General features: G+C 39.8%; 7 protein-coding genes across 10 annotated transcripts in view; 4 read left to right on the top strand and 3 right to left on the bottom strand.

The window, feature by feature from the left end:
* Positions 1–4034, top strand: part of si:ch211-212k18.5 (sal-like protein 4) — a 6769-nt gene extending 2735 nt beyond the window's left edge. Inside the window, exons 2-3 of the mRNA XM_032544256.1 lie at positions 1–2672; positions 2812–4034. The exon at positions 1–2672 is cut by the window's left edge and continues 657 nt beyond it. Coding sequence (XP_032400147.1) covers positions 1–2672; positions 2812–3042 — 2903 coding nt within the window. The 3' untranslated portion in view covers positions 3043–4034. The remainder of the gene's footprint in view (positions 2673–2811) is intronic.
* A 3079-nt stretch (positions 4035–7113) lies between these two features.
* slc7a7 (solute carrier family 7 member 7) lies at positions 7114–16395 on the top strand. Of its 2 annotated transcripts, XM_032544117.1 has the most exons (11): positions 7114–7360; positions 7941–7990; positions 9532–10170; positions 12111–12236; positions 12413–12557; positions 13460–13583; positions 13671–13774; positions 13884–13984; positions 14129–14274; positions 14381–14564; positions 15640–16395. In XM_032544117.1, exons 3-11 carry the CDS (start codon positions 9681–9683, stop codon positions 15705–15707), a joined length of 1488 nt encoding a protein of 495 aa, XP_032400008.1. In that variant the 5' UTR covers positions 7114–7360; positions 7941–7990; positions 9532–9680; the 3' UTR covers positions 15708–16395. The 2 variants fall into 2 exon arrangements, with proteins under 2 accessions (XP_032400008.1, XP_032400009.1); XM_032544118.1 differs by lacking the exon at positions 7941–7990 and having other exon boundaries at positions 7120–7360.
* A 93-nt stretch (positions 16396–16488) lies between these two features.
* On the bottom strand, positions 16489–22810 carry oxa1l (OXA1L mitochondrial inner membrane protein). 3 transcript variants are annotated; one of them, XM_032544114.1, is made up of 11 exons: positions 22632–22810; positions 21203–21349; positions 20766–20894; positions 20372–20672; positions 20068–20211; positions 19850–19935; positions 18646–18810; positions 18277–18381; positions 17974–18136; positions 17755–17835; positions 16489–16734 (listed from the first exon to the last, which is right to left on the bottom strand). In XM_032544114.1, the coding sequence occupies exons 1-11, from the start codon at positions 22740–22742 to the stop codon at positions 16613–16615; spliced, it is 1554 nt and encodes a 517-aa protein (XP_032400005.1). In that variant the 5' UTR covers positions 22743–22810; the 3' UTR covers positions 16489–16612. The 3 variants fall into 3 exon arrangements, with proteins under 3 accessions (XP_032400005.1, XP_032400004.1, XP_032400006.1); XM_032544113.1 differs by having other exon boundaries at positions 20748–20894; positions 21203–21337; positions 22632–22787; XM_032544115.1 differs by having other exon boundaries at positions 21203–21337; positions 22632–22786.
* A 7862-nt stretch (positions 22811–30672) lies between these two features.
* On the bottom strand, positions 30673–42352 carry LOC116669474 (ubiquitin carboxyl-terminal hydrolase 12). The gene is made up of 9 exons (XM_032499352.1): positions 42245–42352; positions 41924–41994; positions 41713–41835; positions 41421–41516; positions 40890–41021; positions 40675–40803; positions 40541–40578; positions 40053–40093; positions 30673–31289 (listed from the first exon to the last, which is right to left on the bottom strand). The coding sequence occupies exons 4-9, from the start codon at positions 41460–41462 to the stop codon at positions 30673–30675; spliced, it is 999 nt and encodes a 332-aa protein (XP_032355243.1). The 5' UTR covers positions 41463–41516; positions 41713–41835; positions 41924–41994; positions 42245–42352.
* A 3075-nt stretch (positions 42353–45427) lies between these two features.
* LOC116707023 (probable E3 ubiquitin-protein ligase ARI5) lies at positions 45428–47357 on the top strand. Its single transcript, XM_032544139.1, has 4 exons — positions 45428–45666; positions 45862–45962; positions 46264–46437; positions 46631–47357. Exons 1-4 carry the CDS (start codon positions 45585–45587, stop codon positions 47084–47086), a joined length of 813 nt encoding a protein of 270 aa, XP_032400030.1. The 5' UTR covers positions 45428–45584; the 3' UTR covers positions 47087–47357.
* Positions 47358–47776: 419 nt separating this feature from the next.
* LOC116707000 (ubiquitin carboxyl-terminal hydrolase 47) lies at positions 47777–52241 on the bottom strand. Its single transcript, XM_032544106.1, has 11 exons — positions 52088–52241; positions 51907–52003; positions 50858–50973; positions 50673–50743; positions 50033–50158; positions 49839–49934; positions 49421–49549; positions 49200–49328; positions 49018–49093; positions 48369–48865; positions 47777–47902 (listed from the first exon to the last, which is right to left on the bottom strand). Exons 1-11 carry the CDS (start codon positions 52143–52145, stop codon positions 47852–47854), a joined length of 1446 nt encoding a protein of 481 aa, XP_032399997.1. The 5' UTR covers positions 52146–52241; the 3' UTR covers positions 47777–47851.
* A 1416-nt stretch (positions 52242–53657) lies between these two features.
* On the top strand, positions 53658–56869 carry LOC116707022 (uncharacterized protein DDB_G0292642-like). The gene is made up of 4 exons (XM_032544138.1): positions 53658–53903; positions 54997–55201; positions 55473–55643; positions 55779–56869. The coding sequence occupies exons 2-4, from the start codon at positions 55007–55009 to the stop codon at positions 56232–56234; spliced, it is 822 nt and encodes a 273-aa protein (XP_032400029.1). The 5' UTR covers positions 53658–53903; positions 54997–55006; the 3' UTR covers positions 56235–56869.
* The last annotated feature ends 13368 nt before the right edge of the window (positions 56870–70237 follow it).

The following is a 70237-nucleotide window of genomic DNA, read 5'->3' as shown; positions in this document are numbered from 1 at the left end:
CAGACAGCAACCACAAGACCACAGGAGCAGCATCTTCGTCACCGACACACCCCTCCACTGCCACACCAGTAACCACAGCCTCATCTCTTTTGACTGGTCTTCCATCTTCCCTCTTCCCCCAGCCATCTGTCTCCAAATCAGGTGTTTCACATGTCAAGGGCAGCAGAGTTCCATGCTCCTCTTCCTCTTCCTCATCCATTTCATCCACTATTAGCTCCTCTGTTGCCTCCCTACACCCTCTTTCCTTGTCACTAGGCCTACCACCGCGCTACCTCCATGAGAAATCATCCAACACCTCTTCATTTGGTCATGGCAATGCTATCAGTTTCCCCACCCCTCCCCTTCCTACAACCAGCCATTCCCAGGAACTACAGCCCAGCTCCTCTCTGGGCTCTGCCTCATCAGGACGCCCTCAACATGCATGCCGTTTTTGTGGCAAGGTGTTAAGCAGCGATTCATCACTCCAGATCCATCTGAGGTCGCATACCGGTGAGAGGCCCTACCAGTGTCCAGTCTGCTTGAGCCGTTTTACAACCAGAGGGAACCTCAAAGCCCATTTCCTGCGACACAGAGAGCAGAACCCAGAGCTGTCCCTGTCCCTGTTGCCCCCAGCACTGTCAGAGCAAACACAGAGTGCTCCTGGTCCCATCCAGAGAAGGAGAAAACGGCGGGCTGATGATGACGAGCCATTTAATGGAGTGAAAGGAAGTATTCCAGGGATGACAGAGAACATGGCATTAGGATTCTTGTCTGGTGGGTCCACTCGGCCCTCGCCTTCCTCTCTACCTCTGCCCCCCTCGGTAGACATGGCGTTGCTGTCCACAGCCCACTCGCTGCTTCAGCTGAACAGGGCCTCGGCTGCAGCTGTTGCCAGCACATCTAGCACTGGGCTGCCTTCTGCTTCATCCTCGTCTTCCTCCTCTTCCATGGGCAGCCAGTTCAAAGGAGCAAAGCAGCAGCGATTTGATGAAAACACACCTCCACACTCCTCCCTCCATACAAGCTCCCCATATTCCCAATTGGCCCACCTGCCTAAGATTCTCTTTCCTGGAGGTACATCCCCTCATCACCTTGCACTTCTACGGCCCCCAGGCCACCCATCCACTTCCCACCTTACTTCACATCATCAGCTACCCTTCCCCTTTCCACCTTTTCCCAAACCATCAACCTCCTCCCCCTCTTCATCCTCGCCCACCGCCTCTACCCAGACCTCAGACACCTCCAAGTTGCAGCGCCTGGTACAGAAGCTTGAAAGGCGGCCTCAGGGAGGTGCCTCTTCTTCAACTGCCTCCTCACAATCACCTGCTGAAGCAAATGGGGACACACACGGCCATGACTTGTCTACCACCTCCAGTGCCTATCGCAGGGAAATGTTGGCTGCTCTTGGCCTGAGCCCAAGTGCCAATGCTGTTGGACTAATGACCAGCCAGGGAGTCTCAGGTTCTGGCACTACAACTACCATGACTACCCATTCTCTGCCTACCGCCCAGGCTGCTAATCAGTGTGGAGTGTGTCTGCGTGTCCTCAGCTGCCCCAGAGCTCTGCGTTTGCACCAGGCCACACATCTGGGGGAGCGGCCATTCCCTTGTAAGCTATGTGGTCGTTCCTTCTCCACTAAGGGCAGCCTCAGAGCCCACCTGGCCACTCACCGTGCAAGACCGGCCAACTCCCGTGCCTTGAACTCTTGCCCATTATGCCCACGCAAGTTCACCAATGCCTTGGTTCTACAGCACCATATCCGCTTGCACCTAGGAGGGCAAATACCACCTGACGAAGATATGCCTTCTGAAGACGCTGCGGAAATGGAGAATGCTGTCATGTATGAGCGTGAGAACTCCCCATCTATAGCCCAACAACTTCTTCCTCTGGCCTTAACAAAAAGCTCCAAGTCTCCAACTGATGCTCTCAACTCAGGGTCAACTATTAAGAAATCCACAGCTGCTGAGACCACTTCTGTGAAGACAGAGGAATCAGAGGGTTCAACACCAAGTGTTAGCCCACCCCTGACCCGTAATCCTCCCTCAGTGGGAGCCGAGGACCCCCTGCGTCTGGGAGACAACACCCTAGCTGATGGTAGCCCCATGAACAGCTCCCTATACTCTGAAGAGGAGACACATGCTGACCTGGGCAGCACCAGCCCTTTCAATGCACCCTTAACTAGTTCTCATTCAACTGTAGTGAATGGAGACGCAGAGGCAGATGACACCCCTCTATCCCTCTGTGTTTCAAAGCCTGGAGTAGAAAATGATACGCTGCATTCAGGGGTTAGTAATGACGAAGTCTGCTCCACAGACAAACCCACCACAAGTCCTGATTCTAACCCCAAACCCCCAGCTGCAAATCCCTCACCTGCACTCACACCACCAGCCAGCCCCAAAGCTATCGCTGAAGCACAAGAGGCCTGTGGCAGTGTACCACAGGAGGCACAAGAGAAAGATGCTGCTCAAAGCAAAGGCAAGAGTGAGACCACCACACTCATAGAGCATTTGCCAGTGTTGGACCCAGAGAAGGATGCTCCAATAGAGGAGGGTTACAGTGTGCAAGAAAAGCCTTCAGAGGACCCAGAGCCTTCTGTCCCAGCACCAGCCCTGAACGCCCAGCCTCCTCGCCCTGACAAACCCTACAGCTGCTCCCAGTGTGGAAAGGCATACGCCAGCCGTAGCGGACTAAAGGTAAAGGTTGAAGATATTGTGGATTTTGATTTTGTAATCTGAAGATATTAAAGTAGTAATACAATTTTGTGTCGAGTGAGGATTTCATCCTTCTGGGCTTGTGAGTGAATTACCATTGTGTTGTGTGTCCCATCAACAGGGCCATATGAAAACTCACCCCGGAGCGTTGACCAATACCCCCTCCAAGGCTCAAACCAATGACACTGACATTGTGGAGGATTGCAGCTCAACTTCAGCCAATAAGAAACTGGGACAGCAGGAGGAAAAGCAAGGATTGGCTAAATCCTCTGAGAAAGATGACAGCACAGATCCTTTACCAATCAGTGTTGTTCCTAGTGAGGTGGGCGAGTCTATGGACACTACTGTGTAGAGTTAGTATCGTTAAGTGGCTGCAGTCAGTCTTTAAAAAAAAAAGGGTCCTGACAAGGGAATGTATTTTTAATAGAAAGAGATTTTTTTCTAGAGTTATTAATTCAAATTCATGTTTACCTTTGGTATTAAGCAGATAGATCTAGTTTTTATTGTAGTAACATTGCAAGAGATTTGTGAATGTAGTACTTTAGCTATGTATTTTTGTATTTCAAAGACCACAGTGAGGCCTTATCTTACACACTTCACAGAATTGTCACAATGAGAATTAATTGTTTGCGCTTTTTTTGCTGACACCTATTTCAGCACATACTGTATAAGCTGATTTGAATAAGAGGGACGATCCAGCATTTTACAAGATGAACTCCATACCAAAACAGGCCAAATTCGTAACGGCCAATGTTTGTAAATATAAGCTGCGGTTACATTTTATGCCTTTTTATTGTTACATTCTCTTTCCTTTTTTTAATGCCATGCTGCTGAATGCATGTTTGTGATGTGCTGAGTTGCACTGTGAGTTGCACTGTGTCCTGTGCTGTCGAAACATCTTAAACAAAACCATTAGTAATAATAACCACGATGATAATGATGGCGATGATTGTGTTAGATTATCAGTACTTCTGTGAACACTCTCTGTACTTTTAGCTGTAACATTACCTATTCATACTGATGATTGTAAGTTTTTTTTCTTGTTGTTGATGCTATCTGCAGGGTCAAATCAACAAGGATGATGAGCCCTGTTCGTTATAATTTTCCCTCCTTTATCTTTCCTTTCCCCCCCTCTTCCCCCTGATCTTCTCTCTCAAAGCACTTGAGAGTTTTATGCTCCTGCAGAAACTGTCTGCACTCACTGCATTCCTACTTTGCCCAGTTTAGTATTTGTGTGCTTTGTAAAGTCTTCTTTGTAGCAATGACAAAATACGTTCCCATGCCTCCCATGTGATGTAAAAAGATAAATAAAACGATGTGAAGAAGAGACCCGTTTGTTGCTCGTCTGTGGGTTGTTTTTTTTTGTCTGGATTCTGTTTAGGCTTGCGTCTTTGTGAAGTCATTTATCTGTTTAAGTATTCTGTTTGCATGACTCCTATTCTGTGCGCCTGCATGTATGCTGTTGGTCAGTTCTGGCTTGTTTCATCCAGCTCTGTGTGTCTGGATCGGGGATCCTTTGTCTGGGATGCTGGGCTAGCTGTCTACTAATTCTGCCTTTTTTTGGCCTCAATGTCTTTTAATATGTTTCAGTTCCCCACTAGAGAGAGAGAGAGGAGGGTGTGTGTGTGCGTGTTGTTGTTGTGTGTGGTTTGTGTGTGTGTGTGGTGTCGTTGTGGTGGTGTGTGGTGTGTTGTGTGGTTGGTGTGTGTGAAAAGGATAATCAGAGCCTGTATGAGTGTGATTGAGGGTGCAGCTGTAGAGGCCGCCACCTCCCTCCCTCCCTCCTGACTTTCCCTCCCCTCTCTGTGTCATACGCTCTTTCATACGCACTCTCATTTTCTCTTTCATTTCTCTCCCTCACTCTTTCTGCTCTCCCCCTCACCCCTGTACTCCCCCCTCCTCCTACCCCATGTAATGAGCTGACACACAGGAAGCTCTAATCCTCACACAATGCCACCCCTCTTCCCCCCAGAGTGACTGGGAGCGGGACAGGGGGCAACAGGGACCAACCTGGACCAGCTGTCCCCAAAATGGCTGCCTTTAATCCCTCCAGTTTTTAGCCTACAGGGGATCCTGAAACCATGACAACCGGTAACCAAGGAAAAGAATGCTTAGGGCAGAGAGCGGGACAAAGGGAGTGAAAGGAGCCATGTGTGAGAAGTTTGTCCACATGCGTTTGTGGGCGACAAGGGACGTGTCTCAATCAAAAAAAGAAAGAAGAAAAAAAAAAAGTAATTTAAATAGTTTTCAGTTTGAGAAAGGAACAGGGAGGTGGAGGTGAATACAAAAGTTCACCGGTGTGATGGAGATGGATGCTGACTCTGACTACATGCAAGATATTTATCATCTTCAATAAGCATTAATCAACTCTCTGTAGATCAATCATTGTCATTACAAAAGTTTTTTGAGGTGTTAAAGGTCCTCACATTTGCATATTTAGCCTACAATTAATGGAAAAATCAACACCTAGTTGGTTGGAAGACAAAGAAGTTGTTCATTTCTGCATTGGCCATTGATTAAGATGATTTTGGTCATTTCAGCTGCCATTCAATTAAAATGTGACAGAATCACAGTCAGTTTTTTTTAATGATGTGCTTATTAGAGAGTTTTTATATTTGTTTATAAAGGAAAATCAGTAAAACATAGGAATGGTGTTAAATATACTTTTAGGAAACCTAAGGACCCTATTTAGCATAGGCACAATTGTACTGTAGATGTAAGCTGATACAAGTTTTAATTATGAATGTATTGATTAATTATATATACTGCTTAGAAATGCTATATAGTGGACTTAATATAAAGTGTTACCGACATTTAACATTTTGCTTCTGGAGGGGTTCTGTTTTTTTAAGAAGTCACAAAAGTGTGTAGATCTTAAAAGTGTTCTTTTACACTCTGTGTAAGTGTAGGTCAAGCTTTCAGAATTGTACACCACAATGAGGAAACTCAGGCTGAGAGTAGATAATAGTTCCTTCACACTTTCTAAACTCTCCTATTTAAATTTTTTTTAAAGGACACAAAGTCAGAATGAATTAATTTTACATCTCTCTCTCTCTCTCTCTCTCTCTCTCTCTGAGAAACTGCAATTGTACGCCCTTTGGTGGCAGTAGCTCAGTCCATAGGGAGTTGGGTTGGGAACCAGAGGGGCATTGATTCAAGTCCCCATAATGACCAAAGTATGGTGGTGGACTGGTAGCTAGAGAAGTGTCATGTCACCTCCCGGGTACTGCCAAGGTGCTCTTGAGCAAGGCACCGACCTCCCAACTGCTCCGGTGCCTGTCCATTGTCAGCTGCAACCCCCCCACTCTGACATCTCTCCATTAGTGCATGTAGAAGGGCTGAGCATGTGTGTGTATTTCAGGCCTGTGGGTAATGTGTATTCTCACAGAGTGAACACAATGTAATTTCCCTTGCGGGATTAATAAACTATACATTATTATTATTATTATTATTATTATTATTATTATTATTATTATTATTATTATATTATTTAGTTTGAGTATTTTCTAAATCCACAAGAGGGAGCTATGGTCCATATTTTGGTCCTCATCAAACATAATATTTTACACATTATGTTACACTGACACGATTACTACATTATTATTTGTACCCTGCAGAGAAATGATAAACATCAGCTGATCTTTTCTTTCTCTGTTTATTTAATATATACTCAGGGGTGGAAGTACTAAGAAAATTTACTTAGCCTAAGTAAAATTATCGATATCACAGTGTAAAAAATACTCTAGAAGTAAAAATCCTGCATTCAAAATTTTACTTAAAAGTACAAAACATACATAATCTTACTAATTACAGACCGGCCCATTCTATAAATTAAGTACATTATATAGTACTGCTGTGTAGCTCATCTTTAATAATATATCATATTTTAATTGTTGATAATAGTTTGCAATAAAAATAATTTGTAATGTAACCTGTAACTAAGTTTAGCAAATAAATGTAGTGGAGTTAACAGTATAACTAGTTCCCACAGAAATGTAGGCTAGTTGAGCCTATAAAGTAACATACAATGAAACTACTCATAAACAAGTGTAATTAAGTATAATTATTTCCCACGGTCATCACTACTATTAATCGTATTAATATTTGATTAGTGTAGAAATCGTACCTGATAGTGAATTTAAAACTCGTCGCATTTCATTAGGCTACCATGATATAGACTCATAATAACTCAATATCTTTAAACATATTGTCTTGCTGCTGTTTTCACTGGACCATTTATCAAAGCTAGCAGTAGGCTTATAGTTCAGTTCCTCTACCGATTCTAACACTTTGTTTGAAGTGCGCGATAATTTCATTAAAACCCTACAATTCTGTAATAACTCACTCAGGAGACACAATGCGGGGCAATCAGGTTCCCCTTCTCCCCTCCCCTCTTGTGACTCGTTTCCTTGGTAGTAAAGCGCTAGAAACCACAAGTACATCAAAGCCAAGTTGATCAGCTGAGGAGCGCGGAGGAACACTGCAAAGCAAAGTCAAAACCAGAGGAAACAGCTGCGTTAAGACGCACGAAGAGACCTATTATCGACTGTAGTAGAGAGAAAGAACAATGAGAGGGCGAGCTGGTTAAAAGGAGGTGAATTACAGTAGACATTCCATTATTTGGGATCAAGTTGGACACCCAGGTGGACGCACACACGGAGCTGGAGAAGGTGAGTCTCCCCAAAAACACCAAGGCTGTTCCTGATGATTCATGCTCACTGATACAAGGTAGACATATTCAAACTACAACCCAGCAGTTTATTATTTATAACCTGTAATGTCAGTGCACGTGTGCCTTGTGGTTTCTTAGCACTGTATGTAAAAGTGAGTATTCAAAATCCAATCAATATCTCTAGAAGAGGCTTTTAGAAGTAGCCTATGATTCATATTTTAAAAGGAAGATGTCAAAAGAAAGTTAGGTAGGAGCTGGCTTCCTGCCTACCAGGTTGAGTTTTAATGACATCTTTCATATATCTATAAAATTCAAATTCAAACTCCCCAGGATACTAAAGTTAGTTTCAGTGATAAATGCTCTAAGAACGCCTAAACATTAGGAGTTGAATCATTTCACTATACACTTGAGTTGAGAGGATTTTTCCAGGATGTAACCTTGAGTAACTCATGAAGGATTACTTATCAGCAGCTTTTGGACCTTGCACTCTTTTCTGTAAGAGCCTCAACTCTCAATGTCTGTGGCACGCGTTTGATCACATGCAGGAAGACTCAATCTACTGTCCTTCTCCTTTGCAGTCACTCTTTTCTGAACCCACGTGCTGCTGATCTGTTGCTGCCGCCTCAAGGTATCTCGACTTTTCGGTCACTCTTACCTGTCAAATTTGTCTTTAATTCTTCATTTCTGCTCTAAATCTACAGTAAATCTCTCCCGCCGAATTACTTATCTGGCATCTTCTGCTTACTATCTTTGGATCAATTTATACATCAACACACGTCATTGTTCTGTGTTTCGAAGCTCCATTTTCCTAGCGTCTAAGTGACTGTTCTTGGGTGTTTGATTCATCTCTGCCTGGCCCTGCTCATCAAGAAATGTTCCGACAGCTTAACAAGCCCCGACAGTTTTGGGGATTGAAGGTTAAAGGTCTTCTGGGTTTAAACTTGGATATATTTGGTTGAAAAGTGAAAGTTTTTAGAAAGTAAAAACACATACAGATTTTAAGGAAATCACATTGAAAACATCTTACATCTAAACATTCCCTTTTCCACCAAACTTATGGATGCTTGGACCACTTTTCACCCTACAATCATCCAAAAGTTTCAACTCAGCTGATCGCCAATTTGTCTTGAACATTTTAATGTAATATCACAGCAATCATACTGTTCATATTGTAATATAATACTTATATAATAACATAATATTAACATAACATTATTTATTCCACCACCCTTTGCACTATGCTCAATAATTAAAATAATAACGATCATAATTATAATTTACTCCTGCATACTTTGCACTTTTCATTGCACTATTGTCTTAACCTGTCTATATTGTTTCTGTTTATAGTGTGTATATATTGTTTGTTTTGTATAACTAAGCACATTGTGAGCAATTTGATCCTAACCAAAATTCTTCGTATGTGTCCTCATACCTGGCAAATAAAGCTGATTCTGATCTTCGCCCTATACTCCATTAATAGATCATTAATTTTAGGGCAGTTAATTAGTAAGTTTGTGTTTGTGTGTGTGTGTGTGCTTGTTTGTACGTTATATTACCACAGACATAACACGCCTATTAACACAGAGTGACATTAACTTATTGAAGTCGGTCATGCAGAAAAGGCAATGAGCAGGCTGCCCTCAATGTGTCTGTCCCATCACCAAACTCCATACATGCTGAGGATGGTGAACTTTGGAAAACATGTGACCAGCCGCTGTGCTGCTGACACTCAAACTCTGCATGCGTTTGTGGGGGGGGGGATCAATGCACACCTAGGAGTCAAAATGTTTGTGTGTCTCAGTCGGTAATTCTTCCTCAGCTAGTATGGTTGCTAATAAAGAGCTGGTGTTTTCAGGCATGTGGCATGTTTGCTCCTCTCCCTCTTCTCTCTGTCAATACACTCAACCTTAAAAGGCCATTTGCTGTGCGGCTTAATGGTTCTCCAATCCACAAAACTGCTCTCAAATCCAACAGTGTCCATACTAGTGTGGTATTATGCGATTCTTTGCATGTTTGTTCCCACATTAGTGCCCTTGGCATCTAAATATGTTTTTGTTTGACTACATTTGGACAGGATTGAAACAGCCTAAGTATTTGCTGTATGTATGCTGTGAAAAATCAGTCTCCATGGTAACAGCATCACTAATATGACCTGCATTTCCTCCACAGATGGCAGGAGAGGATCATAGATAAGTGCGGGGGTAAAGTTTACGTCCTCAGTCTCACATCAAGGAAAAAAACTCTCCAATTGCGACTGTTATCTTGTTCAAAAAACAGTTTCTCTCTTTAGTAATCAATAAAACACCAAACCACAAACAATGGCGTCCTACAGCCCTGCCCCAACACATGAGGTGAACAATGCTGGCAAACAATCTACGAAATCTGACGGCCCAGAGTCCATGAAGCTGAAGCAGGAGATCTCCCTCCTGAACGGGGTCTGCCTTATCGTGGGGAACATGATTGGCTCAGGGATCTTTGTCTCACCAAAGGGCGTCCTCATCCACAGCGCCTCATACGGCCTCTCTTTGGTGGTGTGGACCATCGGAGGGATCTTCTCTGTGTTCGGGGCCCTGTGTTACGCCGAGCTGGGGACCACCATCACCAAGTCGGGGGCCTCCTACGCCTACATCCTGGAGGCCTTTGGGCCTTTCCTGGCCTTCATTCGATTGTGGACGTCGCTGTTGATCATCGAGCCGACCAGCCAGGCCGTCATAGCCATCACATTCTCCAACTACATGGTGCAGCCCATATTCCCCACCTGCATAGCTCCATATTTGGCCAACAGGCTGCTGGCTGCTGCTTGTATATGTAAGTACACATCTTGAGTGTGTGTGTGTGTGTGTCAATGAGTGTGTGACATTAAGAGAATGAGAGAGAAAAATCCAAGATGAGTCAATGTTTGAGTGATATAAAGAGACAAAGATGATGTCTGCCACAGTTAGTTTCACATTTGAAAGAGCATGTGAGCGTTGTAGACTGGAGAAGTGAAAAATGGTGACACCATTGCTATAGTCAGCAGCTCTGCAGCAGACATACAAAAGAGGAACTGAGCGAACCCTAAAACTTCAGTACCAATTTACTCAAACGCCCTTTTACTCAATCTCAGATTTAGAAATAATAGCATGATGTCTTGCACGTGAGGACTTGAGTCACACTTTTTTTCGATGTTGGAACAATAAGAAAACTGTTCATAAATGCAGAGGTGAACCTTTGTGAATGGATGGGGCCCAGATTGCCAAGGTAACAAGAACACAATGGCACTGAGAAAGAGCAAAGCTGACAAACTTTAATTAATTAAACTAACGAGAAATTCACAAAACTGCTCCCTGAGGCAACCAAACCCAACGAAATGCCAACACTCAGGCAACCAGACACTGAGACAAGAAGCCACGGACTCAAACAGAGAGCTTGTTAAGGTAACGTCTTAGAGACAAGCCCTGATAATCAAGATAAAAAAACACATTGTGCTAGTTTGCAATAAATATTACACATTCCTCCACCCAGCCATGAACACGCACTTAAATACACGCACACACACACACTTGCGTTCTGCACTGATAAGTAGTGCTCAGAGGAGGAGAAGGCTGATAGCTGTGAGGTAAAGTCCTACGGAGAGACTCTGACCTGAACGGCTTAACAGGCTATTGACAGCTCAGCAAAGGAGTGGACCATAAAACCAAACTAAACACACTTCCTGTTAATTAAAACATTAGAGTTGGGAACTGAACCGGCACTTTTCTTATAGTAAACTTAAATAAATCTCAGACATGACCCTCTTGCTCATCATGTAACAAAAGGTACCAGGGACGAAATGAATTAGTTTTCAAACGTCTCTATTTCATTTCACATCTGGACCATATCTGACCTCCACTACCAGTCAGCTGTCCTTCTAAACCCGATCTCACACCTCCCACCCTTCTAACCTTTCACTGTCAACACACCACACCTCTACTTCTGTGTGGCAAAGTCTCCCTCTCCATCACTCATTGCCGGTTGCCTCCGTCTGGAGCTGTATGTTTTGTTGTGTTTGACCGGGCCTCCTGTTGAGAAGGGACTTGTTATGATCTTCTCCCGGTCAAAGTGGTGGAAGGTGATAGTGTTATGATTCATCCCCTCACTGCGCATGAAGGTGGTCAACGTGGAGGAGGGGGCAGTGATGTGACCCTTTTTTAGTCTCCTCTGAAAATGACTGAGTGATGTGGAGCTCCGTGTAGCGCGTGAGTGGGAGCGCTTTGACGTGGCGAACTTAGATAAAATTCGTCCACTCAGCTCGTTTGCAGGTCAGTTTGTTAATTCAGTGCTTACCAGGAGCAAGATTTACACAAGAAATGCTTTCATCTTAAGGTATCTGATTCAAACCTTGAATACATCCTGTGCCTGACGCACGTTTATGAACTTTAATGGATCACGTGTTGATAAGAGGCCAGAGAGAGATAAGACACAGAGAGAAGAACAAAACATGTTCCCAAAGAACATTCTGCTCAAAGTGAAGGAGGGCAATAAGGGAAAAGTACCAGTTAAGACCACTTTTCCTCATTCGTGTGTGTGTGTGTGTTTTGTATGTGCTGCACTCAGCTGTTTCCTCGTCTGAAAAACAACAGACCAGTCTGCTTGACTCAGCAGCAGCGTTTCCTTAAATCACACACGGAAAAATGCTGGCACACACTCAGTTTACAGAGCAAATGTCACCCACTGAGATTGTTAAATTATTTGTTTCTGTGTGTTTTGGTTGCTTCCACTAACCTTAGGTTTGCTGACCTTTGTGAACTGTGCCTACGTAAAATGGGGCACCAGGGTCCAGGACTTCTTCACGTACGCCAAAGTCCTCGCTCTCATCGCCGTCATCATCACCGGCCTGGTGAAAATTGGACAAGGTCACCAACTCTTCTCTCTCTTGATCCTAAACCTTCCACAATTAAGAAAACCAAATGCTTAGATGCTAAAAAAAAAAAAAAGCAAGACTTGTATACACAACATCTGCAGGTTTAAATGATGAGTTCTTAGTGATGACTAGTGCCTAAAATTAAATCAGTGTGTTGGTGTTTTCCAGGTCACACACAGAACTTTGAGGGCCTTTTTGAAGACTCATCTCAGGATCCAGGACACATTGCTCTCGCTCTGTACTCCGCTCTGTTCTCCTACTCAGGATGGGACACCCTCAACTTTGTCACGGAGGAGATCAAGAACCCAGAGAGGTGAGGATCATTTACTTTGATTGTACACTTAGCTATTTCTTACTGCTGCAGCTGTGCCACTATGAGAATTTAGGAATGTCTGACCAGCACATAATGCAAGCAAATCAATCAATCTTTAGTCTTTTAGCTGGAGATTTAAATTGTCAAAGTTGGAAACGGAACTCTTAATGGACAGTTTGAACAGTAGGAATGATTACAAGAAGTAAAAACTGATATTACTGACATTTATGCATGTAAGTTCTGAGCTCTGGAAATTCTTACCAGAAACGCAATAGCTTAATTCAGATCTCCTCTCATCGTGCACTTCCCCTACACATAGATGAGTCATATGATTTAAATGAGTATTACCTCATGCTGGTATATCTCACACACTAGCTCTTACATTTGTCTTTATATTTGTGAATATGTTGTCTTTATACTCAAAGTTTGAACTTGTATCCATCCTACACACTTGTCACAGTTCTCTCTCATGAGAGTATTCCTATAAAGCCAAAAGGAAACGGTTTATCTCCAGTGCATTATAAAACAAGCTGCAGGATACAGGATGCCAGTTCTGCTGTGATTTGAGCAACACCTGTGGCATTGATTTCCTGAAATGCAAATCAATAAGTAAACAACCAAGATCAAACTGAAGGTATGCGTGTGCTTGAGCCTTTTGGTGTAATTCACACAGCCAAACACTGATCAAATGAAGAAAGACTAAACGTGATTAGATCACAAGCCTCTCCATGAGTTCCAAGGCCAATTAAGTGACCCCCGCACTTACCACAACCCCCATCCTCCCCTCACCCAAGGGGTAGATCTGCCCTTGACCCAGAGACTCCTGAGGAAGCCTGTATTTCACACTTCTCTGAATCTCATCTCCTTTGCTTCCCTCTGGTGTTTGTGTGTGTGAACTACAGGAACCTTCCACTGGCCATCGCTATTTCCATGCCTATAGTCACCGTGATCTACATTCTGACCAACGTGGCTTACTACACCGTCCTCCCCATGAATGTAATCTTAGACAGCGATGCTGTGGCTGTGGTAAGTGCATATAAATGTCAATAATTTACTGTACTTTATATCATATCATATAGCGCCACTTTGCATAATTTAATCTCATCTTTCCAGACATTTGCAGACCAGGTATTTGGTGTCATGAGCTGGACGATTCCCTTCGCTGTGGCTCTTTCCTGCTTCGGAGGACTCAATGCCTCCATCCTGGCTTCCTCCAGGTAAGTGAATAGTTTTTGACACCACTTCATCCTTGTGTCATTAGCATCCCACTCATCGTCACTTGTGTCCATCACTCATCACTCTGTTGCATATTCTTTGTGTCTAAAGACTGTTCTTCGTGGGCTCCAGAGAGGGCCACCTGCCCGACTACCTGTGCATGATCCACGTCCACCGCTACACTCCTGTCCCCGCCCTGCTCTTCAACGTCAGTCAGCTATCACAATCTTTTATTTCCTGTTGTTTAATGGTCGAATTTACATTTCTTTAATCTCACGGTTGCATCTTTGTGGAAAAATCTTTTCACACATTTCACAGTTTCACTTACAATGTTTCTTGTGTGTCTCTGCAGGGAGTCATGGCTCTAATATACCTGTGTGTAGAAGACGTTTTCAGGTTGATCAACTACTACAGCTTCAGCTACTGGTTCTTTGTTGGTCTGTCCATTTTGGGGCAACTGTATCTGCGCTGGAAGCAACCGGACAGAAAGAGACCACTAAAGGTAAGGACGCAGAACCAGAGATATTGTCTTTTAAAGGTGCTTTAGAATTTTCTTTTACCTACTTACATCCAAATTTTGACCATCATCTCATCTCTTCTTTCCTCAGCTAAGTCTCATCTACCCCATCATTTTCTGTCTGCTCACGGTCTTCCTGGTGGTGGTGCCGCTCTACAGTGACACCATCAACTCTCTGATCGGCATCGGCATCGCCCTGTCAGGAGTGCCCGTTTACTACCTCTGCTGCTACACTCCGGCCCATAAGAGGCCACTGAGGCTACGGAGCCTCATTGGTAAGAAAGTCGCAGGACTCACTCTCATAAATCAAAACCAACTTTGTTGATTTTAAAAAGCCCAGGTCTTAAACTCAATGACCGGTTGGCCACAGGCCAGGTTTTGAACACATAAAACAAAGTTGTTTAGTAGTGTTGTAGCATAGGTTTATTCTAAACATTCAAAGTGTTTGGCACCAGAGAGGAGATTAAGGTGCATGTCTTCAGGGGAGCTCTAATGTACAATGAGCCTATGAGCAGTATAAGGGGCAGTGCAAAAAGAGATGTAATTTGGCTGAGGCTAGAAGATGAAGTGTATGGAACATTAACCCGAGGCAGGAGAACACGAGAAGCCTGCAAAGTTGAAGGAGAGGAGACTTATCTTAACTTGTGTAGGTCCAACAAAGACGAGGACGTCCACAGTCCCATCCGAGACAGCTGAACAAGTTTCACCCAAACCCTCTCCAGGGATCAGCACACTCCCAGCAGCACTTTGTTGATCAGCGATTTCCAGGAAATCCAACCGGTTCTTGGAAAAACTGCCGCTCTGTTTATTTAATATATGTCACTGTTTTACTTTTTTTGTGCAAAGACAACCAAAGACTGGATTAAACTTTCAGTTATCTCCTCCTTTAGCTACTCTCACTCCTCTTTCAGTTCTCCTCCATGCTGTCTTTGTTAGTTTTCCCAAGCTCACAGATGTGTCTAATTTACTTCCTAACCCCTCCCCATGGATTTTCTTTCTTCAAATTATTACATTATTATTATAAATTATTAAAATGTCTTTAGACATTACATTTTTGTTCAGTCAGTAAGAACTAAATTAAAAACTATATTGAAAGGTGATTCACCTAACTGCAAAGAAGCCGCCTAAAAAGGTCTACTTGTGAAAACCACAGTGCACTCTGGGAATTTCTTTCAGGCCTTACTGCTAGAGACGGCTCAATCAGGTTGTGTCGATTATAGCTACTTATTTGACGGGACATCTACAGAGTACTTTGCATGGACTAAACACTAATGATGTCAACTTAAACTTAATTTGGTGTCAATGTTTAGTCTATTAATAGAATATTTCTTCTGTCTCCACCTCTTTCAGCTAAATCCGGCTTGCTCATTCAGAAGGTGTGCTACTCTGTTCTGACTGAAATGGACAAAGAAGAGTAGATGTTTGCTTCTACCAACCTGCCGAAGACTGACCATGCACAAAATGTAGAACCTGAACTCATCCTGGCCAGCCGCTGCCGCCACAAGGCCGGTGGGAGAAGCATTGGGGATTGAGCTGGACCCAGCTCTCTGACCTGTCAATCATTACCCGGCGATCTCATTGATGAATGTATGAATAATGGCGCGCGCGTGCTAGTTGGCAAGATTTCACTCTAGCTGACAGACTTCAGAGAGAACATTTAATGCACTCCCGAAGAAATTATCACCTCTGTTTCAGAAGTGGTCACCTTAGTAGGAATTATTGAATTTATATGTCAAGACAAGTTTTTTGTGAAATGACATCCCTGCAATACCTTTTTGATTTTACTGGAAGGTGGCAAATTATTATGATTAAATTGTTAGTGTATAGGAGAATGTCTTTAAAAGCATTCTTGACTATTGAAAAAGCCTTGCTATTGTTTGCACAAAGAACATCAAGCATTAAAAAAAAAAGAATACATTCCCACATTCATAAATGTGGAAGCAAAGTTTTATTTATACTAGTCAGCCCAAGGTCTGGTAAAGGGCTATCTTTACACAAAACTAATTTTATCTGCAGCTTCTGACTTAATCACGGGCTGTTAAATGTAAGTTTGAGACAGTTGAGCTGTTAATACATATTTATATTAAAATTACTTGTTGACAACATTAATCAATTTGTTTCTTTCTTTCTCCTCCAAGGATGTTTTTGGAGTATAGGATTAATGTATTAAATAACACAACATTAGACACACCAAAGTGATTGTTTTGAGGCAGATTTTACTTTTTTTTTTTAGAATAATACATGACAATCCTTTTCCACTCGGTCCTCTCTTCCATTCATAAATATGTACATAAATCATGGTATTGTCAAGTTTTCGGTCTGATCATCCAATAGTGTCTTTCCATGGCCTCTCCTTATTACTAGCTGGCTTGTCTTTAGCTGATGCTGCAGCCATGGGCGGGGTCTGCTGGAGGGGATTGTGGGTAAAAGTCTGCCTCAGTGGACCTGCAGAGGGAAAATGAAGAGAACACATATGAATATATTCCCAGTTTTAGTGCACACACACAGTTTTAGCCTCGACAGCAAAGAGATAATCACGGCAACAGCTTTTTCTCCTGATTACCATAAACATACAAAAAAAAGGTACACAACACATGTTGTTCATCTATCAATTATTTTCTCAGATAATGAATCGTGCGGTTTACAAAATATCAGCAAATAGTGACATTTACAAATGTATTATTTTGTCTGACCAACAGTCCAAAATATTAAGTTTACGATCATAAAAGAAAGAGAAACAACCAGTGAACCAGTGTGGGCGTTTGCTATTTTGATTTGACAAAAAAATGCTGTAATAATTCATATGTAAACATACTTCCTGAGTAACTATTATCAGTTCTAGTCAGATTAAAACAAAATTAAGAGCAAAAAAACACAATATTAGTGAGGTACTTACTGACTGCAGATGCTGTGAAAAATTCATCGTGAAAGTCCTCTAAATTTGAAAGCAAAGCTCCAAACACTCATATCAGAGTATTTTAATTACAGTTTTAAGGCTTTGTGGACTCCACAGCAGTACAATCTGGAGCAGATTTTAAACTTTCTCCTGAGCTGCAACCAGTGTTCACACCTAACCTATATGTATAAAGTTAATATCCAGCAATAAACTATTATGTATGTTTCAGGTAATGGATTGTTACTTTTTCAGTCTCCTCATTGAAACCCTGATTGTTACATGACTATTTTTCAAGTCTTATTATTCAAATGATTGGCTTTTGCCACCAGGGGGAGCCGATCCTCCATTTCTGCATCAAAATATCAAGTACACTATGCATTTCACAACTGTTACAAACTTTAATAAGGTCCTTTTACATAATCAGTACATTAATCTATTAGAGCAACTAATCCAAAAGGTCTTTTTGAAATTCCAGCAACTTAGTATAAATAAACCACTGCTTTATTTTAAAATCTTTGTAATTATGGACTTATTATGTCCTTTTAAATACAATACTGGTGGGGACTGACCTTTAGCAGCGAGATCTAGGTGATTTTTGATCCTTCTTTCCCTTTCTTCCAGCTGCTGGGCCAGCTGAGCATTTTTCCAGCCTGGAGACCAAACCATGGACAAAAATAGAAATAATCAGTGTTGCAGTGTCAATAGCTTAACATTACTACTAAAAAAAACAACCAACAAATGTCCTTATGACCAAATCTATTGGATGTACAGTATATTTAGACACCAACCCTTCTTCATGCTATCGATTAAGCCGTCACTTTGGGGCAGGGCGGAGGCCGGATGTTTGATTCTCTCTGGGATCCTCAACCTGTCTCTGATCAAGGGGTGTCTGAGCAGGGCGACTTGAGCCAAGGAGAAGCAGTTAGAAGTCAGCCAGTAGGTAAACACCGCCTGAGGTTTGTTTGAGAAGAAAAGGATTTCAGACACTGAATGTAAAAATATTAACTGTTGTTTAGTAACTTTTTAGTATGACGCGATGTGAGTTTAAACCACTACAAACAAAACCTGATGTGGGTGAATGACAGACTGACCGTGGGGAAGTTGATAGTGAGGGGGAGGATAACAAAGGGCATGATCCTGAACACTGTCTTCATGGCTCGCAGGTTGGGGTTGTCAATACCAGACTCTGCACCCAACTAAAAGAGACATCAGAACAATGTGGTGATTATTAAGGAAAAACATGAGTACATAAACAGTTTATAACAACATCATAACACCATCTATAACAAACTGACAGTCCAAAGGTAGTCCTGTTATTCTTATAACTGTGCTGTTCTTTTATTCTGACCGGGCATCAAAAGAGCATTAAAAAAAATATGGTTTAACAGGGTTGGTCTCATTTAGTTTCTATGTCCTCTTCATTTGTTTATTTCTGACAAGTTGGGTAAAAGCTGGCTGACCTCTAGGATGAAGAACATGGTTCCAGTGACTACAAAAGGCAGGATATAAAAAGGATCTGCTGCCGTCAGGTCTGTAAACCACAGCAGGCCTCCTGTCTGCATGCTGGGCACCGGCAGGTAGGCCATCTTCCTCAGCGCGATGAAGAAAGAGACAAAGACTGGTGCCTGCGAAAACAAACAGATAATTGATTTGAAAAAACTGTTAACAACTGTTAAAAACATAACTCTATTTAGTTCAGTTATTTTAAACAGGTATTAAGTGCCCCTTAATGGGGTAGAATGCACAGTCCTTCCAGGATTTTGACCCTTTTTTTAAGATTGTTGTGGCCCAAAATGCCTGAATTTGTAACAGCTTTTGTAAAAATAGCAATTAAGTTCCAATGTCTTATGTATTATTTTTGCAATGAAGTTGCGAGAGACGGTACAAAAAAAATTGTCTTTTTGGTATACTTCTTTAAATATAAAAGGATACTTGTTTTGGGCCACTCTGGGCTGAGTTTTACTAGGAACCTTACCAAAAAGGCTCAGGATGCTGCAAATGTTGGTATGATATGATGGCTGGTGGATTTAAGACAAAAAATGAAAAATAATCATTTCAAATAATCATAATCAAATTTGAACACATCTGTCAGTGGCTGGTTGATCTTCACATTGTTAGTTAATTTCCTATCCTGGCCTGGCCTGGGACACACATTCATACAGTTTGATGAAGTACTCATTGGACTTTTAACTTTTAATTGCATTTTAATAACGACCGTAGCTGTCCTCAATTTTGGTCAGTGTGTTTCATCTCCAGTTTTTCCTGTATCCACTGTGTGTTTCTGTGTGCGTGCGTCAGTCATGGCAGGAACTGAGCAGCCCCGCCCGCTGCAGAGAGCTGACAGGAAACAGCAGCAGCTTTCAGCAACTTTAGAGTAAAACACTTGTTACAGTGACTGATTCACAGTCTGGCACTTGAGACTGCTGTGATTGGTTGAAGTCCCGGAAAGCTCCAGTTACTGGTCAAATTTGCAGTAAATCTGCGGTGATTGGTCAAAATTGCGAGTCGCATTGAATTCACAATGATTGGTTGAATTTGCGTGAATTGTCAGGATTGCGACATCGCAAATTCCTGGAGGGACTGAATGCAGTTTGTGCGGTTTATAGACTTTACAGTTAAAATTGTTCCACTAAATAACTATGCAGTATAAAGAGATAAACTGACCTGCACCAAAGGAACCAGGAAGCCACGGAGAGGATTTACATCATGCTTCTTCTGGAACAAGTTCAGGTCTGAGTAGGCTTTGGCAACTATAACACGAAGACATAAGCTCATGACAAATTGACGAGGCTGGATTTTTTTTTTTTTTAAGAAGCACACACAAACATCTAAATTTTAACTAAAAAAAAGACAATTGCAATGAATGAAGAGTAAAATTTTACATTCAAATTTGTTTCCACTCTGCTTGGCTTCATTCATCCTGGCAGTGAGTTTGGTCATCTCGGGCATGACATTGTTCAGCTTGGCTGCCTCCCTCTGGCCCTTCACTATGACAGGAAACACAGCCAAACGAGCCAACACGGTTCCTATAGGAAAGTGAGGGATTCATAGAAACAAGAAGACGATAAAAAAGAACACAGGACATTTTTTGACTCGCTTAAAATGAGACTCAAGGAAAACATCAACCTCAGATACTGAGGGATGCCTGGATGTTGACATATTGATTTACAGATAAGTGTTGCTTACCTACAACAATGGCCCCCCACCAGGGCAAACCAAGATCCATGTGCATGAACTCTAACAAGTTCTGGACCAGCCCCACTGGGGTGCGGCCGGCCAATCCCAGCTCTGCTAAACTGGTTTCTGTAGCCGCAGCCTGCAGGACCTCCACTGCAGTCGGTGCAGCATCAGCCAACTGCTCAATGACTGGCTGCGACAAAACTGAAACGGTGTCTGCTGACAACAGCTCAGGGGAGGAATCCAAGACAGGAGAAGAAGGAGAGACGTCCGCTAATGGTGTTGCCATGGAAACAGTTTCAACTGGGATCTGAAAATATCAATGAAAATGGAATCACATATTTAAGTTAGAAGGTAAATAAGTGCCTAAGATAGATGATTTAACTTCCGATGTAGTCTCCACCTGTTCAGCGATTGGCTGTGCGATGATGGGGGTACGGTCAGCAGGCAGATAGACGGGGGAGGACTCCAGGACTGGAAGGCCGCCAGAAGCTTCCAACACTGGAGGTGCCATGCTTCCTTCATCTGGGATCTGCCAATATCAGTAACAACATGTTATGGATGTAACAATGTATTCAAACAGCTGTCCACTTTGATATTATACCAAAGATACAGTGCATAAAATCTCACATTCTGGCCACATTGTGAAGCAATTTACTTCCAATACAGAAACACAGAGAAGGGCACTAGTCATTTAAGAAAACCACAAGTTAAACTATTAAATTATATAACTCAATATATCTTTAACTTGTATGGTTAAAAATCTTACAGAGGCGCTGTTCACTGATGATGCTCAACAGCAACTTTGCTATTAGACTGATCAACTGTATGGTACTTCACCTGTGAGCTGTTGTGCCTGACTGCCACGGCGTTCACCCAGAGGAACTTCCCATGTGGTCTGCGGCCCAGCAGAGTCCTAGTAGCAGGACTGCGACACTCAAACACTGTGTGCAGATGGGACTTCTGGAGCACCCGCTGTTTGTGAACCTGAGGGACAGAGTCAGAAACACTTTTCACAATAAACTACAACTTGATGACATATAGGGGAAATGCTGCTGTGTCACATACAGAACAAGTTCAGCAACACTGATACTTTAAAGATCACAAATTTTGCAGATGCTTTCTAAATTGAACCTGATTAGAGCAGAAAAAGTCATCTGGTAAAAATGACACAGACAATAACAAGGGACCCAGGTCCCCGTAAGGCCTCCTGTGACACGAACCAAGCGGTATGATTTTTTTTATACCTCAGACTATCAGACCACACAACAAGCACTTTAAACATACATTTGTATTAGTTGTGTACTGTATTTATGTATTATATTTATGCTCTAGTTTTTATGGGCATTACGGCAGGTATGAGCACTGTAATTTCCATTTTTTTAAGATTATTTTTTGGGCATTTTTAGGCCTTTAATGGACAGGACAGGTGAAGTTTGTGAAAGGGGAGAGAGAGGGGGAGTGACATGCAGCAAAGGGCCGCAGGCCGGATTCGAACCCGGGCCGGCTGCGTCGAGGAGTAAACCTCTAAACATGGACTTTCTCGTGTCAAAAATGAATTGAGGCAGATGTGACTCTTTTAAATGTTATTACACAATATTACATTGGTTGACACTTTTGTTAGCGTTGCCTTCACAGGAACTTACATAAGGATGTGAACATTTTGAAATTAATAAAATTACCAATGCTGGAGAAGTCTACCATTTAAATGAACTTCATGCCATGACCTAGCTAAACTTATGAAAAACCAGCTGTGCAGCAGGTTTACGAAACAGTGACCTCTGGTAGAATTGAGATGATTCTTACAGGGCACAGCAGCTGGGTTTGGACTAAACAACAGGTCATGTAGTTCAGGTTTAACGTTATACAGATGAGCTAATAGCAGAGCAACAGCACCAGTATCTTTACTTCAGGATAGATGTAACGTTAGAAGTTGTTGACAAAGTTAGCAGTAGCGTTAGCTAACACAGCCCTACTAGCTTCTGGATAATTATTTCAATCGTGTCTTAACTCCTGGTGGTCTTAAGCTCGTATCTCTATGATTCTAGCTACGCTGCCCATGCTGTTCTTGTTAATAAACCTAGTAGTTAACAGCTTTAACGTTATTAAATATCGGAGCTGTCTTCACTTGAGAGGCTGCCGCTGTCAAAGTCAAAGCGACAATGCTAGCCAGCTAGCGAGTTAGACGCTGAGAGTCGCTATTGGTGTCTAGCTGTGTTTCAGAAGCAGGGATGAAGTACCTGCTGTTAATTGTAAAAAAAAGACTTACATGGTTCAAAATGTCTTGAAGGGGATGGCTGCCTCGGCTCGGTTTTCCAGTCTGTCTCAGGAAACATCTTGCTAGGCAACCCGGAGTCACCCCGCTCCTGATGGCAGCCATGCTGGGGGAAAGACATTCTACGGAAAGCGTGGAGAGTCAATTTTCCTGGCTGTTCGTTACATGGTTCGCCCTGTGTCTGTCGGGTTAAATAGAATATAATTTCTACAGGGCTGCCAACTTTTCCCAAAACCTTGGAGTGAGATTTGGGGGGGGCCAACCCATATTTTGCCGCGTACAAAGCAATTTCTTTGGCTCTTTCAGCATCATTATACTTCAGGGTTTAAATGGGATTTGTTACATGTGGGGGATGGGGCTCTCCCTAGGGGGGTCTGGGGGTATGCCCCCCCAGGAAAAAATTTGAAAAATAAACCATTAATGGCCCTTTCTGGAGAGTTTTGTGAAAAAAAAAATGGAGAAATCAAGTCTTGCATGATATGTGCAAACTGTAGGGTTAGAGCCTTTGCATTGTTGTAGTATCAACAGGTTTTAAGGCATTCAGCATTTACATTATTACCTTATTTATGTATAAGAACTGACCCAGACATGTCCCAAACATGAATGAGCCACATGAAGAGACAGTAGCATATGTCAGCAACAGCTGAGAAGATTTGGGTCTGTGTGACAGGTCCAGGGGTCCCTGGTGTATGGACCAGGGACCCAAAGTAATTAATGTGAGATCAACTAAGACCACTGAAATCTAAAGAATTAGAACCACGTTTTGCATAAATTCTAACCCTTTAACCTTTGTGCCAAGGTTCAGTAATGTTGGCCCTCATCCTCTTACTTACTGTTTTACTTTTTGGGAAATAAAGACTATTTGTTATTTTATAAAACATTAATGAATTATTTACAGTTACATTTAGAGATGCACAGAGGTTAGAGAAGCACTATAGTGGCCCAACGATGCAGTATCGTAGTATATGTTGTTAGGTATAGCTCAGATGTGTTTCATCAGAGTTCTGTCATTTACAACTTTATGCACTTCAAAATAAAACTCCTCCCATCTCTGTTGTCCAGATTTGGAGAGTTGTAATATACGTCTGCTGTGCATGTCATTCTCCGCTGATAAGGGTAGGCCTAGTATCTCATTCAGACCGTCTGACAGACACACCCCCACCCACGTCAAAAAATTCAGCAAATAGTCTGGTAATGGTTAGTGCTCCGTTTTGGCAGGTTGTTGCCGTTAAAATTTCGTTTGTGCAGTTTTGGTTTCTGAGATATAAAAATTATTTTTAGCTCCATCTAGAGTTTCACCATCCCCCACATCGCTCCAAACAAACCAAAGTGGGCTAGTTCGTTAGTGCTCCGTTTGTGCAGGTTTGTGCCGTTGAAATTTTCGTTTGCGCACTTTCGTCTTTGAGATATTAAGTATAATTTTGGCCGATGACGTCATCCGCCCCCATTTTGCTCCAACAAGAAATTTTTTGCTTTACCGCTATTATGTCGCCACCACAACTGGTATGTAAAGGACCACAATGTCACCCAGGATTATATATACAAATGACTAGATTTGATTTTACTTTATTTGGCGCTTTCAGAGGTTTAAGATTCAGCGGAATGTGGGGTATAATTGTCCCCTAATTATACCCAATTAGGGACATAATTTCACCTGCTGTAGGCTGTACTTTCTGTTGTTGTTCTTCGTCTTCCAGCACATTCCTGTCATATGTAATTTGTTCTGTTTTCTGTGTCGTTTTTATGCAATTGATGTTGCTTTGTTTTGGTAGAAAAGGTAGGCTATTATAAATCGTGTACCGTGAGGTAAGACAAATTATAACTTTTAATATCTCAAAGACGAAGGATGCACAACGAAAATTTCAACGGCACAACCTGCACAAACGGAGCACTAACGAACTGCGCCACTTTGGTTTGTTTGGAGCGAGGGGTGGAGGATGGTGAACTCGTATGAGCTAAAAATAATTTTTAATATCTCAGAAACCAAACTGCACAACGAAATTTTAACGGCACAAACTGCACAAACGGCAGCACTAACCATTATGACTATTGCTGATTTTTTGACGTGGTGTGGTGATCACTTCACGCAGCTGCAACAGCTTCATGCCCCAGAGCGGAGTCCACTAAATGAACGAAGTTGCTACATTAGCCGCGCTGCTCACCTCTATCGTTACAGAGAGAGAGTGACACGAAGCGACGGACGGTCTGTGATCAGTGTTGCCAAGTCCGCTTATTCTAAGCGACTTTGGGCTTGTTTTTTTGTAAAGTCGCTTACAGATATTGGTAGTCGCGGGTTGCGGTTTTTTTGGGCTGTGTCACTAAAGGTAGTTGCTTATTTGGGCTTGTTGTCCCAGCTTGTTTCTCGCCGGTTCGCTCGATCCGCCCCTTTCCCCAAAACACTATAGACAGCAGCGGTATGTTCCGCCACTTCCTGCTACTAATTGGCTCTGACCCAGATGGAAACGAGTACCGCCAATCAGAGCAGAGCAGGGCAGTCTGTTGTTTTCTGGTTGGAAATAGCGCGAGTAGCGACTAATGGTGAGTGGACTGAGGAGAGTTTTTGGAGGAATAAATGCCCGGATAAAGTGGGTGAAATACGGAGAGAAGTATAACAAAGAATCTGAGAAAGGAGGAAAAGAATGGATTCTATCCGTCCTTATGGAACAACTCAAATCACTGTGAAAAAGTGTCATATTTCAAATCCCATCAGTTTTTTAATGTTAAATAATGTTTAAAAACTCCTCCTGTGGGTCATTGTCCTAAGCTCAGGAGGGAAATAAAAACTCAGCCTACGTGTGTACAGTTTTACATCTGTCCACATGGATTGTAAACCGTGCTTTTTTCTCTCTTCCAGGATCTTAGGGGGCTCCGTAGAAAAAGTCGCTTTTTGGGTGTTTTCACAGGCCTGGTTGCGTATTTGTCGTCGCAAGATCTGGCACACTGTCTGTGATACTAGAGCTCATACCCAAGACGGGGAAATGCACCTGGGATGGCTCGTGAAAAAAATGTTTCAGTTGCGACAATTTGAAACTTCCCAGACAGGGAGCGCTCTTGAACCCCCCTCACAGTCTCTGAAAGCACAACTAGTCGATCACGAGCGCTCAAAAGGTAGATCTATAGATAAAACTTCTCTTTCAGAAATTTGACCGACCGGGTTGACACTTCAGCAGTGAGAAATCGGGGTGTGGCGTGGTGCGCGTGTGAAACCAGTCAAATGCGTGTGTCTCACGGCCAATGCGTGAGAGTTGTGCAGCCCTGGAATTTCTATTCGCCTCTGCGACGCACTTCATTAGCAGTAACACAAAAACATGTTACGAGAGTTCTTGAGAACAGGTTTTAGGGACTACTGTATGCCTCTAATCTACTCTACTAATATATCAGAAATGTATTTGTCAAAAACTACCAAATTCTTAGATTTAAAATATTTGAGTCATTTCTAGCTACCACGTTGTTTGTCCTGCCATTTTGAGTGAAGTTTAAAATTGATGCATCTGTTTATTTCTCCAACCATCACAATCAAATCAATTAATCAATTAATGAATTAACCAAAAAAGCAATCAATTAATCATGTCACTGTGATAACTTGTCTCCAGATCGGACTGATTTCCTTCTTTATGTTCTTATATTTTTATTATTCCTTCTTCTGAGGGTTAACAGAAAGAAACACAATTATTCAGGGGGATTTGAACCAGAAATCTCCAAACTATATAAAATAACAACTGGGCTTGCTAGCTTTTGTTATCACAATTTTAATGGATCATTGGCATGCTTTCAGTTCAATTATTTATTTAATGGATGACAATCCTTAAAGTTAAACTTACAACTTTACCTCAATTATAGTTAGATTAGTATTGTACAAAATAACACATATGGACCACACCTTAACTAAATCTTAATGGCCTTCATTTATTTTCAAGATGCACAATTGAGGTCAATTGATGGACAATGAATAGATTGTGTTTAGAGGTTTTACTTGTTTCAGCTAAAGTTAACCTCAAGTTTTGTTAAATGTCTTTATCATAATTTGAAAATAATATACAAATTACAAATTAATAAGGAAAATGCATAAGAGCACCCCAGTTAAAAGCAGGCATTATACAGAGTTTATAGTTTCAGCAAATCCAATTAAATGAGATGCAACTAGAGGGAAAATCAAACCTATCTGTCCAGATGTCACATGAATTCCTGTAAATGGGCAACAGACAGAAAGTGAAAATCAAATCTCAGAGTTACATAACACAGTCTGTAAGGGTTGATTGATTTCTGGCAGGGCATCAACCTTTCAGATATTCTCTGATTCACAGGTATCTAAGTAAGAAGGATTTATATCTCAGAGATATATTTCCTGGTACTAATGTTCTTTCAAAGTTTGCATGATCCTAACTCAGGTCAGGTAAAACATGATTTACAAGTTATAAGTGAGAGCAGTCAGATTGGCATGGTAAAACAAGACGGTGCTCCCTTAAGCAACAATGTTGTTGAGACAACTAACATTCACCTGTTCATAAAATGAGACAATATGGATATATAATTGCATATTTATCAAACTTCTTTCTTTTAAAGTTACTATTCAATTTTTTTGTCTGTGCTGTAGACACATTTGTTGCATGTCCGTCCATAAAAGAGATCCCTTTGCTCGTCCTCTCTGAAGTTTTTTTTTTCCAGAAATATTATCTTTTGTGATTTCTGAAACATGAAACTTGAATTCTCTGACTCTATTACGTTATAATAACCAATGGAACAATGGTAGCAGTCTCACCTGCAATCATACCCTGTGACTTTACAGAAAAACGGAGAGTGTCCAAGCATGTTTTTCATTTACTCTTTTTTTATTTTACATACACATTTATTATTTTTTTAGTCATAGGAATAAAACAAATGACCACAATTGTTTGGCTCAAAGTGAAAGACATAAAATTTAAAACATCCAAGGCATTAGTACGTGGGCACTGCAGTAATACTTTGTTAGTGTAGTGTACAATAGGCCTTGTTACTAAACTAATATAAGCTACTTAATAGTAGAATAAGAGAACACAACAAAATATAAAGTTAAACAAAGATTTACATTTGAATTTTATTTTCTCCCATAATATATTGTCTAAAATCATATTAGATATTATACATTCAGTGCAATCTATTTACATAATTCTGAACAATTTAACAAAAAGAAATAAGGGTAAATGTAATAGGTCAATACATTTCTTCAACTGTATAAATTGTATAATTGTATAATAATTGTATTGTATAATTTCAAATCAACGTAATAAATATGATCTTGTTTTTCATTGACTTCAACAACCAACTTGTTACTTGTTGATCACCACAATCATCAAACAATCAAACAGGCAGTCTTCTAAAATAACACTTTGTGTTATCCTGGACAAAGTTTGTATTTTATCTTAATCTGACTCTGAACTCTGGTCTCCATTTTTCCGTTTTTTACCAAAAAGACAAAAACATCCAGTAGTTTTTGGGCGTTTCTTTTTTTCATTTCTGATTAGCTTGTAAGGTGCAAAGTGAAGACGAGATTTTCTTTTCTTCTTACCTCTTTTCTTTGTTGCATGTTTTCTTCCAGCTTGAACTTCTGCATCAGACAGTCCTTTTTTCTGCGTTTCAATGGCTTTAGTCCAGGTGAGTCATTTAGATCTAAAATGTGAACACCTTCTGACAAAGTGATGTCTGCATCTATTTTTGTATCAGATTTGCTTTTGACATTTCTGTCATTATATTCTACACAACTCTTCATGCCATCTTGTGAGGTCCCAGCTAAGGTTTTTATTCTCATGTTTTTAATCTCACAGCTTCTTTGTACACCATCCTTAACTTCTTCCTCAATTATCTTCAAATAATATGTTTTTGATTGCTCTGAACCACATCTAGCTTGAATTGCTCCTTCATTATAACCAGTTCTAGCTTTTGGTTGAGCATCCCCCTGTCTGCTGCTTGCTACCAGTTCTGGTTGTCTTAGAGAAGAGTCCTCTCCATTATCTCTTTTCTTTTCCTGCTGTTTCGCTGCACCAACATCATTTGGTGTTGTATGTTTAACACACTCTGATCTGTTCCGTCTACCATCATTGTTTTGATCCACTACATCCTGAAAACAGTGTTGTAGTCTCTCTGATGTTCCTTTCCTTTCTGCATGTTTACGATCAAAAAACATGTGATCACCATAGAAGAGGTCATATTTTGTCATGAACCTTGCGCTTCCTGATACCATCCGGTTTCATCAGCTCCAGTTTGTCTTTTCTTGTCGACCCTTACATTTATTTCCATCTTGTCATTATCTCCCGTTTGTCCAAACTACAGGTTTGAGGTTATAATCCTGCCTACTTCCTGTGTACCCTCCTGATCTTCATACATGTTCTGTCTTACATCATCTAATCCTTCATTGACCAGGGCCTGTTGCACGAAAGTAGAATAAAGATATCCAGGATAAGGAAAAGCGCAGCTACTTAGTGTGACCTGCTCATCGCGGCTTAATCGGTTGCAACGTTTGCCGAGCGCATGAACAGGTGAGCTATGTCAAGCCAGTGTAGATAGCCAGGATAAGTTCACGTTCAAGGCTTTCTCAAATGACCACATTATCGATCACAGATTTACTGATGCAGAGATGAGAAGACGCTGCGCCAAATGTTTCACCCAATGAGCACGCAGCTTCTAATGGACAGTACACGAGGAGGGGAAGAATATGGAAAAGGGATACGGCTCTTACAACGGAGAAAAAAAGCCCAACATAGCGGACCCTACTGAATGTGTGGGGGTTTTAAAAATATATCTAACTTTGCCTCAAAAGAGAGCAGAGGAACTAATTGTCCTCGGAAATGGACTACGGACTTTAGGCTTAATTTCAAACCTTATTCACAAAGGTGAGACATGTTTTTCAACCATGCACAAATCTCTATAAGCTATATCTAATCTTTGTACATTAATGTTCATACGAACAATCAGAAAGGGAGCAACAACTAAACTAACTAAAAGTAAATGACTTCAATACACGCTGTTACATTTAAAACAATATTCATGTTTTTTATTCTTCTGACAAGTGACCCACCAAAATAAAAAAAAGGGGATTAAGAAGCATGTGTGGTGTTCCGGTGTGAATGTAAATACACTACATACTGTGCTGTATATAGGCCACGTTATTAGTCCGGGATGAGACTATTGAGAGTGTATGAAACCAATCAAGCTCTAGACAAAAACAAAATAGGCCCACATATTAGAGTAACACAAACTACCCTTCATTAGAGAAGGAAAAGCAACAAGAAAATGAAATCATGAATGTATGGTCTGCTCTGACCAGTCTGCCATTATTATCATCTGGGATAGTCGCTACATTATATCATACACTTAATCTCCCGGGTAGCGTCTGTATAAACTGAAGCTGAGACCACGGACGCTGCGTGCTCATCTTTACTTTACAGAGAGTGGACCACTGACGCGCTCGCAAGTCTGTCTGCAGCATAGCACCGGCCACCGGCAGCAGCCACCGGGGCAGCGACCACCGGCACGGCCACGCCAGGCAGCCTCGACATAGTTCCGTCCCACGTGAAAGTCCCACTCCGCATCAGGGTGCCAGTGCAACCTTTCTAACATCTAAACATCTGTAGTAGTGTTTAAATCAAACTCGCGAAAACAAACAGTGACAAGTAGGCTATGCTGTTAATAAAAATAAGCAGAACACATGCATAGACAACGCAAAACTGTTAACACGTTTATTTCGGATCAAGAGGCCAGCTGATTTGACACATAGACTCCAGGATTAATCTTAGCCTGGCTGTTAGCCTGCTCTGGACCAGGCTAGCCGCAAAGATAAATCTCCATGGCACTTGGCTGGGTTAATTCAATCTGGTTTCCGTGCAACCGCGTCCAAGCTAAATTCATCCGGATAACTTGAATATCCGGCTTAATCCTTATCCTGTTTCGTGCAACAGGCCCCTGATGCTCCGTATCCTGTTGATGATTTTGTTGAATCTATCTCTCTCCTTTCTGTCTGTTCCCTTCCATCTTTTCACCCCTGTCTGCATTCCACCAATCATCATACTTTCTTCATCTCTCTGCATGTCAACTCTACTTTGTAAGGATCATCTTGTTTCTCATGCATATTGCTGACTTCCTGTTTGTACTTCTGATGGTTACATGATGTGTTGGGTATGTCGTCACCCTCCAGATGCTCATGTGGTCTCCTATGTCTAACATCATCTCGTCTTTCACCGTCATGTTCGTGATTGGCAACCCTCTCTTCAAGTTGACTTTTACTCTTTACTGCGCTGTCTTTAGCTTCTGCATTTCCTGTAATGTCCTCATCATCCATCACTGTCTTCCCCTCATCTCTTGGTCTTTCTGCATGAGCACCTTGAAGACGATGACTCAAGTCATTCCTTTCTTCATTACAAACTTCCTGATTATCTACATAGAGGTCAGATAATACCCCCAATTCTCTAGACCTCTCTAGAACACTGACTAAGTCTTTTTTCCCTGTTTCTTCATTTATGTTGATGAAAACAGCTACTGCTGTGTTATTAACCGCCTCTTCTGCCTTCTCATATTCCTCTCTCTCTGCAGCATCTTGACCATGATCATAGGTATCACTGGTAGGTACTCCAGGAGTACGCTCCTCTCTGATGTCCTGGGAACAAGTATCAGGAGGATGCACTGGAAAATAGGAATAAAATAAATTCAGGCAAAGTACCAAACAATTTGAACACTGCACATCAGTATGAATAATGAACATGTTTGCCATCTTACCTTTCTTTTTCCTGTAAAAAAGAAGATAAGCGCTGCTGGATCTGGTGAATGTGCAAAAGAAAGCAGGCTTAGTCATTTTCAAATACAAAGTTTTATCTTGTGTTTTATACAGGGGCTTTCTGTTGTGCATGCTGTGTAATGATTATTTTAAGGTGTTATTTTCAGCAGAAAATCTAAATACAAAGAAGGGTGCTTTGATGCATGCACATCTGTATGCATGTATGAGTCTTTGTGGATACATCCATAGATATTGGGACTGTGAGATACACATATAGTATATGTATTTTAATTATTTCTCACCTATCAGTGAAGGTGGTGGGGTAAGAGATTGGGTTGGGGAATAAGTAAGAGAAACAATCTGCAGTTGTGACAATAGCCTGATGTAATATAGTATTTTAAACATGCACATACATGTGTTATAGTCAAGCAAACTGAAAACTACTTAAAAATAATCTCAAAACATGTATGGTGGGGATGAAAAGAAGGACTTAAACTTACTTCTCAAAGTCTTGCAGCTGGAACGGCTGGTTATCAAGCTGTTGGGGAAAAGAAAAAACAACATAAATGACTTGATGAATCAGTTGTTTGCACTGCAATATGTACAACACTGAAGTTAAAGTGATCAGTCTTACCAATGTGACTGTAGCATCGTTGAAGTTATACCATCTACCATCCTCCTGGGACTGGATTGTTGCAGTGTAATGTCCACTTCTGAGATCTCCAAAATGCTCCACGACTGCATAAAGTTCATATGCCTGATTCTGATCACCAGAGGAAAACATTACAAACATGAAAATAAAATGTGTCATGAAAGACAAATAAAAGCTACGGTACCTCTGGTATCTGTAGAGTGTGGGGAACATCCACAGTGCGGTTGATTTTGACGTATGTCATGCAATGGTAGTCAAACTCAAACCTCTTCAGCAGCAGCATCAAAACCTCCGGATGACGCTTTATTACACATTTCTAAATGAAACACACAGGAGGTCCCTCACATGTATTATCATGGGGACAATGCCCTTATAACCAGTTATGAGGTCTACGTGATATGCGGGTTACGCAGTATACCCACTAAGAAAGCTCCCAAGGTTTCATGTCTCCATATTAAAAATGCCCAATGACACGCAACAACATACGTGCCATTACAATTGGTATATTTTGAATGTCTTCTGTTTTTAATCTACCCATAGGATAAATAAAAGTTAAAAAAAAAAAAGTATTTCACCATAAATTGGTGCATAACAAGTGTGTCAAAAACACCCTGGGATGTACACCCAGACTCCATAGTGTGGGGTCACTTGGCTCACAACCCTCTCACCTCCAAAAAAAGGTAGATTCTGGCCAATACAGATCATATACAGTACAGTACCCCCATACAATACATTAGGCACCTCACCACTGCTCATAACTTGAACTCCTATACGTCACTACACAATTACAGGAGACACACAAATAACACATATGTTTTCTTATTACTCACAATTGGCATCAGATTTAGTGACGCACCACACTCGTCACAGTACATCTGGTTTTCCCGCTAAAAAATCGGCAATGCTCGTGAAATATCCTCAATGCCACGCCGACTGATAAAAGCCTCATGTTATTTAACAGTAAGGTGTTAGAAATGTCTTCTTAAGGAGTTTTTGATATATCAACAAGGTATTCCTTGATTATGGCGTTGTCACGACCCTCACAACTGATACTGTGTAAATTATTAGTTTAACTGGACTATCTCTGGCAACAGAAAAACGGTTCTTACTACCCTATAGTGTTCACGTAATTCCACCAAGCAGAGAGAAGATCCAAACTGCCCCTCATCTGTCAGTCTCAGTACAAATGAAGACACAATTTCTTGTGTGTCAAAAGGCCGTGTGAAAGATCTGAAAGGCACAGGAATACAGAGACTGGTACCCAAGTAGTAGTATTAACAAACCCAATCCTTGAAATATGATATGTCGTCTTCTTACCTCTGATGCAACAGGATGGTCAGACCTAAAATTTCTCATAGTACTCAGCAGCATTCACGCTGTTCATACATGGGGGGGGAGAAATCAGTATCAATCCACAATAAATAGATACATACGAGATGTATCAATATCTATTCTCTATGAGTGAGGCCTAAATGACTGTATTGTTAATACTCTTTAGTTACATTGTATATAGTATTTCAGATACACGCCATGCTAATTAATGTAAACATGTCACCTTTCAAACAGTTAGTTGTTTTTGTGTTTTTGGTTAACCACTAGGGTGACCATATTTTTAGTTCCAAAAAGGAGGACACTCGGCCGGCCTTGAGACACAAATTCAGAAAGGCTTCTCAGAGGTTAATGAACATGCTTTATTATGTCCTCAATGGTACAAAAATACCTTATGGAATAAAATAAAATCTGTAACAACTTAAAACAAAATAATAGCTCTGTTTTCAATTAAATAAATAAATAGGAAATTATGAATATGAACTATTCAGTGTCAGTATTCAAAATCCAGCTTCAACTAAATATCTCTTAAAACCTTTACAATGTAACACGATGATGTAATGTCATACAATGTAATAAGATAATAATGTCATACAATGAAATAAGATAATGTAATGTCATTCAATGTAATAAAAGATAACATTGTTTTTCGGTGTCCATGTGAGCTTTGAGATCTCCAGCACTTTTATTAGAGTGTAGTGCTAGCATAATATATAATAAAATATAATATATGTAATGCAGCCTCTCGGGGATCACGTCACGCAAAAAAGGTACCGTAGTATTGTTTGCAAAGCGCCAGTAAATTTAAGTACACGCTTAATTAATGGTCCGATGAAAAACAGTGAAAACCTGACATTTTCATGAATTTATAAACATGAACACACACACACCCTCCCCCGGATGTCCAAGCAAAAGAGGACGTTTGGTCACCCTAGTTATCACATACTGCACCTACCATTGTTGATGCCCATCTTCTGTGTGATTTTATAGGTGTATGCCGTTTGTTCTTTTAAGTCTTTAAACAAGGATGTAAGATGAGGATCGATACACTCAGTGCCAGGATTTTCACAGGTGTGCCTACACAAGTTAAGACATAGTGAATATGAGAAGTACAAAAGTGCAGTGTAAGCTCAATATATTATTTTTAATGCATTAAAAAAGTTGCATGAAGTTGGGATTTGTAACAAACCTTTCCACAGCCTCTGTGAAGTCTTCGGTCATGAAAAGCACCTGCAGCACACTGTTTAGGTAAATCTGTTGCTCCTTGGTTTGATAAGCCATGGTACCTACTGGCTGCTGGCAGGAGATTGGATAATGCATGCAATTACCATATCATTACTGTGGGTTTAAACAAGCCTAACAGCGCGTATATCTTACTGGAGATGGCATCATTTTGTCAAAACTGAACACCATTTTGCCAGTAATTCATCTTTTGACGATTTATGAGTCCACTTCGCAACTTCAGCTGCAAATGAGTTGTACAATCATCAATCGCACTTGTTTTGGAAACGAATAAAGGCAGAACCATATGAGCCTACCTTCAGTTGTAAGAATCATCACTTTCAAGACATTCCTGCAGAAGTTGTTCTCGCTGATTATTGTCAACGCACACGGACAGTGTCTCTAGCTCTGTAAATACACCTCTCTACTTTCCTCTTCTCTTGTCACAAAAAGCAGGGTTGCTGATCTGGTTGTAAATAAATTGCAAGCTCCAAAAAACTTCTTCTCTTTCTTCTCTTGCTTCTTGACAGGACATAAATGAGATGCAACTAGAGGGGGAAAACAAACCTATCTGTCAGATGTAATTATTCCTGTAAATGGGAAACACGACAGAAAGTGAAATCAAATCTCAGAGTTAAAAAACAGTGTGTAAGTGTTGATTGATTTTTGGCAGGCATCAACCTGCAGATATTTCTGACTAACAGGTATCTGAGTAAGAAGGATTATATCTCAGAGATATATTCCTGGTACTAAGTTCTTTCAAAGTTTGCATGATACTAACTCAGGTCAGGTAAAACATGATTAACAAGTTATAAGTGAGAGCAGTGTCACAGATTGGCATGGGCAAAACAAGACTGTGCTCCCTAAAACAACAATGTTGTTGAGACAACATTTACCTATTCATAAAATGAGACAATCTTGACGTACAGTATTATCCAATGCAACCAATTGCATAATTATCAACTTCTTTTGTAAAGTTCCTATTAATGTTTGTCTGTGCTGTAAAACATTTGTTGCACTGTCCATAAAAGAGATCCCTTTGCTTTGTCCTTGATGAATCAATTTCATATTAAAAAAAACTCTCACATTATGGTATACGTAACAGTCACTACACTGGTCACCAGTTATCTTTCAGACCGGTCTAAACTGTCAGCTATAATGGGACAGCTTCCCCCCCCCCTTTCCCTTCAGTGTGGCTTACCACGGGTTCCATTTGGGTCCTTGTTTTTATTATATGTTAATGACCTTCCAATGTCTCAGATAAACTTTCTAAATTTTATTTGCAGATGATACAAGTGGTTTTACCTCATAAAAGCCCTGAAATTTTAATAAAAGTAGTTAATGAAGACTTGAAAGTTATCTACTTGGTTCAAGTCTAACAAACTGTCTCTCATATAAAAAAAAAAAGTTATATGTTTTTCGGTATTAAGTCAGATACAATTAAATCTTCAATGAAAATTCAATTGATATCTCCATTAAAAAGTGTTAAAACTGCTCGTTTCCTTGGCATTATTTAGATGACTCTGTAATCATGGAAACCTCACATTAGTGCCACAAGTACAAAATTAGCTAAAGTGGGTGGTGTACTAGGAAAAAATCGGCATTGATTAACAGACAAGTTGCGATTATGTTGTATTACTCAATGTGTATCCTATATACAATTATTGCAATGTTGCTTGGGTAGCACCCACCCAACTAAACTGGAATCTATCTTTCGTCTTCAGAAGCGAGCTTTAAGAATATTTTGTTGTAAATCGTGACACCCCTCTGAATCATTGTTTTGTCATCAAGTATTCTTAGTATATAAGTGAATCAACTCCAAATTGCTTTATTTGTTATAGCTCTATAAAAAGTTATTTCCCCAACACCTTGTAATATTTCACTTTTAATATGAATTCATCAGTATCCCCTCGTAGTAGTTGCTTATTAGGCTCCCTACTGCTCGCACGACTCAACCCAGTTTAGTATATTGTATAGAGGGTTAAAGATATGGAACAGTCTCCCACCTCCCTCACTGAGCTTTCTAAGAACTTTTTAAACCGAGAGTCAAATTATTGCTCCTAGTTCTCTGAAATTTCCATTTGGGTTTATGTTTAAATCTATTTAATTGTTTTATACAAATTAAATGTGTGTTTGGTTGTTTTGATTTTGTTTTTTGTTGTTTTTGTTTTTATTGTTGTTTGCTTGTTTGTTTTAGTTTTTAGTTTTACATAATACACACAATTGTTTTAAATTGTTAAATGTTATTGTTTTTATGGAGATTGCCACTTATTAAGCCCTGGAGGTTTTTCGGCAATCATCGTCACCTCTTTTTTTGTGTAATATATAATACTGTCTTAATGTTTTGTAGTGAATAACATAATCAAAATCAACAAAATCAAGTTTTTTTCCTTTTTTCGGAAATTTTTATCTTTGTGATTTCTGAAACATGAGAACTTCTCTGACTCTTTATGTATTAATAACCATGGAACAATGGTAGCAGTCTCACCTGCAATCATACCCTGTGACCTTACAGAAAACAGAGGGTGTCCAGCATGTTTTCATTTACCTTTTTTTATTTTACATACACATTATGCATTTTGCATGGAATAAACAAATGACCCAAACTGTTTGGTCAAGTGAAGACGATAAAATTTAAAGCATCCATGACATTAGTATGTGGGCACTGCAGCAATAGTTTGTTAGTGTAATTTACAATAGGCCTAATTACTAAAATAATATAGGCTACTTAATAGTAGAACACAACAAGACATAAAGTCAAACAAAGATTTACATTTTATTTTCTCCCATAATATCTTGTTTAAATTCATTTAGATATTATACATTCAGTGCAATCTATTTACATATTTCTGAACAATTTAACAATACATTTCTTCAACTGTATAAACTGTAAATTTATACAACGTGAAAAGAGCAACAATAAAAAAAGAAATCTCTGATCATTCAGTCTGTGAAGTGATTTCAAATTAACGCAACATAAATATGATCCTATGATCACCACAATCATCAAACAATCAAACAGGCAGTCTTCTAAAATAACACTTTGTGTTATCCTGGACAAAGTTTGTATTTTATCTTAATCTGACTCTGAACTCTGGTCTCCATTTTTCCGTTTTTTACCAAAAAAACAAAAACGTCCAGTAGTTTCTGGGCGTTTCTTTTTTTCCTTTCTGCTTAGCTTGAGAGGAGAAATGCGAAGAAGAGATTTTCTTTTCTTCTCACCTCTTTTCTTTGTTGCATGTTTTATTCCAGCTTGAACTTCTGCATCAGACAGTCCTTTGTTTCTGCGTCTGTGGCTTTAGTCCAGTTCTAAATTGTAAACACCCTCTGACAAAGTGACATTTGCGTCTGTTTTTGTATCAGATTTTCTTTTTACATTTAGGTCATTATATTCTACACAACTCTTGTTGAATGTTTTTGATTTCTCTGAACCACATCTAGCTTTAAATGCTCCTTCATCATAACCAGTTCTAGCTTTTGGTTGAGCATCCCCCTGTCTGCTGCTTGCTACCAGTTCTGGTTGTCTTAGAGAAGAGTCCTCTCCATTATCTCTTTTCTTTTCCTGCTGTTTCGCTGCACCAACATCATTTGGTGTTGTATGTTTAACACACTCTGATCTGTTCCGTCTACCATCATTGTTTTGATCCACTACATCCTGACAACAGTGTTGTAATCTCTCTGATGTTCCTTTCCTTTCTGCATGTTTACGATCAATAAGTATGTGATCACCATAGCTGAGGTCATATTTTGTCATGAGCCTTGCGCTTCCTGATACCATCCTGGTTTCATCAGCTCCAGTTTGTGCTTTCTCCTGCCACCATTAAATTATTAGCTGTTTATATCCCTGTTTGTCCAAACAAACAGATTTGAGGTTTTATATAGTCTGTCCAACTTCCTGTGTACCCTCCTGATCTGCAAACATGTTCTGTTTTTACATCATCCATCGCTATTTACGCTCATCCATCGAGAGCCTGCTGACGTACTGCATCACGTATGGTACGGCAGCTGCACCGTGGCAGAAGGAGAGGTGCAGAGGGTTGTAAGGCAGCACAGAAGATCACCAGCTGCCCTCTCCCTCCCTGATGGACATCTACACCTCCCGCTGCCTCAGCAGAGCAGAGACATCATCAAGGACAGGTCCACCCCGGCTCTGATCTGTTTGACCTGTTGCCCTCAGGAAGGGCTACAGGTGCATCAGAGCACGGACCACAGACTCAAGAACAGTTTCTTCCCAAAGGCCATAACATCCCTGAACCATCCCTGAACTCACATATGCACTGACTCCACTACCCCCCCCCCCCCCCCGCCCCCGGACTGTCTTCTTCCTTCGTCCGAGTGCAATATTTGTTATACTGTTATTGGTGTTAACACTTACTAGATGTTTACACAACGTGTATTCAAGCTGATTTATTATGTATACAGTTTATTTGCTCTACCGGACTCCAGGACTGGACGCCAGCACCCCCCCTCTTTTTTTTTCTCTTTTTTCTCTGCACTAACCACTTTATATCTTTGACTTTAATTTTTGATATTTTATACTGTTATATTCTTATATTTTTTTTGTCAACGCTGTAAAGGGATTGCTTTGATCTCGTTGCACAAGTACCGTGTACTTGTGTATAATGACAATAAAGGCCTTCTATATTCTATTCTATTCTATCATCTAACCTCATTGACCTGATGTCGTATCCTTGTCGATGATTTTTTTGAATCTATCTCTCTCCTTTCTGTCTGTTCAACTTCCATCTTTTCACCCCTGTCTCTATTTACAACAATCATCATACTTTCTTCATCTCTCTGCATGTCAACACAAACTTGGTGAGGATATTTACGTCTCTCATTCATATTGCTGACTTCCTGTTTGTACTTCTGATGGTTACATGACATGTTCGGTATGTCGTCACCCTCAAGACAAGTGGACTCCTATGTCTAACGTAATCTCGTCTTCCACTGTCATGTTCCTGATTGGCAACCCTCTCTTCAAGGTGACTTTTACTCTTTACTGCGCTGTCTTTAGCTTCTGCATTTCCTGTAATGTCCTCATCATCCATCACTGTCTTCCCCTCATCTCTTGGTCTTTCTGCATGAGCACCTTGAAGACGATAACTCAAGTCATGCCTTTCTTCATTACAAACTTCCTGATTCTCTACATAGAGGTCAGATGATACCCCCGATTCTCTAGACCTCTCTAGAACACTGACTAAGTTATTTTTTTCAGTTTCTTCATTTTGGTTGATGACAACTGTTGTGTTATTATCCGCCTCTGCTGTCTTCTCATATTCCTCTCTCTCTGCAGCATCTTGACCATGATCATAGGTATCACTGGTAGCTACTCCAGGAGTACGCTCCTCTCTGATGTCCTGGGAACAAGGATGCACTGGGAAATAGGAATAAAATAAATTCAGGCAAAGTACCAAACAATTTGAACACTGCACATCAGTATGAATAATGAACATGTTTGCCATCTTACCTTTCTTTTTCCTGTAAAAAAGAAGATAAGCGCTGCTGGATCTGGTGAATGTGCAAAAGAAAGCAGGCTTAGTCATTTTCAAATACAGACAAAGTTTTATCTTGTGTTTTATACAGGGGCTTTCTGTTGTGCATGCTGTATAATGATTATTTTCAGGTGTTCTTTTTAGCAGACAATGTAAATACAAAGAAGGGTACTTTGATGCATGCACATCTGTATGCATGTATGAGTCTATGTGGATACATCCATAAATATTGGGACTGTGAGATACACATATAGTATATGTATTTTAATGATTTCTCACCAATCAGTGAAGGTGGTGGGGGTAAGAGATTGGGTTGGGGAATAGGTAAGAGAAACAATCTGCAGTTGTGATAACAGCACAATGTCATATAGTATTTTAAACATGCCTATTTGTTATATTAACTCAATTTAAAAGTAATCTCAAAACATGTATGGTGGGGATGAAAATAAAAACTTAAACTTACTTCTCAAAGTCATGCAGCTGGAATGGCTGGTTATCAAGCTGTTGGTGAAAAGAAAAACCAACACAAACAACTTGATGAATCAGTTGTTTGCACTGCAATATGTACAACACTGAAGTTAAAGTGATCAGTCTTACCAATGTGACTGTAGCATCGTTGAAGTTATACCATCTACCATCCTCCCGGGACTTGATTGTTGCAGTGTAATGTCCACTTCTGAGATCTCCAAAATGGTCCACGACTGCATAAAGTTCATATGCCTGATTCTGATCACCAAAGGAAAACATAACAGACATAATGATCAGGAATGAAAATAAAATGTGTCATGAAAGACATATAAACGCTACGGTACCTCTGGTATCTGTAGAGTGTGGGGAACATCCACAGTGCGGTTGATTTTGACGTATGTCATGCAACGGTAGTCAAACTCAAACCTCTTCAGCAGCAGCATCAAAACCTCCGGATGACGCTTTATTACACATTTCTGAATGAAACACACAGAGGTCCCTCACATGTATTATCATGGTGGAACAATGCCCTTATAACCAGTGATGAGGTCTACGTGATATACGGGTACACGTAGTATACCCACTAATAAAGCTCCAGGATTTCCATGTCTCCAATTAAAAATGCCCAATGACATGCAAAAACATACTTTCCATTATAATTTTGATATATTTGAAATGTCTTCTGTTTTTAATCTACACATAGGATAAATAAAAGTTTAAAAAATAAGTATTTTCACCATAAATTGGTGCATAAAAGTGTGTCAAAACATCCCTGGGGGATGACACCCAGACCCCTGCTCATAACTTGAACTCCTTATACTGTCACTACACAATTACAGAGCACACAATCAGCAACATGTTTTCTTATTACTCACAATAGTTGCATCAGATTTGGCACCACACTCGTCACAGTACATCTGGTTTTCCCCGCTAAAATCTGATGCTCTGAAATACTCCTCAATGCCACTGACCTGATAAAAAGCACTCATGTTATTTTCGTCTACAGTAAAGTGTTCATAAATGTCTTCTCAAGGAATTTTTGATATATCACAAGTATTCTTAATAATGGTGTTTCACTCAAATGATGAGATATCTGACAAAGATATTACTGTGTAAACATATTTAGTTTACTAGATATCTCTTGGCAACAGAAAAACGGTTTCTTACTACACTATAGTGTTCACTGTAATCCACCAATGCAAGAGAAAGATGCCAAAATGCCCCATCTGTGTCATTCTCAGTACAACATGAAGAACATATGGTCTTATGTGTCAAAAGGCCGTGAAAGATCTGAAAGCACAGAAATACAGAGACTGGTAACCAAGTATTTGTTATTTAACAAAACCAATCTCTTGGATATTGATAATGTCTTCTTTACCTCTGATGCGTCAGGACTGGTCAGACCTAAAATCTTCTCATAGTACTCAGCAGCATCACGCTGTTCATACACTGGGGGAGAGAAATCAATGTACATTTATCCAACAAAATAAGCGGTACCCTTATCTTATTGAGTTTGGGTCAACTCAACATAAAGATAACGTCTCTATGAGTGAGGCCTAAATAACTGTATGTTAATACTTTTAGTTCACAGGATGCATGTATGATTGTCAGATGCTACACCATGCTTAAGTTAATGTGAACAGGTCACATTTTATTAATTGTTTGTTTATATTTTTGTGTTATCACATACTGCACCTACCATTGTTGATGCCCAGCTTCTGTGTGATTTTATCGGTGTGTGCCGTTTGTTCTTTTAAGTCTTTAAACAAGGATGTAAGATGAGGATCGATACACTCAGTGCCAGGATTTTCACGGATTTTCTCACACAAGCTAAGACATAGTGAACAAGAGAAATACAAAAGTGCAGTGTAAGCTCAACACATTTTTTTATGCATTATATGTTATGAAGTTGGGATTTGTATCAAACCTTTCCACAGCCTCTGTGAAGTCTTCGGTCATGAAAAGCACCTGCAGCACACTGTTTAGGTAACATGTTGCTCCTTGGTTTGATAAGCCATGGTACCTACTGGCTGCTGGCAGGAGATTGGTAATAATGCATGTAGATTACTTATTATTACTGTGGGCTGTAAACAAGCCTAACAACGCCTATATCTTACCTGGAGATGGCATGATTTGGTACCATAACTGAACACCATTTTGCCAGTAATTCATCTTTTGACGATTGTATGAGTCCAGTTCTACACTTTCAGCTGCAAATGAGTTGACAATCAGTTGTTGACAATCAATCAATCGCACTTGTTTTGGAAACGAATAAATGCAGAAACCATATGAGCCTACCTTCAGTTGTAAGAATCTCACTTTCAAGACATTCCTGCAGAAGTTGTTCTCGCTGATTATTGTCGACGCACACGGACAGTGTCTCTAGCTCCTGTAAATACAACCCTCTCTACTTTCTCTTTCACTTGTCACAAAAATGCAGCATTGCTGCATTCAGGGTGTGTCGGACATATAATCATTAAGAGGTGGCTAAGATGACTGACAAGGACATTAAATTGCACAAATGGCTCTGTACCATGGATTGCTGTACTGATTGTAAAATAAATCGCAAACTTACAAAAAGCTTCTTCTCCTTCCTCTCTCTCTGCTTAAAAGGACCTAAATGCAGCATGCAAATGTATTTTTATAGGGTGAGGAAAGTCCTTTTTGTGGATGATTTGTTATGTAAACATTTACCATATTCAGTTTCATATCCATAGCTTAAGAGCTATTTGCATATTACTAAAACCCTATAAGCACATGTGGCGTCTGAGCTATGCTGGATGATGTGTTGACAGGAGTCCGCTTGATTATTAAAAGGTTTGTTGAGATAAGTCACACACTACTACATCTTGGGTGTATTTGTGTAATTAGTTTATCCATAACGAAAGATTTGGAGCATTGGCTAATGTAATATTCAACTTAATGTGTTTAAAATAAAACTGATTAGACATTTAAAGAAACGATTTTACACAAGGGATCATTTCTGTATTTGGTTGTAGACTGACAGAGCCCTTACAGGGACCTTGTTCATCACATGAGCCCCTCTGTCTGTATTTGATGCCCTGTTGGTGTGGCTTCAGTCCAGTGTAGGATTTAGTTATCTTCACACTAAATAATGAAGCAAATACAAGTTATTAAGCAGAACTTTATTTGTAGTATTAACAGCAACAGCTTAAACATGGGAACATCAAATGATTATTGCACAAAACAGCCTTTTACAGCAAAGCTTTAAAATGTGTAAACAGCAGCAGCAGGAGATGGTCGTCTCTGTCAAGCGGTCCACCCTCCAGGAACCCTCACCACCATTTGGATCACAGACAGGTGCTGGATTCCAAATCCACTCAGCAGCTCGGAGTCTCCATCCAGCATCTTGTCTGTGAAGATCAGCCGGAGAGCCTCCTCTCCTACACACACACACACACACACATATTACATTAGGCATTTGACATTCAAATTATGCTTGATCAATAGCCTAACTTACGCTATGCAGCATCAGTAATGAATAATGATACGTTTTACTTTTGATAGGCTATTTAAGCCTACATTTGACTGTAAATCCTTATTGAATCTTTAATTTAGCCTAATTAAAATGTTAAATTCAGGATTTGCAGGCTAAACCTACTTGTGATAGATCTGTTATTACTATCTTTCCTAACAATCTGGGGCCTTCCCCCACTGCAAACTATCAAATCTGCTTTCAAGGATAAAGTTCATATAATCCGGAAAATATTCAGCTGACAAATACACAACACGAAAAGAAAAATTCAAAGTTTCTAATAGTCAGCTCCTTCGTCGGCTAAAAATAGCTGCAAGTTGAGTAATGGCTCTGTTTTACCTGCGCTCTCGGGAAGCTTCTCCGCTATCTTCTTCTTCAGCTGCAGCACCGTCATGCTCTTGAACTGCTCATCTGTGTTGCACAGGTCGATCATCATCTTCTCCCCCCTCAGTCCGTGCACAACGACCTGGTAGATCTTCCCCATGTTTGTGCTGTCTGGGTGCGAGTTGATACTGCTGCTGCTTTCGGCTGTGAGGCTGACAGGTTTACTAGGGCGGCGCCAATTATTTGACGTAAGAAAGAGGGGGAACTGAAGATGCTTTCACTTTCGTCTTAAAGTTATTGTTAAGTTTATTTGTTGTTATTATATTTACTCTGTGCTAGGTGCTTTTTGGAACACTCGGGCAGTGGTGTTGGTATGGTTGTTTCCATGTCTTTTCAACCCATTCCCTTTATAGCTGTGTATTAGTAGTCCACATTAGTAGGTCAGTATAGGCAATGAGAGATATTTCATATATATATATATTATATATATATATATATATATATATTATATATATATATATATATATATATACATTTCCTTTTTTTTTTTTTTTTACTTCTTTTTTTTTTCCTGACCGCATCCATTACTGCCATGAATTAAAAAACTTCACCCCTTGCATCATAATGTATGCACGTGGCCCAGCCTAAAACACACACCAAATGAATCGCTTACTCTCCTGGAAATCACCTGATATTCCAGCAGTGGCATCTGACCTTAAAGTAGGCCTAGCCTACTGTTTAATTTGTCTTCCTGAAGCCTATGAGCTGCTTTGACACAATTTGATGTCTAAACAATATTACCATATCGTAATCACATTATTATTGTTCATATTATTATTATTAATGATAATAATATAGAACTACAATTGCGAAATTGATGGGGTTTTATATGCAACTACAAAACAATGCAATAACAGAAAAAGGTAGGCCTATTTATCACCAATAAGGCCATAAATCAAGGCTTTATGCAGCATTAATGTGCTTAAAAGAAAAAAAAGAAAAAAATATTAACATAGCCTAAATATAGACGGGGAATTCAGATCTGCTACCCTGGATTCACGTGATTTCTTGTTATTGCTGGGAGAAACTGAAAGTTAAAATAAAAGAAATCTAGGTGGTGTCAGTGAAGGTGACACGGCAGCCAGTTCACTGCTCATTTCCCAGAGTGCGTACTGAGAGGAAAGTTGTCGACGAAGAAGAGGAGCTGATCTAAAACAAAATGACCACAGAGGAGAAAAGATACGACCGCAATGACACGACTCTGAAGTTTGTCAACAGACCAGATGATCTGGATCCACTGCGTAAGCGCAAAATAATCATATTTGTTATTTATAATCAGCCTACTGCAATGAGGTGCGTACATTTCCCTAATTAAGTCTATATTAAGGATTTGCATTCATTAAATTACACATTGTTGGTAACAGCAGCTGTCCATGTCGGATGTGCAGTGACTGTGATGCTCAGTTAAAACCGTCTGTTCTTGTTGTGCACCTCAGCCCCAGAGGACGGAGACAAGAATCTCCGAGCAGAGATGTCCTGCGGTCATGCCGTCACCCCGGAGTCTCTCACCGGGTGGTGTCGCAGCCTGCTGGATCAGGTAGGCTCACGTTCTACCGCCAATTAAAATATAGTCCCTTTTGACAACTTATTCAACTACCATGTTTCATTTTGGACACATTTTACTTTCAAATTAGCAATGGCACACTGACCTTAAATTAGGCCTACTGTCACACTGCACCTCTCCTGCCTAGTCTACATCACTTTTATGTAAAAGATTTTTTTTGTTTCATTCTTAACAATCAAGACATGGAGAGAGTGTTATGTTCTAAGTGTGTAAAGCATACTCTCTAGGCTGTCTTCAACTGGCAATATAACATAAGCTATCCTAATAATTTCAGGGCCAGCACAAATTTAGGTGCCCTGCCTTAAAGGATGGCACCCTGCAGAAGTGTGATGCAGAGTGGTCTTACCAAGAGGTGCGCAGGCTGGCACTGCTGACAAATGAAGAGATGCAGGACTTTGAAGAGAAAATCGCCCGCCTTGCTGCCACCGAATACTGTGACTTCAAAACAGTAAGAGTCCCTGTTACCTCCACCTTACAGAAAGTAGAAACTGGTTCAATCATGAGTTCAGCACATGTTTTACTATGTAAGCCTACTACATCACAATAACTAGGTAGATAACACATAACTTAAAAGGACTAAAAGGAATGGTTTGTAACATTGTTGAATTATTTCCTATGTTTCTCTCATCCCTTTACAACAGTGTCCTGGTTGCAAGACCTATGTGGAAAGAGAAGACCCAAGTAACCTCAGCGTGCAGTGCACAATCTGCACAGCAGACAAGGGGAAGGTTTATGAGTTCTGCTGGCAATGTTTAAAGGAGTGGAAAGGTGCAGTTCCACACTCTGACCGCTGTGACAACAATGGCTGCATCAACCACGACCTCGAGCTCCTCAGGAACTGCAAGACCACCACCCTCCCTCAGGTGGAGGGGGTCGACGCATGTCCCTCCATCCGGGCCTGTCCCACCTGTGGTCAGAGAGCGGAGCATGACAGAACGGGCTGTAAGAACATAATCTGTCCTCGCTGTCAGGTCGAGTTCTGCTTCGTGTGCCTGAAACTCACTCGTAAGTGCCTGAAGACGAGCTCTTACTTCTTACCCTGCAGTGATGGTGTGGCTCCCAGACAAACCTCCATACCTGTGTGGCGCAGAAAATAAGAGTTGGCACATATTCACTATTACTGCTTTCTTTTGTCACATTGTTCTGTTTGTTTGATTTTAAAGTTCTATTTTACGTTTTTTTTGCAACTAAAGCCAAAAGTGTAAATTTATAGGCTTATTTCTTCATTCCATAGTGAGCATTAAAATATCTGCTGTATATTCTCATAATGTATAATGCATTGCTTGTAATGTTGCCACTGAAGGTGTTGACTGTTCATAGTACATCATTAATTACTGCATCACTTAATAAAGTTTCTCTTTACATTAATTCAGAATGTCAATTTAATGTCTAACAAGCACATGTATATGAAACATTTATTGTATGGACAGGGTTAAACAACGGCAAAATAATAACTTGTATTATTAACATGCAATATAATATTCAAAAGACAGTCTTTTCATAGGTTGATCATCTTGAACTCCCTCCTTGGCACATACACAAATAAGAAAAATATGACTATTGAAAAACTGCAAATATCAAACAGATATTTTACAAATTGTTATGTTGCAGAGCTTAAAATCTGTCAGTTTTTGCCCATGTAAGTGTAGAAAAGGGAAAATATCCACACCTCTCTGACTTTTCATGCAGAACCAAATGTGCAGAGGCCCAGGAGGAACTGTAGTACCCTCTATAAGTTCAGGTGATCCCAAAATAACATAACAATAACACTGATGATGACATATTAATACTGGATAAGTTGTTTAATATCCAACAAAGTACCCTACATACATGATGACACATTTTTAACATTTCTTTAGGTATTACTCAGTCTGATATTTTTTACTTCCATGGCTCTCTTTTTGTGTTGTCCTTGCTCTTTGGAGCCTTTTTTCTCTCTCTGGGACTTGCAGTTTGTTCTTCCTTTTTCACAGTTAGCTTGGGGTCCTGTTGGCAGCTGCTGTCTGCGGTTACAGCACGGTGCAATCTCTCCTTGTCTCTCTTTGAACTGGTTGGTTTTCTGCAGAGGTTTGGTGGATAATTACACCCTGTTAGTTCTTTCATTTTAAACTGGCCTTGCAAGTTCCCTGCCAGGTATGGAACAGAAGAAGAAGAGTAGCCATTGGAGGAAACATGAAATGAATTCACATCAGCATCACACATTTTTGCACACATACCAAGGCCTCTTTTCTGTTTAGGACTAAATCCTTCTATTTTGACCTCTGTTACTGTCCCTGCAAGTTTGATGCTATTTCTTGTACTGTCAGTCATACTTGTTCTAGTTTCTGCTACAATATTGTTCTGTGTTTTCCTGGATAGTCTTTTATTTGGGGATGAATGGTTTTGCTCTGACATACAGCCTAACTGGTGTGTTGTGGGGGTCCCTCTGGTTTTCAGATTCCACATGTGCTCCTCTGAGTTTGCATCAAATTGCTGTCTGATTGGCTCGTGACTTTTTGGTCCACCATCTTTTTTGGGCATTTCAAAATGTGTCCTTTTTGTTTGCAAACTGTCTCCATCTGCTCCAGTGTCTGTATAAAGAAAACTCTCATTATGTGTCCTTACACATGTTGCTCTCTGGCTAGGCTGTTTTTCCAATTCCCCAGAAAGGTTTGTAGGTTTCTTCAAAACAGTATCAGCGCGAATCTTCTTTAATATCTTGTCATTCAAATGCTTAATTTTTCCGCCTCCGTTGCAGCTTTCATCTTTCTTTTGATGATGAGGAACGAGAGCATCTCCTCTCTCTGCCTCATCATGTCTTATTTCAGCCTCAACATCTGTATGTAGACAGAGAGCCTCCCGGTTGACTTCATCAGGTATTTTAGGGTCTTTGCTCACTTTGAAGAGAAAAAGGGAGGTTAACAATATATTTTTTTTTTTAAACAAAGAAAAACCATCAGAAATGTTGAGACTTACAACTTTCATCATCTTAGCCTTAAGACCAAAGCCAACAAATCGAGAAGTGAATGCTGTACATTTTCAAACTTACCTTTCCTGTACATGAGGAGGTAAGCTGTATAAGACCTTAAAGGCTTGTCTCCAGCCCCAAACAGTGGTTGTTTGACCTGCAGAATAGAAAACATTATCACAGTTAATGTTAAACTTCATGTTGTTAAAGTGCATGAGGATTTGTGAAACTGGCCTGCTAATAGATAATATTTGCCTCCTTACCCTGTTAACAATGTCGTCATTGAAGTGATACCACACGTGAGTTTCAAAAGATTTGATATGTGCAGTATAATGGCCTCCAGTTAGATTACCAAAGTGGTTAACTATAGCGTAGAGGTCGTATTTGCAACTCTGAAGAGAAGGAAACACAACAAAGTCACTCCATTAAAAAAATGTTCAAACATGTTGTCATAATTATAAGTGCATTTACTGTCGAAACACACCTTTATGTGTAAAGTTTGGGGGACGTCCACGTTGCAGTGAAGCTTGACGTAACACCTGCGCTTGTAGTCAAAGCTGAATCTTTTCAGCAGGAGGGTCAGAATCTCTGGATTGTGTGTTATCTCACATCCCTAGAACACATTGTGAAAACAAGTGCATCGACTAAGGACAGTGGCAAAGTCGGCCATCATACCTTCAGAAGATCTAAATCAGGGTTAAGACATTAGCTGTAATACTGTCCATAGCTTTACAGGTGCAGTGGAAATGAATGGAAATGTATTAGACAGTACAGGGTTATATATTTATTGGATTTATATCATCTTTGTATATACATTGTCATCTACAGTAGACTTATGAGAAGCGATATGCAAGTTTTAATATAAGACTATAAAAAGGAACTTCATTTAAATGAACACTCACCAAGTCTGCATCTCGCTTTTTATTGCACCGGTTGCAGAACATCTTGTTGTCCCCGCAGACTTTTTCTCCCTTGAAGAATGCTTTTAACCCTTCCTCCTGTAAACATAGTATATTTGGTCACCCTGCATGTATCTTTTCTTATGTATTTTTGAAAAACACACATCTCTTAATCTTGTAAAAGGAATGCAGAGTACCACGCTGTAGGTTTGACGGAGCAAATCTTCCACTGCAAGTGGCAGAAACCAAAAAGAGCTCATGGATTCGTTCCTCTCTTTGCACTTGAGGCATTCAGTCTTGTGATTCAGCTCTCCCTTGAATATCTAGACATAAAGACACATCAAAGGGTTAATACGTCCATTCAGACTGGTAATTAAAGAGTCTGATTATTTTTTTAGTATCAAATACTCTCCTCTCAAACCACTCAACCAAACAAAACAATTAATTAGGGCTGCACAATATGAGGAAAATATGCAATAACGTTGTATAATATCACAATATTACTGCAGTTCTCTACTGATATTCTCTTTAACTAAAAAATCTCTAGGTGTCCTTTCGTGATGTGTTTATTGCACCAATTGATATCACGATGATGATAAAAATACGATATATTGTGCAGCCCTACAATTAATGATTGGCATAGATAACAAGCAATTAATCCATAATGAAAATAATAATTAGTTGCAGCCTTTTATGAAATTGTAAAAAAAAAACAGCTGCACTAAACGAAGAGTAAAATGCTGCTATAACATTAATAGAAGACAGGATTAGACAAATGATATACTTATATAGCATATGTCATTAGTATACAAATCTCCTGCTACAGTATCCGTATACCTTGGCTGACTCCGGACTGGTCCGACACAGGATCCTCTCAAAATACTCTGCAGCATCACGTTGCTCATATACTGAAAGGAGTGAGGACAAAAATGTCATTATAACATATATTTAGCCTCTCTGCAGGATATCAACACACAACTTACAACTACAGCAGCAGTGTGATGTCTCAAATCTAAGCTTACCGTTCGTGATCCCCAGTTTGTTTAGGATTTTATCCGTTTTGGCCGTACTTCCTTGGAGAAAAGCGAAAAGTCTTCTCAGCTGTGTGTCAATGGTTGTTGAATCTTTACTACAGCATCTGTGGCACAGTGAGCAGAATATCTGCCTTTACCAAACTTGGCACATTTCATATCCTATCTTAAATTGCTCATATTATGCATCTGTTAATTTGTGTTATACTGCACATTGCTGCAGCTCCTCTTTTCACCCTGTGTTTTGAGCTCCCAGTTTTAGCTACAGAGTGAGGCATCCCACTTCTATTCCATCTTTGTTGAGAGTTGCACATACACAGTCCCTAGGTAAGGACTACTAGCCAGTCAGAAGCACAGTATGAGGGTGTGCCATGCTAGCAGCTAGGCGAGCATTATAACGTGTGTTACAAAGTGACGCACATTGGTCACGGAAGAAAGGCTGGACTACATAGAGCTGTTTGGAACAATTTGTGAACAGTTTTCTCTGGGGATGGTAAGTCTCTTGGGGGGGGGGGGGACTTTGGGTTTTCACATTGTACCTGTAACATACACAAAAAGATATATAACACAATAAAGGAAAGGGGAAAAGCCCCAAACATAATATGAGCACTTTAAGAGTTTTTCTCCAATGAATCTGTCTTAAAGGAATAGCTTGAAGTGTGCTTGGGAAATATGCTACACTAAACTGTTTTCCACTGCTACCAGTCTTTATACTAAGCTAAGAAGCTGCTGGCTTCATATTTACCGTACAAACATGAGAGTGATAACGATCTTTTTACGTAACTTTCAGCGAGAAAACATTCCAAAGTGTCAAACTATTCCTTTAATATACTGACAAGAGCTTAAGAAACCCATTTGTCCATTTTCATTTGAGCTGACCTGTCAAAAAATATAAAGACAACCATTATGGGATTAATGGTAGAGCTGTCTAATTTAATTGGTGTCTGTCTTGTGTATCTGTATTTTTTTTGTTGTTGTTGTGGTTTTTATGGACCGTGAGTCTAATAATAAAGACAACCATTATAAAGATGGAGTTCCACCGTTTCACAGCCTCCCGGAAGTCCTCGGTCATGAAAAGCACCTGAAGCACGCTGTTCAAATAGCATGTCAGACCTGGACTGTTCAGGCCATGGTAATCTAAAGACATAACAGACACATTATCATAAAACTCTGAAACATTTGAAGCAGCATTCTACAGTAGTCTCACTTTATGTCACTTACCTGAGATGGTGAAGCTGTCTAGTTTCTCTCTGAACATTTCCACTAGGTCATGATTCATATTGATATCTTTTGAATGACAGCGTTGACATTTTTAGACGTTTGAAGGTTTTTTTCAGATGTACGGATTCTGCCTGTTGGAGCAGATAGATAGTACAGAAGATATTAGGAGACACCAGGCAGGGACAAACGGTATTTCTATATACACACACTGCTTGACCATGACCTCCAAAACATGCTGCACCAGTACGGAGAAAACCGTGACAAGATCCCAGCAGCTAGAAATCTCTGATTCATTCTACAATGTGTGCAGTTCTTTTGTTCAGTTGCTATTTATTTTGTGACTTGCATATATTACATGTAGACAGATAGAACATGCAATCATAATCCACAAAAGAAAAACACTGAATGTTAAAAACAGCCAGAGGACAGGACTGACACAAACTTTGATACTGTTTGTTAGCTATGCTTATAATGAAGGGTCATTTTGTTTCAAAAATATACTTCTAATGTAGAAATACTTTACAAATGTAAAAATAATAGTAATATTGTGATAGCACCAGTTAATTTTGATTAAGATAACATTTCACACCATCTGCAGGTGGTTAATTTGACTGTTAAATAGATACAGACTTAAAGTCTGATGAATTATCACCTTCCTTGACACAGTGGTGGAAATAAAAAGTAGCCTACTTTTACTTGAGTAAGTACATAATTTAAGGTACTTGTACAAGAATATTTTAAATTTTTGCCAATTCCACTCTATTCCATTTTACTGAGAAATATTGCACTTTTACTCCATTTATCTGACGGCTGTAATTACTGTTTGCTTGTCAGATTCAGATTTTAAAAATGCAGTAGTAGGCTACATAAATGTTACATTAGCTCCACATCAACTAGATAGAACAATAAACAAGCTTCTTACACATTGATGCACCAGTGATGATAATAATACAATAATACATCAATCAGAGGCCAATTTGCTCCATAACAAGTAGCCTAATTTTGCTTTTCATACTTTAAGTATCTCTATTATAAGATGATCTGTGTGTGTTGTAAAGCACTTTGGATCATCTGTGTTTTGTGTAAAGTGTTATATAACCTATAGTTGAGTCGAGTTGGTACTTCTTCTTTAAATTAGTTACTTGTCATGGAGTATTTTTAAAATGTGGTACTGCTACTTTCACTTCAGGTAAATATCTCAATACTTCTTTCACCACAGCTTAAAACTTAATAACTCTAATATATATTAGCACAACATTGAAAAAAATTAGCATTAGCTTAGTTCATTAAACACAAGAAGTAGGCAATGAACGCAGCTGTTGTGTTTGGGTGTTATGGAAACCCATGCAGCCTCTCAATCCCCCACTACCCCGCGCCTCCAAAACACATTTTAAAAATGATCAAAATAACCTACAATAAAATAAGAAGAAAAATAAAAACACTATGAAGTTGTAGCCACACCTACACTCTATCTAACTCATCAGGTCCGGTTACACACGGTGAATGTTTGTTATATGGGAGGGAAAAACACGAGAATACTCACCTCATCTGATTACCCGACGCACTCCCGCAATCTTCTTTCACTTTCGATAAAAGCGAGAGGTTGAAGGAGGAAGACAGAGAGAGGAAGACAGACAGAGGAACGCATAAAGCCCGAGACTCGCAGCTGAAATTCCATATAGACCCCGAGTGTTGAATTTAATGTAAAACATCCTCTAGAGCTGCCTAATTCCAGCTGTGGTGGTTGTGTTTCCGGTTGAGCACTAGAATAAAAGGAAGTCCTAAAAATCACCTGGAGACAAACTGTGATTCCAAGGTAAGACTTCCTTCCTTATTAACTTATATATACACTGTTAAAATGAGCCAGTTTAAAGACTGGTGTTTTCATTCACTTAATTGGTTTCTTCTCCTGAATAAAAATTAGACATTTGATGACATTTCTTCATTATTTCTTTAATAGGTTAGAAATAGGCCTAGATGTGCAAAATAACTTTTGAGTAGCATTTACTTGGGTAAATAGAAGTAGCCTAAAGTAAATTGTTAACTCATTTAACAAGGTGTTATTTAGAACAGTGTTTTTTTTCTGTTTTCAGCTGCTTATGTTTACTAGAGGCCTCTAGTAAACATAATAAGCAGCTGGAAATTCCCTGAGTGACTCAGTGATGTCTTTACAATAGCTCAGTCACGCTGATGGATTATTATTATGTCTTGTCAACAGTAGGATATTTCTCCAAGGTTATCTTTAGTTGAAAGGTTTTCACCTATTAATAACAAGTTGACTCAGTCAAATCTGAAGGTATGCAGATAGCCTGTTACACAGTTACCTAAACTTCTTCTGAATGTATTTCTCTTAGATACATCGCCAATAAATGTCTAAAATCTTTTTTAGTTTTATTTTCGGTTTTAAAGTATTTCAGTGATGGCTGTCACCCATAAGAAGCCATTAAAAACAGGAACTGCTCATATCTGAATCGACATACATGTTGCCAATGTTTCTAAATGCAAGCAAATACAAGTTTAAAACGGAAATCACATGTAGCCCACAGGTACCACTGACTTCATACTTATTGTTTGCATCTGTCAAAGTCCCCAAATTATAGAAACTGTAGTTCCAAAATGTAAAGCATGATTATGCCTCAAATTGAATACAAAGAACAATATTGTTACAAAATCCATTAATGTAAACTTTTCATGTTACACTATATTTTTGGCATGTTAAGGTTCAGAATGTTCCATCCATAGATATAAATTATATTTATGGTCCCATTCACCTAGTTCTTACATGAAAACCCATATCTCAGATAGTAGCTCAATGATGGTCATGATATTAAGTCTGTTATCTGGGATAAAGTGTAAGTTAATATCACATTTGTCAGAAATCATATTGACAATCTTTTTTCTACCAATAGGATAATCAAAATGAGCATTCAGGGACAGGAACAGGTGGAGAAGAAGTACAACCCTCTGGATAGCACCCTGAAGTTTGTCAAGAGGAGGAACGACTTGGATCCAATGTGTGATGATGATGATGACTGTCTCAAAGCAGAGATGTCCTGCGGCCACGCTGTCACTCCGGACTCTCTCACACTTTGGTGTAGCAGCCAGCTGAAAGAGGTATCTCATATCATTAAAACACAATTTCTTTGTAGGCCTATATATGATGCAATATAAAGCCTAAAGCCAACCAGTATTGGGAGCCCTGTGGTTTTGTTCACATTTCTTCTTCTTTTTCTTCTTATTCTTTAATTTTTATCATTGGTATACCTGTCATCCCTTCTTTTTTCCTCTCTCCACAAAACTGAGAAAAAAAACAAGTTTAACAGAAATTAAGCAGTGAATCTTTCTGTCATGTAACCTAAACTGCCTCTCCTCTTTCTTGTTTAAGGGTAATTACAAATTCAGATGCCCTGCAGTGGTGGAAGGGACCACACAGTGTAATAAACTGTGGTCGTACCAGGAGGTGCGCAGACTGGCTGACTTGTCTGTCGAGGAAATGCAGCACTTTGAAGAGACCATGGCTCGCCTGGCTGCTGCAGAATACTGTGAAATGCAGCCAGTAAGTGGTCCAGTGTTTTTTTTTGTCGTTTTGCAAAAAAAAATTATACCGATATTTCAAACAAAGTGCACTGATTTCCAAATATTGTGTCTACTTTTCTGTCCAATATTTCCCTGTACTGTTTTCTACATACAGTGCCCAAAGTGCAAAACGAGCGTGGAGAGGAAGGACTTGTCCAACCTGTGTGTGCGGTGCCCCATATGCACAGCTGATCAGAAGAAGACCTACCAGTTCTGCTGGCAGTGTCAGAGGCAGTGGAAAGGTCCAGGACCTCGCTCTGACCGCTGTGACAACGACGGATGCATCAACCACGACCTCGAGCTCCTCAGGAACTGCAAGACCACTGCCCTCTTTCATGTGAAGGGGGTCGTTGCATGTCCCTCCATCCGGGCCTGTCCCACCTGTGGTCAGAGAGCGGAGCATGACAGAACGGGCTGTAAGAACATAATCTGTCCTCGCTGTCAGGTCGAGTTCTGCTTCGTGTGTCTGAAACTCACTCGTAAGTGCCTGAGGACGAGCTCTTACTTCTTACCCTGCAGTGATGGTGTGGCTCCCAGACAAACCTCCATACCTGTTTGGCGCAGAAAATAAGAGTCTGCACACAATCACTAGCCTACTCATGATGTAGCTTACTGCCTTCTTCTGTCACACTGTACTGTTTCTCTTTGATTTTAATTTTCTATTTTAGGATTCTTTGAAACACTCGGCTTATTTGTTCATTCCATAGTGAGCATTAAAATATCTGATGCATATTCTCATAATGTTGTATAATGCATTGCTTGTACTGTTGCCACTGAAGGACTGGTCATAGTATATCATTAATTACTGCATCACTTAATAAAGTTTCTCTTTACATTAATGCAGAATGTCAATTTAATGTCTAACAAGCACATGTATGTGAAACATTTATTGTATAGACAGGGTTAAACAACAACAAAATAGTAACATGTAATAACATGCAATATAATATCTAAAATATAAAATATTTTACATATAGAAAAACAAGTAGTGTAGCTGAAAATTCAGTTGAGATTTTTGCAGATGTCCTGGGTTTAGAAGTTTGATACCTGTATTAGGATACCTGTATTGAGCTAAAGACAGTCTTTTATAGGTTGATCATCTTGAACTCCCCCCTTGGCCCGTGCACAAAGAACAACAATATTTTCACTTTCATCCTTTAAAAATTAAAAAAACATACGCCAACCACTCATTTGTCAACTTTTGCTCTAAAATGACCCTACTGAAAAATTCCAAATATGAAATACTGTAGATGTAGTGGCAATCTGTCCACACGTAATGCCACTGGGTAAAATCTGAAGCCCTTTCCAACTCTTGCTGGTGCAAATAATGAGGTCCGCCGTCGTCACACGTTTAATCCTTTATTCTACACATTTTTAGATAAAAGCACATACAAAAAGACCTACTTGATTGATTAAAAGCCAAGAACGACAGGATCTAAAAACATTACTCTCACCCAGCTGAGGTTAAAAAACTGTGTGGCTTCCCAGATCCAGATTCCCCATCCACCTCACCTGTGATTCCCTTTATAATCTCTAATTAGAACCCACAAACAGGTGCGCAGGTGACGTAACAAACAACTACCTACACAGACCTACCGCACACACCCACACCACACCATAAGAAACGTAAATAGCCAAATTGGCCATTATAATAGATATTTTACAAATTTTCAAACTGTGTATTGATACTCTATATTTTTGGCAATGTTAGGGATCAGAATGTCCCATCAATAGATATAAATTATATTTATGGTCCCATTCACCTGGTTCTTACATGAAAACCCATGTCTCAGATTGTAGCTCAAGGATGGTCATGATGTTAAGTCTGTTATCTGGGATAAAGTGTACATTTATATCACATTTGTTAGAAATCATAGTGCCAAATTGTTTTTACCTATAGGATAATCAAAATGAGCATTCAGGGACAGGAACAGGTGGAGAAGAAGTACAACCCTCTAGATAGCACCCTGACGTTTGTCAAGAGGAAGAACGACTTGGATCCCATGTGTGATGATGATGACTGTCTCAAAGTAGAGATGTCCTGCCTATCCTATATCCTATATTTCATCACCCTGCATGTATCTTATGAATTTTTGAAAAACACACATCTTCTTGTTAAAGGAATGCAGAGTACCACGCTGTAGGTTTGATGGAGCAAATCTTCCACTGCAAGTAGCAGAAACCAAAAAGAGCTCCTGGAATCGTTCCTCCCTTTGCACTCATGATTCAGCTCTCCCTTGAATATCTAAACACAAAGATCAGAGGGTTAATACGTCCGTTCAGAATGGTAGTTAAAGAGTCTGATAAAGGACTGTTAGTATCAAATACTCTCCTCTCAAACCACTCAATCAATCCACTCAAACACAATTAATTAGGGCTGCATATTATGAGGAACATATGCAATACTGTAGTACAATATCACGATATTACTGCAGTTATTAGTGCATATATCTACTGATATTCTCTTTAACATAAGAATTCTCTAGGTGACTTTTGCTATATGTTGCAGCCTTTTGTAATTATAAGGAGCAACAAAAGGAAATCCTAAAAAGTGTCAGTTTTGGGACATTTCAAGCTGCACAAACATTTATTCATTCACATGATCCTTCAAATACCCTGGAGGACTGATGGTTGACTGCAGTTTTATAAATCTTTCACTAACAGTCAACATTTCCAGGACCACAATGGACTTTAAAGTATTTTAAGTAGTTTCCTAAAGAGACAAAGGAGCTGTTATTTAAACTACAATCCTTCTTTTGTTGAAAATAATCTTTTGCTTTCTTTTAATCTAAAAACATTCAACAGCATTACCTTTACTTTTTTTCATCTCTCCAAGTATGGATTCAGTTTATTTAAATGAAGGATACAAAATAGTGCAAATGAATGCCACAGGAGAGAGAGGATCAGAACCATGGAGGACTCTTGACTGATTCCACACCGATCCAATGGTCAAGGAAGCAAATTCAAGCAGCAGGTAAATGAATTAAGATAAAAGAATTAATTAGAAAGTGATTTGAATTGGCTAATGAATATTCCAGAAATGATTTTAAAGATTATTTAAAAAAAGGAGAAATCATTATCATTATTGTTGGTACTACTGAAAGAAATACAAATGCTGATGTGAATTGAGTGAGTTGATGCCTTTTTAGGTTTTTGAACAGTTATATAATTGGGCTTACAGTCATTCTGGCTGTATTTTTGAACAGACAAACCGGGCATATTGCTAAGATTTCTTCCAACACGGGTGTGACTGATAGATTTTGGGTACTGGGTACTGTTCGGATTTGCATTGCATTTACTGTAAAAAACAAATGAAACAGTTACCAAAAGGTGATGGTAGTAATTCAGGGAAAGAATATAAAAACACACATACACCAATAACCTTCTCATTAGTTGCACAACCTAACTAAATCGCATATTCTTTCCAGTTCTCTACAAGCCAGGAAAGGGGGGGGGGGGACTGCAAGCATCTGTCACACCTGCATCGGGTGGAAAGATCAACAATTACGTGAAAAAAACATGTTTGACCCCTCTGTCTGCATGTTACAACAGGCTGGTGGGCAACATATGGTGCGCAGACCCAAAAAAGGCCGCGGCCACAAAGGGCATGGTCAAGCCAGAGGAGGCCCCAGTCAAGGCGGGTACCGTGGACAAACTGATGAGCCCTACAACCCAGACCAGTGTTGGTACTGCAAGGACTTTGGACACTGGGTATTTGACTGCCCGAAGAAAGAGCAAAAACACCACAGACGGAGAACAACACTTGTCCCTCTGATTGACTGAGTCCAAAACCTGATGAGGAAGGTATTAAAACCACACACACACACACACACTCGCTTTATGCAATGAAGAAATGCTTGGCACTCATACACTGTTTTTCTTTCCTATTAGGAACAAATGATAAAGTTCTGAAAAGAAATCTAAGTTTAACCAACTTACAGCAAGTTCTGAAGCCTACAAGAAAGTGCACTTTCTTTGGTGTCTTATTCATGTCCATTTAATTTGCTTTGTTGTGATTTAATAGGCACTTTTAACATTGTTTTAACCTCAGCACCTGATGGATTGAGAATTTCTCTTGATGCATCTAACATAACCACATTTGTTAATTACAGTGTGGCTAAAATGTCCGCACTTAAAGAGGTAAAGTGAAATTGGGTCTATAAGCATCAGAATTAGTTTAGTAGGCTATTATGATGGTTTTCAGCAATATACATCTGTCCTAATTCTTGCTAGGCAAAACATTTTTAAGTTGAATTATTTTGAGCATCTTATACTGTATGTCCAGTTATTCCGCTGCGAACTGAACTTCAGATTCTGTTCTTTTAATGCATCACAGTAAACAGCCCTGCCTCTGACTGTGTGAAACCAGACAACCTGCATTGCACAGCTCATGTTACTACAGGGCCTGATGAAGAATGCTCAAAACCTTTTTTCACAGACATAAATGAACTGAAATAAATGACCTCACATCTGATTTGGACTGATACTGACTGTGTTGTAGCTGCATGCTTGACTGACAACCAGTATTTGCTTTTTTCAAGTGCCCAACTCAGTGTGTGTTTTTCTCCCTCTCTCAAGGCTGCATCTGTTTTTTCTCCCTCAAAGGGAAAGATTTTGTATTGCTACAGTGCTGTGTTCCTGTAAAATTAACAGAACAGAAGTTTTTTTGTCAGTTTTGTCAGTTTAGTGTCAACTATTAGGACTTTTACTTGAGACTGTCCCAAAAACGTCTGTGCACATCTGTCACGACCTTTAAGTGTATGCCTAGGGGAAGCTAGGAAGTAACACAAATCATTAACTCAAATAAACAAGAGACTAACAACTCAGAGTACCGTAACAAGTATCTTTTATTACACAACTTAAAGATATGTATATATACATAAATATGGATGCTGTTAAACAAAAAAGGGTAATAAACAGTAACCAAACCAAAAATAGAAGCTTTTTAAAACATCAGGGTCTCCAAGGCCAAAACAACAAACCAAAACCCATGCTACCTGAAAAGAAAATGGCACTGAGCTACAGCTCAAACCAAAATACACAGTGCTAATCTCCCTAACTGTCCACAAAACAGGAGAAAAAGGGGGTCAAAACAAATGGCAGAAAACCCTTACCGGGGGCCTGTTGCACAAAAGTAGAATAAAGATATCCAGGATAAGTGAAAAAGCGCAGCTTGACTTAGTGCGATCTACTCATCGCGGCTTAATCGGTTGCACGTTTGCCGAGCCAGGATGAATAGGTGAAGCTATGTCAAGCCAGGTGTAGATAGCTGGGATAAGTGCACGTTTACGGCTTTCTTAAATAGACCACGGTATCGATCACAGATTTACTGATGCAGAGATGAGAAGACGCATGCGCCAAATGTTTCACCCAATGAGCAGCTTCTTCTAATGGAAAATAACGAGGAGGGGAAGAATATGGAAAAAGGGAAATACGACTGTTATAAAACGGAGAAAAAAAGCCTAACATAGCAGACCCGACTGGATGTGTGGGGGTGTAAAAATATAGCCTTTGCCTTAAAAGTGAGCAGAGGGAACTAATGTTCCTCTGGAAATGGACCCTACGGACTTTAGGCTTAATTTCAAACCCTTATTCACAACGTGAGAACATGTTTTACAACATGTATGCACAAATCTCTATAAAATATTCCAAATCCTTTGTACAATTAATGTTCATACAGAACAATCAGAAAGGGACAACAACTAGAAAAAGAAGTAAGTGACTTCAATACACGCTGTGAGCATGTGTAAAACAATGTTCATGTTTTTTTATTCTTCTGACAAGTGACAGCACCTAAATAAAAAGATTAAGAAGCATTGTGGTGCTCCCAGTGTGATGAATGTAAACTACACTATATACTTGTAAAGACTACGTTGTTAGTCCGGTGATGTGAGACTTATTGAGAAGGTCATGAAACCAATGTAAGCTATAATAAAAAAACATTAGGCCCACTTATTAAGGAGTAAGACAAACTGTCCTTTATTAGAGAAGGACAAGCAACAAGAAAATGAAATCATGAATGTATTGGTCTCTGACCAGTCTGTCATTAATATCAACTGGGAATATCGCTATATTAATATCGTCACACTTAATCTTCGGAGCGTGTCCTGTATGAACCTGAAGCTGAGACCACGGATGCTGCGCTGCTCATCTCTACTTTTACAGAGAGAGTGGACACTGACGCGACTCGCAGGTCTGCCGACAGGCAGTGGCCACCGGGCAGCAGCCACCGGGCAGCCTTGAAACATTACCGTCCCACCGGGAAAAGTCCCACTCCGCATCAGGGTGCCAGTGCAACCATTTCTAACATCTAAACAACTGTAGTAGGGTTTAAATCAAACTCGCGACAACAACAGTGAGAAGTAGGCTATTGCATGTTAATAAAAATAAAGCAGAACACATGCATAAAACAACGAAATAACTGTTAAACACGTTTATTTGGGATCAGACGGCAGCTGATTTGACACGAGACTCCAGGATTAATCTTAGCCTGGCTGTTAGCCTGCTCTGGACCAGGCTAGCCGCAAGGGCCAGTCGGATTGGATCAAATCTTGAAAATAGGTTGTTCAAAAGGGAAAGAAGGAATCTGAAATGAGATTAGATCAGGGAATCCAATCCTAGTTTTAATCTGGATCAAACCTTCAGTTTGTGTTGTTCAAAACTTGTCAGTGGGATTTGGATAACTTTGATCCAAAAAAACAGGATTATACTGATCCCAACAAGGGGTAGGATTTCAAGGTGGATTTCAGGAAGAAAATGTAGTAAAACTTTAAAATTGGTCAAATAATACATTTGTATCATTTAGTGTATATACGCACTGCAGGAGGGTGTTAATCAGAATCAGAAATACTTTATTGATCCCCGAAGGGAAACTGTGTTGTAGTTGCACAAATATTATAAATAGAGTAGAAAATACAAATAAAGAAATATAAGGAATTGGATATGTACGGTATTTACAGAAAGGAATGTTATTACACATTATTTGCATAATTAACATAATTGAGGAATTGCAATGGTGAAAAGTAAAATAATAATACTAATGATAATAATTGTAGTAGTTGAGAATTGCACACATGTCAGGCCAGTGTTATTGCACAAAACAGATAATACAGATAATATTGTATTGCATGTAAATGCAATGGGGTCTGGCCAGAAGAGGACCTTGGAGCAAATTAAATTTAGATGGAATAATCTGAGGGCCAGAGCAACGATGGACCTTGCTGAAGCAAAAAACACCCAAACAGGCAACAAATCCTTTAAGAAAGGTGAATAGACAGATGTGATTCTGGACAGTATTGGAGGTGAGAACTCTAAGGTTCTGCATGGGATATAAGGTGTTGGTCCATAAGGGGATGGTGAGCCTACAATTGTAGAGGAAAGTGAGCCAGTTCCTCCTAATGCAGAGGAAACATTCATTCTGGATCTCAGCCCTATTACTGAAGAACAACCTGGATCCTCACTGGTAGAGCCAGCAGTCACAGGAGCTCAGAAAAGAGGCTTGAAGCGTCCTTTGCCGAATAAAAATGATGTTTTCTATGAATCACTTCTTAAACGAGAGACTGAAAGAGCAGAAGCACAGATACTCCTGGCAGAGGAACAAATCAAGCTGACCAAACTACAACAAACCAAAGCGAAACTTCAGATCCACCTCCTAAAAGCGAGGCTTGGAAATGCTGGTCTCTCCTCCTCAGATGAAGAAGAACCCTAAACATTCTTTATTTCGTTAACTATTGGATATTTAGCCATGTAACTGTCTGTGGGACAGTGCTATTGAGATTTACACTTTAGTCCATATTGTTTGATAATTCCATTAATGTGTGAATTCATACGGTAATTAAAAACCTTAAAAAAATGTATATTAAATAAGTTTAAAAAGGGGACATTTGATTTAAAATTGTACGAAAATGTTTTACATTAAAAATGTGTTTACATTTTGTTCTTTATTACAAATGCTATTTCTTATGTTGAAATCAAAGGTCAAATGACTAGAGTTTAGTGAAGGCCACACCTGTTGCATTGTGGGAAGAAGGTATTCAGCGAGAGCCAACGTGACTGCAGATAAAAAATGTACGGGCCTAAACTAAGATTTGCACGGTCCAAGAGGCGCACACGGTAATTGTGCTTTTGTATTTCAGCTTATTTACGTTTGTTGAATATTTGTTGTAATTTCTTTGTCTTGAATGCACTTTACGCACTGTTGTAACTGTTGGGGGGGAGGCAGGAATGAGGACCCAATTGCAGAGACGAAGAGGCAGGTGGGAGCCGGTAAACAAGGGGTTTATTTAACACAGTCCAATACAAAAATGAAAAAACCAATCCACAAGGAACACAAGCGACCGACGTCCGGTGAAAAAGCCAAGAGTCCTGAAACATACAAAAGCAACAGAGGGCCGGCGGGAAAAAGGCCAGGTAACAAACAGAAGGAAACAACAGGGAAAACTCACAGGCAAGGTCGGTAACAGGAACAACTGTAGCACGAGGAACAACAGGCAGACGAACCAAAATGATCTGACAAGAGACAAAGGAAACACTGGGGTTAAATACAAAAGGTAACGAGGTCATGAGGGACAGGTGAGACGTCAGGTGAATCACATTAGGGCGGGGCAGGACAATCAGACAAACAAAGTAAAGCTGGACTAGAAAAGACAAGACAGGAAGTTGACTGACAAAAAATAAAACAGGAAGTAGAACAAACAGGTACAGAGAAACACACGACAGGACCAGCAACATAAGACCAGAGAGAAAACAGACAAAAACACAAGGAGGCCAATGAAAAAGGAAAAATGAACCCAACCAAAAACCCCAAACCACAACAGTAACACTAATAACATTGTGGGGCCCTTCTAGTTAAAGAAACGTGTGTAAGGGATTGTAAAATCACTGAAAGTATTTTAAATTGTATTTTATGTGTTTATTTTCTTTATAGTTTTCACGGTGTCTTGAGGATGGAAATGTGGAAATAAATGTTAAAAAGACATCTGTATGATGCGTGGCCGTATTCAATTGGACCAGTGTAACTACAAGCCATTTCATTTTTTTAAGACGTTTTCAAAATGTCCACAATGTTAATGTGTGTTTGTTGTTTATTTTGTTGTGGTTCAGATGTGGGTCATAAAAAAAATTATGATTAGAAGTGGATGTTTATGTAATTTTTGTGTTTTGTCTCAAAATAAGAAACACTTACAATGACCCTATGTTGGCTCTTCTACCTGTTCTTTACATAGCTGGTAGCACACATGTGATATGTTGTCCCATTTAGAGCACTGGTAATCCAGATTTGGTAATCTTGAAAACTGTGTATCTGGATCAGGGTGATCCAATCCAATGTTGCTTTGAAAAACCGGCATAAAAGTAAGACTGATTACCTGATCCTGGATAGGAAGAAATGGGATTTCCAAATCCGGATCATTTTGATACAGATTAAACGTTTTGAACAACTGGCCCTTGAATATCCCGGCTTAGTCCCTTATCCTAGTTTCGTGCAACAGGCCCCAGCTTCAGTTAACAAGTCAATCAATTCTCAAATTATGTGCACCAGCAGAGAGTAGTACACCAACTACTCCCAGCATGACAGGAAGTTGTTGCAAGAGGAAGGGATGGGTTCTTGGACCTGGGAGCTTTTATGCAGCCTCCCTGATAACCGGACTGAAAACACCTTTGGATGATCAGGCACTCAAGGGGCGGCAGATCTGAAAACACAAAAACAAGATGGCTCTCGTCCAAACAGAGGCCAGAGCAGCAATAACTATTAGGACTTTCACTTGAGACAGTCCCAAAAATGTCTGTGCACATCCCTTATGTCTCTGTAAAACATCTTACTGCAGAAGACTATGGAACTGCTTTTTTCCCTCTGGGTCATGTGATTACAGTTGATGGCAAAACCATCTGACCCAAACATAGAGTAGCTAACTGGAACTTTCCCAAACATATCATTTAAAAAAGTATTTCTGAAAATATGCTCCTATTACATACGTTTATTTCTAGTTATGCATTTAAGGACGCTCCATTGAGCTCACTGATCCATGGTAAGGTTCTCAGTTCACATAAACCAATCTCTCGGATGCCAGAGTTGATGAATCGTTGTGAATATCAACCTGACTCTGCAGTCTTCCCCAACGCTGGGACTGCCAGATCCCTAAAAACACTTTTATGCGGACCGTTGATAAGAACAAGGGTTGCATGACCTCCGTGTCGCTACAATACCACAGCGTCAAATTTCTCTACTAAACTTGATTCTGTCGCTCTGGGTTTACGGTGATGCCTCTGTCCAGTAGCTGCCGCTGAGGAAGCATTACATATGTCCAGAAACACTGTAGGCAACTCAGAAGTCGCCCTCCCTGTTCCACATTCTGTATCACACATTTCGTGGGAACAGAATGAAAAACAAATTTGTCTGTGGCCAAGTACCTTAGATATTACTACTAAAACGTTTTAGCTGTCTATGATTAATTGCTAACATTACCTCAAAAGGTTTTTTAAATGATTCCCATCTTCTTTTATTGTTTGTAATTTTGAGACGCTGCTAGCGTAAATGAATTGAAACGGAAAATGAATTGAAAGTTCAAAATTTAAAAAGGTCCTTAATGTAGGGGGAGAGCAGTTAAACAGTGGTATTTAAAACAGTGAGTAGGCTACAACCGTTTGTAGAAACGTTTATTTCATGGATTTCACAAATGTCAGTATGACATGTTACGCCGTCAACCGTTTAAATCTGAGCATGTGTGACTCAAACCTATACTCTTACTAACTTTTACTCTTGACTTACATTGGAGTGACACCAGTGACAGCCTTTGTTGTGTTTGATTGCTAACTTGTAGCCAGCAGTGAACAAACTTTGTTAAGTAGGTCCGTTTATACTGCATTGACATTACAGAAGTCTCTTGTTAGCATCTTGTATGCGGTTTCGGTTTTTGTTTCCTGCTTCTTTTTCTGCATTTGTGGTTTTCTGTTATTCTCCGTGTTTCCTCCCTGGTTGTTCCTGTCTTGTGTTTTCCCTTGAGTGTACACACATGCACACGTAGGCAAAGATAATCTCACGAGAGCAAGGTGGACGCAGTTCTGAGACACAGGCAGCGCAGTTGCTTTTCACCGACTTCAAAACCCAGGCGGACCTGGAGAGTGCTGGGAAACGCCGGCCTCTCGGCTGATTTAACATCTGATTGGTTCACAATCAACTCAACATGATGATGTTTTGTATAAACTTTTCATTGATTTTGAATCGGAGGGATTTTAATTGCTATTTGTCTGATTTAATGGCTTATTCTGTAAAGAACACCAACAGATTGCATGTAGAGCATTTTGAGAGCTACTCTGTCATAATTAAAACAACTAGAGACTGTGTACAAGCTGACATTTTCTCAAATCGGAATTGCACCACTGCTGGAATCGGCTGGAAACTGTCCAGCTTTACAGCAGCTTTTTGTCAACGCCCCCTGCTGCTGCCTGCTCTTGTCCACTTTACAGGCGAGACGCAGTTCATCTCAAACAAGCCTATTATTATCCAAAACTCCGCAAAGACGTCAGGTGCCAAAATTGACTATGTGGCGCTATGGCAGAAAAAAGGCTTTTGGCCCTATAACTCCCAGACCGCACATTGGAAATTTAAAAAAAACATATATCCACGCATCCCCTGGATCCAATTGAATCTTGTGATATAGGCCACGACATTTACGCCTAGACTTTTATTCGTGAAAAATCGTGATTTATCAAAAACCAACTTTTTTAAACTCCTCCTAGACCATGCGATTGATCTGCACGAAACTTGGCACATATCATCTCCAGACCGACCTGATAAAAAGTTGTAAAAAGATTTTTTATAGAATCAAACTTGCGTATAACTATGAAAACACCAACTTTGCCATATCTTGGCCAAAATAAATGCAGTCAAAGTCAAACTTTAGATTATCTCTTGGTATGACCCTCTGAGGCTCTAAAACAAATGTCATGAAAATTGGCCTCTAAGGGGCGCTACAAATACAACAAGTTTATATCTCATAAACCGCTTATCCGATTTTTACAAAATTTGATGGGTACTATCTAGGCCCAATCCTGAGGCGGTCCTTACAGTGGGGTACTAATTGGTTCAAGTGGGCGTGGCCTATGGGCCCACGTTTGGATTAACCACTTACACTAAAGTGAATTACTTGAAACCAACGATGTACAATGGGGTAGTTGATCTGACTTACCAAATATTAAACATGTGGACCACTAGGTGGCGCTACAATTACGTCAAATGTGTTTTTGCCTGTAACTCCCACAATATACATCACACATTAAAAATCTTTACATCTACATGTTCACTCATGAAGCCGAGTCACTTGCTTAAATTATTTCTACAATATCGCGCTAAGCGCAAAACCAACTTTTTCGAACTCTTCGTAGGCCCTGCGATAGATCCACAGTAAATGCTATCAACACCAAACATTTAAAGATTGTTTGGCATGCCGCCCAGAGGCTCTGTACCAAATTTGGTAAAGATAGGCCATTAGGGGCGCTATAATCAACGTAGACCATTTTGGCCCATTTTATCCTTTTTTGAGGTCAAGTCTGTTGTATGTGACCAATAACCGGAGTTTCCTGTGACTTCAACCAATCCCAGCAGTCCCACGTGCCAGACTTTGTATCAGTATGTGACTCTGAGAGCCAATGACCAAACAGGAGTGAGAACGAGTTGAGGGGTTTCTGATATGAAAACGAGACGTGTGGGACTCGAACATTTCACATTTATCAACAAAACGTACAGCGTAAAACTGTGAATAACATTTCAGAACATCCTGCCAACTTGTAAACATTTTAACATCAAATTCCGCTGTGATGTTTTTCCACAGGAGTTTTCCACAGGAGTAGCTCACTTCCCTCCGCGACTGACGCGTACACACAAACACACACAGTGGATGCAGGAAAAACCGAAGATGAAACAGGATGACCTAAATTGAGGACAGCTACACTTGTTATTGTAAGTGCAACAATAAGTTAAAGTCCAAATAAGTAGTTTATCAAACCATATGAATGTGTGGCCCTGGACAGGTTAGGGAATTAACTAACAATGTCAACTTCAACAAACTACTAACAGATATGTTCAAATTTGATTCATTCAATAAATTAATATTTTTTGTCTTAAATACACCTGGCATTTTCATATTATATCAATATTTGCAGGACCCTGAGCCTTTTTGGTAAGGTTTCTAGGAAAACTAAGCCCAGAGTAGTTTTATCCCTTGTTGTCTTCCCGTCAACCCCAAAACACTATTATCACTTTTTCCGACATTTTTGTCACTTTTTCAATGTTATGGCTGCTTTTTATAACGTTTTTTCCAAAGTTATTTGAAATTTTTTTATATTGACATTTCGACGGCCCATTGTTTGCGATAAAAACAAAAAAAACTTGGGTTATTCTGTCCAAAGCAAGTTTCCTTTTTATTTTTGAAGAACTATACAAAAGAATTGCAAATTTCTCTCTACCGCAATTTCATTGCAACAAACATACAAAAACATTGCAACTTTTATCGCAATTTTTTACAAAAGCTCTTGCAACGTCAGGCCTTTTGGGCCGCAACAATCTTAAAAACAGTCAGTGAAATCCTGGAGGGACTAATTAATGACATGACTCAGAGCTATAATGGTCTGTGGAAATTGTGTTTCTACATTCTAACAGCTATGTTTTTTATGCAATGCACTCAATATGTGTGTTGTTTATTCTGTATAAATACTGTTGTATGTTTAAATCTTTACAATGACTGTCATTCATACATGTTACACAGAATGCCTTTTTGCGTTTGCTAATCTTTAATTGGTAGCTCATTACATTCTAGCTAATATTATTAGCTAATAATATTGCTCTGTACGTGAACTACTTTGTAGATGGTTTAGCTTAGGTTGCTTTGCTTTATTTATCTGTAATTTAAAAAAGCTGTGCTTTGTTGTGTCTCACACACACACAGGAACCTTCACCACCCTGTGGATGACAGACAGGTGCTGGATTCCAAATCCAGTCAGCAGCTCGGATTCTCCATCCAGCATCTTGTCTGTGAAGATCAGCCGGAGTGCCTCTTCTCTTTCAGGCACGCAAGCATGCACGCAAGCATGCACACTGTTAGACTTTGCTGTAATTTCTACAGTTACCACAAAAGGCCCAGTAAAATACCATAATTTTCTTTTACGGTTAATTACTGTAATAAACATTGCATTATGGGTATTAACATTTCATTTACAGTGCTTTACTGTATATTTTGAATTTGCGGTACACTGTTAAACTCTACTGTATTTCTACAGTTACTTACCACAAAATGCCCAGTAAAATATCATAATTTTCTTTTCCGGTTCATTACTGTAATATGCATTGCATTATGGGTAGTAACATTTGATTTACAGTGATTTACTGTATTTTTTGAATATGCGGTAGTCTGTTGTAAAACAACAGCAGTAGTGCTACTGTAGTTAAATAAGACAGACTTCAATAAAATATTTAGTTAATGTTAAAGAAGCATAGAAATTAAATGGAAAAATAAAATATCTCTAGAAAATTAAATTATTTCATTTTATAGAGATATTTTACATTTCATTTATTATGCTTTT

This window comes from Etheostoma spectabile, chromosome 19 (assembly GCF_008692095.1).
Source record: "Etheostoma spectabile isolate EspeVRDwgs_2016 chromosome 19, UIUC_Espe_1.0, whole genome shotgun sequence".
In the NCBI taxonomy this organism is placed as follows: Eukaryota; Metazoa; Chordata; class Actinopteri; order Perciformes; family Percidae; genus Etheostoma; species Etheostoma spectabile.
The sequence above is the reverse complement of the archived record's forward strand: the minus strand, read 5'-3'. Positions and strand labels throughout refer to the sequence as shown.

Coding starts and splice junctions, on each gene's coding strand:
- slc7a7 (XM_032544117.1), top strand. CDS start 9,681: ATGGCGTCCTACAGCCCTGCCCCAACACATGAGGTGAACAATGCTGGC. Junction 13,775..13,883: donor TCCATCCTGGCTTCCTCCAG/GTAAGTGAATAG, acceptor TTGTGTCTAAAG/ACTGTTCTTCGTGGGCTCCA. Junction 14,565..15,639: donor GAGGCTACGGAGCCTCATTG/GTAAGAAAGTCG, acceptor CACCTCTTTCAG/CTAAATCCGGCTTGCTCATT.
- oxa1l (XM_032544113.1), bottom strand. CDS start 22,742: ATGGCTGCCATCAGGAGCGGGGTGACTCCGGGTTGCCTAGCAAGATGT. Junction 20,212..20,371: donor GTGGGGGGCCATTGTTGTAG/GTAAGCAACACT, acceptor ACTTTCCTATAG/GAACCGTGTTGGCTCGTTTG. Junction 16,735..17,754: donor CCTAGATCTCGCTGCTAAAG/GTCAGTCCCCAC, acceptor TTCCCTCTGCAG/GTCCACTGAGGCAGACTTTT.
- LOC116669474 (XM_032499352.1), bottom strand. CDS start 41,462: ATGTACTGTGACGAGTGTGGTGCCAAATCTGATGCAACTATT. Junction 41,022..41,420: donor CCAAATCTGATGCAACTATT/GTGAGTAATAAG, acceptor TGTTTCATTCAG/AAATGTGTAATAAAGCGTCA. Junction 40,579..40,674: donor ACGATGCTACAGTCACATTG/GTAAGACTGATC, acceptor TTTCACCAACAG/CTTGATAACCAGCCATTCCA.
- LOC116707023 (XM_032544139.1), top strand. CDS start 45,585: ATGACCACAGAGGAGAAAAGATACGACCGCAATGACACGACTCTGAAG. Junction 45,667..45,861: donor AGATGATCTGGATCCACTGC/GTAAGCGCAAAA, acceptor TGTGCACCTCAG/CCCCAGAGGACGGAGACAAG. Junction 46,438..46,630: donor AATACTGTGACTTCAAAACA/GTAAGAGTCCCT, acceptor CCTTTACAACAG/TGTCCTGGTTGCAAGACCTA.
- LOC116707000 (XM_032544106.1), bottom strand. CDS start 52,145: ATGAATCATGACCTAGTGGAAATGTTCAGAGAGAAACTAGACAGCTTC. Junction 49,550..49,838: donor AAAAGCGAGATGCAGACTTG/GTGAGTGTTCAT, acceptor AATGTGTTCTAG/GGATGTGAGATAACACACAA. Junction 49,329..49,420: donor CCCAAACTTTACACATAAAG/GTGTGTTTCGAC, acceptor CCTTCTCTTCAG/AGTTGCAAATACGACCTCTA.
- LOC116707022 (XM_032544138.1), top strand. CDS start 55,007: ATGAGCATTCAGGGACAGGAACAGGTGGAGAAGAAGTACAACCCTCTG. Junction 55,202..55,472: donor GTAGCAGCCAGCTGAAAGAG/GTATCTCATATC, acceptor TTCTTGTTTAAG/GGTAATTACAAATTCAGATG. Junction 55,644..55,778: donor AATACTGTGAAATGCAGCCA/GTAAGTGGTCCA, acceptor TTCTACATACAG/TGCCCAAAGTGCAAAACGAG.